Below are 72,089 nucleotides of genomic sequence, written 5' to 3'. Positions count from 1 at the left end.
GAAAATACAACATTATGCAAGACATCGTTATGCAAATCATCAGCGCAATATTATAAATGGGGTTACATTCCTGGGGAATGCTCTTGGAACGTACAATTCCAAACCAAAATTTTAAAACCCAAAATGTAGAAAACATCAATAATAAATTTATTCAAACATTTGAAAGCTGAGAAAAGCTGAAACATGAAGTTTAGATACTTCCCAAGTGCAAAGGTTTGTCTCACACTTGATTGATGCAGGAGGAGGGCTACTGGAGGCTGGGTGGGCCTCTGGAGGGCTTATTGAAGTGCCTTTTTGAGGACTTGTTTTTTTGAGATATTGTCTATGTTCACTTAGGAACTGAGCTCTCTGTCATCTCTCTACTTTGTTAAGTACATTCTTTGCAACATTCTTTGAAGGGTTCTTTACAGTGAGGGTTTAATTTTTTTCTCCAGTGACAGCTGCACTTCTGCTGTCTTTGTTTCTCCGTATTGTTATGCTCTGTTTGCTTTTGAACTATGCTCTCTATCAGGGTCCTCTATCGAAAATGGCCATTGCCTCTTCAAGCCCTATCAAGACATCAACAAGTTATTTTGAGTGGCACAGTGGCGCAGTGGTTAGCACTGCTGCCTCACAGCTCCAGGGACCCAGATTCAATTCCTTGGGGACTGTCTGTGCGGAGTCTGCACGTTTTCCCCATGTCTGTGTGGGTTTCCTCCCATAGTCCAAAGGTGTGCAAGTTAGGTGGATTGGCCATGCTAATTTGTCCCTTAGTGTTCAAAAATGTGTAGGTTAGGGGGATTAGACATGGTAACTGTGTGGGGTTATGGGGCTAGACCGGGGGGACGGGGACAGAGGGGGTCGGGGGGGGGGGTCAGGGTAAGCTACTTTGCCAGAGAGTCGGTGCAGACTCGGTAGGCCAAATGGCCTCCTGTACTGGAGTGATTCTATCATTCTAAGTCCTGCTTTGTTGTTCTCGTTCATCATCCTCCTCCTCTACTGTCCTCAGTTGTTCCATTTCCTTCAGGTCCTGTATGACAGGCGACATTGCAACATCCTCAGTGCTTTAACTCATCCAATCCCATTTGCTTGCCCAGATCCACAATCATCTCTTGGATTTTTTCAATAACTTCCTTTGATTCTAAAACAATCTGGCAATAATTCCCTCCATACTCCATATATATTGGTAAGCTCACCCCTTGCCAGAAATGTTATCAATGGCGTGATGATAATGTAATTATTCCAAAATTCCTTCAGGGTAGTAGCATCATTGCCTTCCGTTTCCTTGATGCCTTGTCCTAAAGTTCTTACATAGAACATAGAACAGTACAGCACAGAACAGGCCCTTTGGCCCACGATGTTGTGCCGAGCTTTATCTGAAACCAAGATCAAGCTATCCCACTCCCTATCATCCTGGTGTGCTCCATGTGCATATCCAATAACCGCTTAAATGTTCCTAAAGTGTCTGACTCCACTATCACTGCAGGCAGTCCATTCCACACCCCAACCACACTCTGCGTAAAGAACCTACCTCTGATATCCTTCCTATATCTCCCACCACGAACCCTATAGTTATGCCCCCTTGTAATAGCTGCATCCACCCGAGGAAATAGTCTTTGACCGTTCACTCTATCTATGCCCTTCATCATTTTATAAACCTCTATTAAGTCTCCCCTCAGCCCCCTCCGCTCCAGAGAGAACAGCCCTAGCTCCCTCAACCTTTCCTCATAAGACCTACCCTCCAAACCAGACAGCATCCTGGTAAATCTCCTTTGCACTCTTTCCAGCGCTTCCACATCCTTCCTATAGTGAGGTGACCAGAACTGCACACAATATTCCAAATGTGGTCTCACCAAGGTCCTGTACAGTTGCAGCATAACCCCACGGCTCTTAATAGGCTGTGGTAATAGGCCTTGAAATTTGCAATAAGCCGTTGATCCATATGTTGATAAAGGGAGGTGATGCTAGCTGGTAGGAAGATAACTTTAATATTATCATGAGGGCCTCCAGGGCCATACAAGATGGCCAGGAGCATTGCGCAGGTGGAGCAATGACTTCTTGGAAGATTATTTGCTGAACAGTAATCCCTGACAGCATGGACCAAAGTAGGATGGAAACAAATCTTCAAAAATTGCTTGGGTTACCCATGCCTTCATGTTTGCCTTCCACACAACAGGTAGCCTGTTTTTTAAAATAACCCTTCATTTTGGGAATGGTATATAAGCGTCAGCTTCACATTAAAATCACGTGCTGCATTTCCACTAAGCAGCAATGTCAGACGGTCCTTTTCTTCTCTTGAAATATCTTGCAAGTCCTCCTTTTCCAGGATCAACCGATCTCATCAACATTAATACTTGTTGAGACTGGCTCCACTCTCCTCACTTTGGCTGGAATTTTACAGTCCCACCCATCACGGGAATCGGAGCAGGCGAGGGGCGGAACATGGGAAGGTCCATTGACCTCGGGTGGGATGTTACGGTTTCGGGATGAGTGAGGCCACAAAATCCCGTCCTTAGTGTTTTAATGAAGGATTCAGCTCCTTTATCATCAGCGCTGGCAACTTGCTCACTTACTACGATGTTATGCAAGTTAGCGAGCTTTTTGCATCTTGCGAACCACCCACAATTAGCATTAAATGGGACTATGTTTGAACTTCCAACATGTTTCTCTTAAAATCATTGTACAAACTCCAAGCCAACTCCAGGAAAATGCCTCCGGAGCCGGGGCCTTTCCTACCCGGGCCTCCACTGATCAGACCTCCATCTCAGGGGCTGAGGCCTTCTTCCCCCGTCTCCCAGCAACCAGGACGCCATCCCTGGGGCCTTCCCTCCCTTGGCCTCTACCGACCCCTCTGACCCGGAGAGCTGCGACCTTCTGCAGACTCCAAGCACTCCCCCCCCACACCCTACTTCCACAATAGCCTCACACTCCTTAAAATCAACTCCCACTGCCTAAAAATTACAAATATTGCCCTTTTACATTTATGTGCAGGTCTAGAGATCCTCTGACCTCTGAAGGAAGACCCCGACCTGACAGTGACCCTGAGGATCCCAACAGGCTTCTGCAATCACCCCAATATCCTAAATATCAAATCCCAATGCCTAAAAATCACTAACCCAGAGGGCCCCAATACATAGACTTGGCCATCAGCTCAATCACGACCCCAGAGATGTCATCCACATACCGACCTTCAACCTGCACACGCTGGAGTGTGGTCTCAACATCCTCTGATCTCCGAAGCCCAACCGCAGCCCGACAGCGACCCGGAACGCCCGACTGCGCGGACCCATCTACCGGTGCAGGAACTTCAAGCAAGGCAACAATTCCTCCATCCACACACTGGCCCAAGCGAAGAACATCATTGGACACAACTATACCCTGAACACTGCAAACTACTCTCACCGTCTCCCAGGCCTGAAATGAAGCAGTCACTCCAGGAAGCAGAGAAAATGTACAGGCCTACAGGTGAGAGTGAAACAGCGCGGTCCCAAGGCCCCTCTCCCCAGCTTACTCCTTATTCAATCTCTGGAAAACAAGCTAGACAAACTTTTCAAAGAGAATTGAGGGACTGCTGTGTGCTCTGTTTCACGGAGAGTCTGCATGTTTTCCCCGTGTCTGCATGGATTTCCTCCGGGTGCTGCGGTTTCCTCCCACAGTCTGAAAAATGTGCTGGCTAGGTGCATTGGCCATGCTAAAATTCTCCCTCAGTGTACCCGAACAGGCACTAAGGTGTGGCAACTAGAGAATTTTCACAGTAATTTCATTGCAGTGTTAATGTAAGCCGACTTGTGACAGGAATAAATAAACTTAAACTAAAGTTTCTCCAGCCCCTGATTCTGTGGTTACTGTAGTTGTGCATGCTTCCTTAATGGAAACCCAGCTCCCACAGCTTCATTAGAGTTATGTATAGTGGGGAGAGGAAGAACCCCTCCAGAGACAAACGGGCAAAGAACATCCAGCAGAGGTGGCAGAGAGACTTCACCGAGGAGCATTCTGGGAGAAGTCACCGCAGTCACCCTGACTGTATAATGGGGAGAGGAAGAACTGGTGCCAAGGAGTGGGACAGATGTCTTTCGGGGGGGAGGGGGGGGGTGGGGTACTTGCTGGAGTGGCTGGGGAGGACTTAACCTAATATGGCAGGGGGCTGGAAACCTTTGCAAGGATTCAGCGCAGGGGTAATTAAGAATAAGAGCAAATTAAGAACATTAAGGAGAATAAGGAAAGTGATAGGCAGAGAAATCAAGGACCAGAGTCAGATAAGGATCAAGTAAAGAATAGTAGGAAAGGGAAAAGAAATGTTAAAAGTGCCCACCTTAAGATTTTGTACCTGAAAGCTTGGAGCATTTGAAACAAAATGGGTGAATTTGATGCACAGATAGATCTAAAGGGGAATGATATAGTTGGCATTACTTAGACGTGGCTCCAAGGTGAGCAAGGATGGGAACTAAACATTGAGGGCTATTCAGTGTTTAGGAAGGACAGACAGAAAGGAAAAGTTGGTGGAGTTACATTGTTGATTACAGATGACATTGATATGATATTGAGGAAAGATATTAGCTTGGATGATGTGGAATCTGTATGGGTAGAGTTAAGAAACAACAAGGGGCAAAAAACATTAGTAGGGTGGTATACAGATCACCAAACTGTCGTAGTAATTTTGGGAAAAGCATTAGACAGGAAATCAGAGATGCATATGTTAAAGGAACATCTGTGATTTTGGGTGACTTCAATCTGCATATAGATTGGGAGAGTCAAATTAGTCACAATATAATAAATGAGGAATTTCTGGAGTGCATACGGGATGGTTTTCCGGAGCAATATGTTGAGGAACCAACAAGGGAGCAGGTGATCTTGGACCGGGTGTTGTGCAATGAGAAAGTATTAGTTGGCAATCTAGTTGTGAGAGAACCCTTGGGGATGAGTGACCATAATATGATAGAATTCTTTGTCAAGGTGAATAATAATGTAGTTGATTCTGAGATCAGGGTCCTGAATCTCAATAAAGGTAGCTATGATGGTATGAGGCATGAATTGGCCACGATGGACTGGGAAATATTACTGGAAGGAAAGACAGTGGACAGGCAATGACAGGCATTTAAAGAACAAATAGGTGAACTCCAGAAGTTGTTTATTCCTGTTTGGCGCAAGAGTTGTGAGGGAATTGTGACCAAACCATGACTTACAAGGGAAATTAGAGATCTTATCAGATTCAAGAAAGAAGCAGACAAATTGGCAAGAAAAAGCAATAGGCCTGAGGATTGGGAGCAGTTTAAAATTCAGCAAAGAAGGATCAAGGGATTGATTAAGAAGAGAAAAATAGAGCATGATAGTAAGCTAGCGGGGAACATAAAAACTGACTGTAAAAGTTTCTATAGATATGTAAAGAGAAAAAGATTGACAAAAACAAAAGTAGGCTCCTTACAGTCAGAAATGGGAGAATTCATAATGGGGAATAAAGAAATAGCTGAGGAATTAAATTTGTACTTTGTTTCCGTCTTCACAAAGGAAGACATGAATAATGTACCAGAAGTGCTGAGAGAAACATGTTTTAGTGAGGAGCTAAAGGAAATCAGCATTAGTAGAGAAATGGTTTTGGGGAAATTGATGGAATTGAAGGTGGATAAATCTCCAGATCCTGATAATCTTCAGCCCAAAGTATTTAAGGAAGTGCTGTGGAAATAGTAGATCCATTTGTGGTTATTTTCCAAAATTCTTTGGACTCTGGAATGGTTCCTACAGATTGGAGGGTAGGAAATGTAAGCTCGCTATTCAAAAAAGGAGGTAGAGAGAAAACAGGGAACTATAGACCAGTGAGCCTAATGTCGGTACTGGGGGAGTTGCTGGAGTCTATTATCAAGGATTTCATAACTCAGCATTTGGAAGGCAGTGGTATAATCAGACAAAGTCAGCATGGATTTACAAAAGGGAAATCATGCTTGACCAATCTATTGGAATGTTTGAGGATGTAACTCGTAGAGTTGTTCGAGGAGCTGGATGTGGTTTATTTAGACTTAAGAACATAAGAACATAAGAAATAGGAGCAGGAGTAGACCATCTAGCCCCTCGAGCCTGCCCCGCCATTCAATGAGATCATGGCTGATCTGAAGTGGATCAGTTCCACTTACCCGCCTGATCCCCATAACCACTAATTCCCTTCCCGATCAGGAATCCATCTATCCGTGATTTAAACATATTCAACGAGGTAGCCTCCACCACTTCAGTGGGCAGAGAATTCCAGAGATTCACCACCCTCTGAGAGAAGAAGTTCCTCCTCAACTCTGTCCTAAACTGACCCCCCTTTATTTTGAGGCTGTGCCCTCTAGTTCTAGTTTCCTTTCTAAGAGGAAAGAATCTCTCCACCTCGACCCTATCCAGCCCCTTCATTATCTTATAGGTCTCTATAAGATTCCCCCTCAGCCTTCGAAATTCCAACGAGTACAAACCCAATCTGCTCAGTCTCTCCTCATAATCAACACCCCTCATCTCTGGTATCAACCTGGTGAACCTTCTCTGCACTCCCTCCAAGGCCAATATATCCTTCCGCAAATAAGGGGACCAATACTGCACACAGTATTCCAGCTGCGGCCTCACCAATGCCCTGTACAGATGCAGCAAGACATCTCTGCTTTTATATTCTATCCCCCTTGCGATATAGGCCAACATCCCATTTGCCTTCTTGATCACCTGTTGCACCTGCAGACTGGGTTTTTGCGTCTCATGCACAAGGACCCCCAGGTCCCTCTGCACAGCAGCACATTGTAATTTCTTCCCATTTAGATAATAATCCAATTTGCTATTATTTCTTCCAAAGTGAATAACCTCGCATTTGTTAACGTTATACTCCATCTGCTAGATCCTCGCCCACTCACTCAGCCTGTCCAAATCTCTCTGCAGACCTTCTACGCCCTCCACACGATTCACTTTTCCACTTATCTTTGTGTCGTCTGAAAACTTTGTTACCCTACACTCAGTCCCCTCCTCCAGATCGTCTATATAAATGGTAAATAGTTGAGGCCCCAGTACCGATCCCTGCGGCACGCCACTAGTTACCATCCGCCAACCAGAAAAGCACCCATTTATTCCGACTCTCTGCTTCCTGTCGGATAGCCAATCCCCAATCCACGCTAACACCCTACCCCCAACTCCATGTGACCCAATCTTCTTCAGCAACCTTTTGTGAGGCACCTTATCAAATGCCTTTTGGAAATCCAAAAGCACCGCATCCACCGGTTCCCCTCCGTCAAGTGCACTAGTCACATCTTCATAAAAATCCAACAAGTTCGTCAAGCACGACTTTCCCCTCATGAATCCATGCTGCGTCTGCTTAATCGAACCATTCTTATCCAGATGGCCTGCTATTTCTTCTTTAATGATGGATTCCAGCATTTTCCGAACTACGGACGTTAAGCTAACCGGCTGTAGTTACCCGTCTTTTGTCTATTTCCTTTTTTAAACAGCGGCGTAACATTAGCCGTTTTCCAATTCGCCGGCACTACCCCAGAATCCAACGAATTTTGTTAAATAACCACTAACGCATCCGCTATTACCTCTGACATTTCTTTCAGTACCCTGGGATGCATTCCATCCGGGCCCGGGGACTTGTCCACCTTCAGTTCCGTTAGTCTACCAAGCACTGCCTCCCTGGTAACATTAGTTGTATTGAGTACCTCACATAACAGATGGCAGACCTCTTCACTCTGTAAAGTTAGAGCACATGGAATTGCAGTTAATGTCTTGAGATGGATAGAAAGCTAGTTAGCAGATAGGAAGCAAAGAGGTGGCAAAAATGGGTATTTTTTTAATTGGCAGTCAGTGGCTAGTGGGGTTCTGCAGGGAGCTGTCTTTGGACCCCAACTGTTCATATGATATATTAATGATTTTAAAGAGGGAACTGAGTGTATTATCTCCAAATTTGCAGATGATACAAAGTTGGGTGTGAGGGTGAGCTGTGAGCAGGATGCAGAGGTGCTTCAGTGTGATTTGGACAGGCTGAGTGTGTGCGCATCTGCATGGCAGATGCAGTATAATGTGGATAAATGTGATTATCCACTTTGGTAGCAATAATAGGTAGACAGATTGTTACTTGGATGGGTGTAAATTGAGAGAAATGGATACTCAACGAGACCTTGGAGTCCTCATGCGTCAGTCGCTGAAAGTAAGCTTGCAGGTACAGAAGGCTCTAAAGAAGGCGCTTGACGGAGGGGAACCGGTGGATGCGGTGTTTTTGGATTTCCAAAAGGCATTTGATAAGGTGCCTCACAAAAGGTTGCCGAAGAAGATTGGGTCACATGGAACAAAGAACAAAGAACAATACAGCACAGGAACAGGCCCTTCAGCCCTCCAAGCCCGCGCCGCTCCCTGGTCCAAACTAGACCATTCTTTTGTATCCCTCCATTCCCACTCCGTTCATATGGCTGTCTAGATAAGTCTTAAACGTTCCCAGTGTGTCCGCCTCCACCACCTTGCCTGGCAGCGCATTCCAGGCCCCCACCACCCTCTGTGTAAAATATGTCCGTCTGATATCTGTGTTAAACCTCCCCCCCTTCACCTTGAACCTATGACCCCTCGTGAACGTCACCACCGACCTGGGGAAAAGCTTCCCACCGTTCACCCTATCCATGCCTTTCATAATTTTATACACCTCTATTAAGTCTCCCCTCATCCTCCGTCTTTCCAGGGAGAACAACCCCAGTTTACCCAATCTCTCCTCATAACTAAGCCCCTCCATACCAGGTACCATCCTGGTAAACCTCCTCTGTACTCTCTCCAAAGCCTCCACGTCCTTCTGGTAGTGTGGCGACCAGAACTGAACGCAGTATTCCAGATGCGGCCGAACCAACGTTCTATACATCTGCAACATCAGGCCCCAACTTTTATACTCTATGCCCCGTCCTATAAAGGCAAGCATGCCATATGCCTTCTTCACCACCTTCTCCACCTGTGACGTCACTTTCAAGGATCTGTGGACTTGCACACCCAGGTCCCTCTGCGTATCTACACCCTTTATGGTTCTGCCATTTATCATATAGCTCCTCCCTACATTATTTCTACCAAAATGCATCACTTCGCATTTATCAGGATTGAACTCCATCTGCCATTTCTTTGCCCAAATTTCCAGCCTATCTATATCCTTCTGTAGCTTCTGACAATGCTCCTCACTATCTGCAAGTCCTGCCAATTTTGTGTCGTCCGCAAACTTACTGATCACCCCAGTTACACCTTCTTCCAGATCATTTATATAAATCACAAACAGCAGAGGTCCCAATACAGAGCCCTGCGGAACACCACTAGTCACAGGCCTCCAGCCGGAAAAAGACCCTTCCACTACCACCCTCTGTCTTCTGTGACCAAGCCAGTTCTCCACCCATCTAGCCACCTCCCCCTTTATCCCATGAGATCCAACCTTTTTCACCAGCCTACCATGAGGGACTTTGTCAAACGCTTTACTAAAGTCCATATAGACGACATCCACGGCCCTTCCCTCGTCAACCATTTTGGAGTTGGGGGTAGGGTGTTAGCGTGGATTGGGGATTGGCTATCCGACAGGAAGCAGAGAGTCGGAATAAATGGGTGCTTTTCTGGTTGGCGGATGGTAACTAGTGGCGTGCCTCAGGGATCGGTACTGGGGCCTCAACTATTTACCATTTATATAGACGATCTGGAGGAGGGGACTGAGTGTAGGGTAACAAAGTTTTCAGACGACACAAAGATAAGTGGAAAAGTGAATCGTGTGGAGGGCGTAGAAGGTCTGCAGAGAGATTTGGACAGGCTGAGTGAGTGGGCGAGGATCTGGCAGATGGAGTATAACGTTAACAAATGCGAGGTTATTCACTTTGGAAGAAATAATAGCAAATTGGATTATTATCTAAATGGGAAGAAATTACAATGTGCTGCTGTGCAGAGGGACCTGGGGGTCCTTGTGCATGAGACGCAAAAACCCAGGTACGTTGGCCTTCATAGCAAAAGGATTTGAGTAAAGGGATAGGGATGTTTTGCTGCAATGCGATAGGGCATTGGTGAGGTCACACCTGGAATGATGTGTGCAATTTTGGTGTCCTTATCTGAGGAAGGATGTCCTTGGTTTGAGGGAGTACAGCGAAGGTTTACCAGGCTGATTCCGGGGATGGCAGATCTGACATATGAGGAAAGTCAGTTAGGATTATTATTCACTGGAGTTTAGAAGAGTGAGAGGGGATCTCATAGCAACTTATAAAATTCTAACAATGTTAGACAGGGTAGATTCAGAAAGAATATTCCCAATGGTGGGGGAGTCCAGAACTAGGGGTCATAGTTTGAGGATAAGGGGTAAACCTTTTGGGACTGAGGTGAGGATAAATTTCTTCACCCAGAGGGTGGTGAATGTGTGGAATTCACTACCACAAAATGTAGTTGAGGCCAAAACGTTGTCTGATTTCAAGAAGAAATTCGATATCGCTCTTAGTGCTAAAGAGATCAAGGTATAGGGGGGGAATCAGGATATTTAATTTGATGATCAGCCATGATCAAAATGAATGGCGGAGCAGGCTCGAAGGGCCGAATGGTCTACTCCTGCTTCTAGTTTCTATATGGAGACATGCCGGTGTGCTGTGACATATATCACGAATAAGCAGCAAAGCAATGCAAGTCTGGCTACTAACTTAAAAGTGAAAATAGCATGAAACAACATTGCACAGGATGATGTTAAATGAGGACACCCTATACTTAAGAACAGAAGAAGGTACTGCCAACAACTAAAAGGTACTGCTCACAAACTTCATGAGTTTGTATAATATGCTGCAGTCCTGGTGAAAGTTGGTGAACGATTTGGTTATTGACAAACTATGATTTATAGAATTACTCCAAATTTCACTCTGGGGGTTGGACGGGGGTGGGGAACGGATGTGAATGACGGCGGAAGCAGAGTAGAGGTGGCCATGGCGGGAGGCAAGTGCTCAGATGGGCTGCTTAGAAGGTCTGCCTTTGTTCCCTAGTACTTTGTCTGAATTGTTTCAGAAGCTGTTAGGCACTCTAGTCCTCATCGCCCATATCTGCCCACCCACCATCCATGGATGCCCTCATACACTCTATGCCATCTCATGCCACCATCCATATAATCACTTATACTTTCTATGCCAACTCATAATCCCCACCCACCCCCATACTCCATTATACATCCATTTCACCTCCTTGGTCACTCACTCAGTATCCACCAAGAGAAGCCCCTGGAACAATGTGGAGGTAAAAAATAAATAAACTTCAAACAATCTAATGCGGATCTCATGCATGCATACTTTATAGTTAAAAACTGCCATTCATAAAATCCATTCAAAGCTTTTAAATCTCAAATGGCTAATCTTTTAAAGAAATAAACAAGCTTCCAATTAGATCCCATATGAAAGGCAACTAATTCTTTAATGGTCTCTTTAAACTGTCAATCAAACTGTGCACTCCAAACCCTCTGGTGAGATAAAACAGCTTTTGGAACTCAGCCAAGCATTCATAATGGTATAATTTTCTTGAGAAAATGTCAACAAAGCATTCTACTGAAACTGCATGATGAGATGTTAGTGTTTTCTAACCTGCACCATATGGTCTTTTCCACTTGCCAAAATACAGTCCTGGGTGTTAAAATAATGTGCCTATCTCGACCACTGAACTTACAATGGAACATAATTTAGCTGGAGGTTACATTGTTCTTGATAGTAATGAAGAATTATGCAGATCTAGCTCTTGTTGGATCTGGTTGTATATATGGGCCTGGGTCAATCATTTTCCCCCCTGACAGATGAAATGGTGGGTCATATCTGGGAAATAATTCAATTATTGAGTGCAAGTATTGTTGAATCATCGAAACAATCAGAAAGAAAAAAGTGATGAAAGGAAGAAATAACTAAGTTACCGAATAAAGGATAGAGGTCTGGTCTGGAATTCTCTGGCCGTTCATGCCGGCAGGATTCTCCGGTCCCGTCGGCGGTGCACCCCTGTCTGTTGGTTTTCTGTCGGCGTGGGGTGATGCCATTGGGAATTCCCTTTGACAGCGGCGAGACCAGAGCATCCTGCCACGAGCAAACAACACGCCACCTTCCGCCGGCTTTAGAAAATGTGGCATTCTGTAAGGTAAACTAGAACATGTCATTAACTGCTGGGAAATAAAAAAGATGCATTAGGAAAATAGGAAGATAGGAACAGGAGTAGGCCATTCAGGGAGGCCAGAAATCTCATCCCTTATGTTTCCAGCAGCAATATTCCTCTGTTGTAATTTAAATTTAAATTTAAACAAGCTGAGCTCAGCGGTCTGTGTAGACAGAAACCGATTTGACTTCATCCTTGAGTGACTCAGTGGAATTTAGTTCGACGAAAGCTCCAAAATATCGCGCAATCCATGCCAGAATGTTTGAATTTGAAGGTCAGCGTTGGTTTGAAAATATATATGATGTGTTTGTACTTCTCCATATCCTCTCACCTATTTATTCAGATTATATTCATTGGCTCAGTCAGGACGAAAAGCACACCAGTGAATGGGCCAAAACCTACAGGCATGTTTTCAGCGACAGAGATTGCGGCGGAACATCTGCAGCATATCTGGTTTGATTCGTGGTGAGGATGTTCCCTCCCAGTGCAGCTTCGCATATTTGCCAAAGATGGAATAAACAATTTTTAAATCCAGCGACAGACAGTTCAATTCTTCTAATCATTTTGATTCTCACAGAACAGAAGTCTCTATTTTTTCCCCTCATCCGTTTACCATACCTCTTACCAGATGTTATGATTTGGAACATGAGGCAAGACCTCTTTGTAGCGCTTAAGTTAGAGATCTCCGTTGCCCGTCAGACAGTTTTGCAATGAGTCATGCTATCCTATTATCCTAACTTTTTTTTTCCATTGATAAAAAGTTATTCTCCTTGGATCATATGTTTATGTAAAAATGTTTAAGGACTCCTTTGAGTATTCAGTTAGTTAGGGATTCTTTTTGATCCTGCAGTTCTTATGTTCACAGAGAGACGGCTTATGTAGCAGTTTGTCAAATTGTACACCATTTATCAAACATTCAAGATGGAGTCACTGACGTTCCAAATCTAAGCAGTAGTTCTAGCAGAGTGCTATTAATTTAAGAAATCTCAAGGCTAGTGCTGCAGTTTACTTACTGTACAAACCTTAATGACTGACTTTTTCATATTGTTTCCGTGGGCGAGACTTTCCAGGCCCGCCTGCCCCGAGTCCAGAAATTCCTGCCTGAGGCCAACGCGCTTTTCCGTTAAATTTCCCATCCACTGACAATTCCCGCAGCAGACGGGACCAATAAATTTACCCCATGTCTGAGCGTGGGATGATATGGTCATCCAATGGTTCCTTCAGAAAATGTGGCATTCTGTAAGGTAAACTAGCACCATCGCACGGTGGTGCAGCGGTCAGCGCTGCTGCCTCACAGTGCCGGGATCTGGGTTTGATTCCCAGCTTGGGTCACTGTCTGTGTGGAGTTTGCATATTCTCCCTGTGTCTGCGTGGATTTCCTCCGGGTGCTCGGGTTTCCTCCACACTCCGAAGATGTCTGGGTTAGGTGAATTGGACATGCTAATTTGCCCCTTAGTGTCAGGGAGACTAGCTAGGATAAACGCATGTAGTTATGGAAATAGGGCCTGGGTAGGATTCTGGTCAGTGCAGAATCAATGGGCCAAATGGCCTCCTTCTGCACTGTAGGATTCTATGATTCTATGATTCCATGATCTCATTAACTTTTGGGAAATAAAAAAGACACATTAGGAACATAGGAATAGGAGTAGGCCATTCAGCCCCTCAGGCCTGTTCTGTCATTCATGGCTGATCTGTGGCGTAACTCCACATACCTGCCTTTGGCCCATATCCCTTAATACCTTTGCTTGACAAAAATCTATCTATCTCAGGTTTAAAATTAGCAACTGATCTAGATCAACCACCATTTGTGGGAGAGAGTTCCAAAACTCTACCATCCTTTGTGCAGAAGTGCTTCCTAACATCTCTCCAGAATGGTCTGGTTCTAATTGTCAGACTATGCCCCCTCGTTCTAGAATCTCCAACCAGTGGAAATAGTTTATCTATCCTCTCTTTTCCTGTTAGCATCTCAAAGACTTTGATTAGATCATCCCTTAACCTTCTAAATTCTAGAGAAAACAGATCTAATTTGTATAACTTCTCCTCATAACTTTACCAGGTATCGTTCTTACAAACAAACCTACATTTAGAACAGTACAGCACAGAACAGGCCCTTCGGCCCACGATGTTGTGCCGAGCTTTGTCTGAAACCCAAATCAAGCTATTTGTTTACAAGAATGCCAACATGTCCTTCCTAAGGAGTGGTGCCCAGATTAAAGAATTTTAAATGTTTTAACCATTCTAGTAGAATAAACACACACCACATATTGGTGCTGAAGCACTTCCCAGTCAGATGCAGCAAAAGTTAGAAGAAGATTAAACCTTTCTTATCAAACTTACTGGGCCAGATTTTCATCTCCTAATGGAGGTGCACATTGGATCATGAAGTATTGAACTTGGTTTTATTATACTGGAAATGTAATTTTCCTTTGCCTTCCTGACCACACATCTGCTGAAATTTTCCCAGAAAAGGCCAATAGCAGATAGTAAAAGCACCGCTGCTTGTGGCTTTCTCCATGTGCTATTCGGCCATGGAGGCCAGCGATAGCCAGGAGAAGGTGACTGACAGATCTCTCTGTTAATGGTGTCCTCTGCTGCGAGCTGCCGTCTTTCGGGTGAGCTTAGGCCCCGCCCCCTCCCCCTGCTGGCAGAGAACAGATCTTGCTTCATTTCTTTCCTCAAAGTGAGGTAAAATTCAATTTTTAACTCGCTACCTGCCAGCCAAAAGGTTCTCTTCCAGGTAATAGGGAGAGCAAGGAGGAGTTTCTGCAGGCCTCACTCAGCTTAGCTAGAGACTTCCACTGCCGCCTCAGAATCTTCAGCAGTCAGTTCTTCCCTTGAGGAATCTTCCGTTTGTCAAGGGGGCAGCACCAGGTCACCTTCAGTACTGAAATGCACAGGCCAAGAATGGAAGGAACTAGAAATGTCATCATTATTCGAGACAATAGCACAGTGCTTCATGCAATGGGGACCTCCCATGAGTGCAGAGGCTGACCTAGAAAGCAGAGAAGAGTGTTTGAGGCAACAAGCAAAGGACATGGAAGCATCTTTCTGAGGAAATACATATGAGCATTGACAAAGGCCAAAAGGATGCAGTGCTCAGGATTGTATCAGTCCCCACAACAATCATCTTCAACATCCATATCCTAATGCCTTCAGGGCTTCTCTCCATTTTATTCTTGTTTTGATTGTATTTACTCCTCGATCCCTGTTTTCTTTTGTGATGATGTGGAAATGCCGGCGTTGGACTGGGATAAACACAGTAAGGAGTCTAACAACACCAGGTTAAAGTCCAACAGGTTTATTTGGTAGCAAACCCCAATAGCTTTCGGAGCGCTGCTCCTTCGTCAGATGGAGTAGAAATCTGCTTTCAAACAGGGCACAGAGACACAAAATCAAGTTACAGAATGCTGATTAGAATGCAAATCTCTACAGCCAACCAGGAGCAGCGCTCCGAAAGCTAGTGGCGTTTGCTACCAAATAAACCTGTTGGACTTTAACCTGGTGTTGTTAGACTCCTTACCTTCTTTTGTGATGACAGAAGTACAATTGATATGATATCTTTTTTTAATGTTTAAGGGAAATTTTTAAAAATTCAGCCTTATGCTACAGGTAGTCAGTATGTTTGGATGGAATATAGCTCAGACCCTGGGAGAACAGGATCATTTCTAATTTTAGCCTTGCAAGTGGCTATTTAAGTAGAGTTAAGTTCCCCTGGGATTTTGGATTAGAGTGATTGCTAGAGTCATGTGATGATGTGGTTGATGTGCAGTCCTGGGTCTGTAGCTGAAATAAAAGGCTTTTGTAGAACGGAATTGGAGTTTGGCAGTTCTGGTTGAAGTTAGGAAAGTTTTGCAGGCTTTTCTATATCTCTATATCTCCCTGAAAACTTCAAGACTGTCTACACTTATTATAGCAAGTATATTTCTGATTGCCAACTATATTTAAAGTCTGTAAGAGGAATGTTGGTTATTTGGAACTGAAACGTTGATAAGTTAGAAATTAAATTGTTCCCTTTTCATTTTTAAATATTGTTCAACCATTAATAGCTAAGTTGCTTCATTTGGCTGAGTTATATATGTTATTAAATAGAGTTTGTTTCACTATAAACATCTCTATTTTGTCAGTAGAATCAATCCTGGAAGGATGTATTCTTTCCTCACATTTATGCAAAAATAGAAAAATTATTGGGGTCCAGTCTGGTTTCATGATATCTCTTGGGGGTCTGGGTCCCTAACACTTTACTCACCAATTGGACAACCATTTTTACAGCCTTTTGTAACTTCCTCCCAAAGTCCCTTTGCTCCTTAGTGCTTTCAAAAGTCAACTGAGGATTTTTGTTCTCTACCCTTTAAATGTTCCCTATTTATTCTCATTCTCACTCTTCACGTGTGGTAATCTTTCACATCCTCATTCTAATGTTACACAACACTCGTAGTTGATTGGAAAGCCAGGACGAAGCTACAGTTGGAGTGTTTAGCTTGCACATGGGATCAGCACTTCCACCTTCTTCCAGTCCCTGGTAAGAGCAGCAGTGATGGAAAAAGTACTTCAGTCTCCTGCCACCATCTGGATCTCCTTTCCACCGTTATGCAAGGAGACCCACTGATCAGGAGCAGGAGTGGGGTCCGGCTGAGCATTGAGTGCTGGAAGAGGGAGCAGGTTTTGTAGCAATGTTGGCCTCCAAGCTATGAAGCTCAAGCCGAGTGAGATGCCTGGGGTCTCGGCTCAGGTCTCAGTTATGATACTCTAGCTTGAGCTGGCCTGGTACTATGGCTTGTGAGGGCTACAGGGCGTTCATGTTGTCGCAGTCAATCATATTTGAATGAACCACGCTCTGGTTTTGTCCAATGTGTGGGAGTCTTACTCACATGATGAGTTGCAAAGTGCCAATTTCCCAGCGCAATCACTCAAGTCACACATTGACGGACTGGTTTAAGACCATTTTTGTACATCAGCAGTGAGCACAACTGCATATCTTTCCAATCTTATCCTTTATGAGTCCCTTTAAAGTAGCTCACAGGTCGAACCAAATTTTCTAAAAGACCATAGAATCCCTACAGTGCAGAAGGAGGCCTTCAGCCCATCGAGTCTGCACTGAGAACAATCCCATCCAGGCCTTATCCTGTAACCCCACGTATTTACCCTGCTAATCTCTCTGACACAAAGAAGACACTTTAGCATGGCCAATCCACCTAATCTGCACATCTTTGGACTGTGGGAGGAACCGGAGCACCTGGAGGAAACCCACGCAGACACTGGGAGAACGTGCAAACTCCACACAGACAGATAACCTGAGGCCGGAATTGAACCTGGATCTCTGGTGCTGTGAGGCAGCAGTGCTAAACACTGTGCCACCGTGCTGCCCCTGGTTGCAGCAATGTTGTAGCATAATTTAGCCTCTTGAGCTTACCTATAGCTCGTGCCTATGATCTATGGCACTGGCTAAAATAGTGTCTTTCTTATTACCCAGGAAATAATACTCATCACAACCCACCATGGGCCTCCAAAGAGCATTTCCCCTCCCAACAGCTCAACGAGGAGTAATACCTGATGAGGCTAAGTTCTACCAAGGAGATGGTCACTGAACTGTTCCCACCTTCTTAAACTAGAGTTTCAGCAAGAGAGCAGGATGAGGACAGTGCTGCCAGTGGCTGTGATGATTACTGTCACCTCTTCAATTCTACACAAGTGGATCTCTCCAGATGGAGCCGGCAACATTTTCAACATCTCACAGTTCACCTAACTGCTGCAGCAAGGAGCTAACAGAGGCCAGGAGAGGGCATTCAAATATTCTCACAGTATGGGACAGCACGGTGGCACAGTGGTTAGCACTGCTGCATCACAGCACCAGGGACCCGGGTTCAGTTCCCGGCTTGTGTCACTGTCTGTGCAGAGTCTGCACGTTCTCCCTGTGTCTGCGTGAGTTTCCTCTGAGGGGCTCTGGTTTCCTTCCCTAGTCCGAAAGACATGCTGGTTAGATGCATCGGCCATGCGAAATTCTCCCTCAGTGTACCCAAACAGGCGCTGGAGTGTGGCGACTGGGGGATTTTCACAGTAACTTCGTTGCAGTGTTAATGTAAACCTACTTGTGGCACTAACAAATAAACTTTAAGAAAACTTTATTCTCTCTGACCAAGAGAAGCAGGAAGAGGGGTCCTGGGGCTTTGTCAGGTAAAGGGATTCTGAAGGATGCAGCGAATAATCAACGGCACATACATGGTTCTGTTGGCCTCAAATATTAATGGAGAGATGTGCCTCCTCCACAAAGCCTCTCATTCCATGGACATGTAGCTGACATGTGACCATACACAAAGCGTCTCACTGGTGAATGCCCATTATTCCAGTAATAGTCACAACATTTTCATTCTGTTCGTGGTGTACTCAACCCACCATGACAAACCAGAGACTGGCGCTTGGTGACAAAGGTTACCTGCTCCATAGCTGGTTCGTGACTGCCCTCTGTCACCAAACCACAAGAGCCCCCAGGAACATTATGGTGCAAATTATCATGTTCTGAAACAACGGGTGGAACTTTGCGGTCGTGCTCATCCCAAAACTGGAAAATCCTGCCCGAGGTCAATGGAACTTTCCATGATCCGCCCATCGCCCGCTCTGCTTCTCGTAGAGGGTGGAACAGGAAAATTCGCCCCAATGGTTCTGCTGTCTGCTCCACTCGCAATTCTCACTGGAATGTGTCTCCAAGGGCATGGGGGTCTGCCGCATTCTCCACTAACCTGGCTCTCCTGAAGAAACAGCCCTTCCAACCAATACCACCAGGTCTTTGATGAGGATCTTGGGCTGGGGGTGCTGGATGGGGTGAGGAAGAGGAGGAAAGGAGGAAGCATCTGGGATCCCCTCACTCTGTCAGGATGGCTGACTAAAACTCCATTCATCCAAAATCTCAATCCCACATCACAGTTGCTCCCACAATTCCTGGATGGTGCGTGGCTTGGAGGGGAACTTGCAAGTGGTGGTGTTCCCATGTGTCTGCTGCCCTTGCTCTTTGGGATGGAAGTGGTTGTGGGTTTGGAAGGTGCTGTCTAAAGATCTTTGGTGAATTTCTGCAGTGTATTTTGTAGATAGTAGACACTGCTGCTACTGAGCATCGGTGGTGGAGGGAGTGGGTGTTTGTGGATGTGGTGCCAATCTCCCTGGCCCTGTACTCAACCTTGGAACACCTAGATAACAAGGACACCTATGTCAGACTCTTATTTATTGACTGCAGCTCAGCCTTCAACACTATTATTCCCACGAAACTCATCTCCAAACTCTGTGGTCTGGGCCTCAGCACCTCCTTCTGCAACTGGATCCTGAACTTCCTAACTCACAGACCACAATCAGTAAGGATAGGCAACAACATCTCCTCCACAATCATCCTCAACACCGGTGCCCCACAAGGCTGTGTTCTCAGCCCCCTACTATACTCCTTATACACATATGACTGTGTGGCCAAGTTCCCCTTCAATTTGATTTTCAAGTTTGCTGACGACACCACCGTAGTGGGTCGGATCTCAAACAATGATGAGACAGAGTACAGGAATGAGATAGAGAATCTGGTGAACTGGTGCGGCAACAATAATCTCTCCCTCAATGTCAACAAAATGAAGGAGATTGTCATCGACTTCAGGAAGCGTAAAGGAGAACATGCCCCTGTCTATATCAATGGGAATGAAGTAGACAGGGTCGAGAGCTTCAAGTTTTTAGGTGTCCAGATAACCAATAACCTGTCCTGGTCCCCCCATGCCAACACTATAGTTAAGAAAGCCCACCAATGCCTCTACTTTCTCAGAAGACGAAGGAAATTTGGCATGTCAGCTACGACTCTCACCAACTTTTACAGATGCACCATAGAAAGCATTCTTTCTGATTGCATCACAGCTTGGTATGGCTCTTGCTCTGCCCAAGACCACAAGGAACTACAAAAGGTCATGAATGTAGCCCAATCCATCACGCAAACCAGCCTCCCATCCATTGACTCTGTCTACACGTCCCACTGCCTCAGCAAAGCAGCCAGCATAATTAAGGACCTCACGCACCCCGGACATTCACTCTTCCACCTTCTTCCGTTGGGAAAAAGATATAAAAGTCTGAGGTCACCTACCAAACGACTCAAGAACAGCTTCTTCACTGCTGCTGTCAGACTTTTGAATGGACCCACCTTGCATTAAGTTGATCTTTCTCTACATCCTAGCTATGACTGTAACATTACATTCTGCATTCTCTCGTTTTCTTAGAACCATAGAACCATAGAAAATTACAGCTCAGAAACAGGCCTTTTGGCCCTTCTTGTCTGTGCCAAACTATTTTTTGCCTCGTCCCACTGACCTGCACTTGGACCATATCCCTCCACACCCCTCTCATCCATGAACCCATCCAAGTTTTTCTTAAATGTTGAAAGTGGCCCCATATTTACCACTTTATCCGGCAGCTCATTCCACACTCCCACCACTCTCTGCGTGAAGAAGCCCCCCTAATATTCCCTTTAAACTTTTCTCCTTTCACCCTTAACCCATGCCCTCTGGTTTTCTTCTCCCCTAGCCTCAGTGGAAAAAGCCTGCTTGCATTCACTCTATCTATACCCATCAAAATCTTATACACCTCTATCAAATCTCCCCTCATTCTTCTACACTCCAGGGAATAAAGTCCCAACCTATTCAATCTCTCTCTGTGACTCAGCTTCTCAAGTCCCGGCAACATCCTTGTGAACCTTCTCTGCACTCTTTCAACCTTATTTACATCCTTCCTGTAACTAGGTGACCAAAACTGTACACAATACTCTAAATTCGGCCTCACCAATGCCTTATATAACCTTACCATAACACTCCAACTTTTATACTCGATACTCCGATTTATAAAGGCCAATGTACCAAAGGCACTCTTCATGACCCTATCCACCTGTGACGTCACTTGTAGGGAATTCTGTACCTTTATTCCCAGATCTCTCTGTTCAACTGCACTCTTCAGAGTCCTACCATTTACCCTGTACATTCTACTTTGGTTTGTCCTTCTCTATGAACAGTATGTTTTGTCTGTACAGCGCGCAAGAAACAATACTTTTCACTGTATGTTTATACATGTGACAATAATAAATCAAATCAAATCAAATTAAATCAAATCAAGCGGGCTGCTTCGTCCTGGATGGTGTCAACCATCTTGAGTGTTGTTGGAGTTGCACCCATCCTGGCAAGTGGGGGGTATTCCATCACACTCCTAACTTGTGCCTTGCAGGTGGTAGACAGGCTTTGGGAGTCAGGAAGTGAATTACTTGCTGCAGTATTCCTAGCCTCTCTGATGGAGAAACTCAGTAGATCACTCGCTGTAGCCTTATACTGGCAATCCAGCAAATTCTTTTTTCTTTGGATAAATATTCAATTCTCTTTTGAAAGCCACAATTGAATTAGCATCCCTTACATTCTCAGACAATGCATTCCAGATCATACCTACTCGCTGTTTAAAGACATTTTCCTTCATGCTGCCTGTTTCTCATTTGATAAATGTATTCTGTGTTGCATCAGTTGACTTTTCTCCTGCATGTCTGTCAGGGAGGGGAATGACTTATACATATGCAATCTCTGTTGATTTTGTGGGAGATTTGTGTCTGATCTTGCCCGTATTCATCGATTCTGCTGGAGGTCTGCCGGCTGCATGTGTCAGATCCAGGGAAGACATTTTCCTGTTCTTGTAATGTGCCAAATTCTCAAGCTTCATGTTCAAACTATCTGAATTCGGAAAGCTGTCCGTGTTAATCCTTAACTCCTAGAAAACATCACAAGGCGATGGTGGAAGAGTGAATGTCCGGGGTGCATGGGGTCCTTAATTATGCTGGCTGCTCTGCTGAGGCAGTGGGACATGTAGACAGAGTCAATGGATGGGAGGCTGGTTTGTGTGATGGATTTGGCTACATTCATGACCTTTTGTAGTTCCTCGTGGTCTTGGGCAGAGCAGGAGCCATACCAAACATCTGTCAAAGTATGAAGCAAGACTGATCGTGAGATGGGAAAACGTTATTGGCCTTGGAGCATTCTGATGTCCCAGCCATATTTTAAATTGAGCCAGGATGCTGCTCACTCCAAACTGGTGTCCTCAGGGAACACTTTGGTTTCAGGCCAATGTAATATTGGACAGAGACTGCCTGGCTCGGAGCAAGTTGACTCTTGTGAGTGGCATTGATTGTGGACAGAGTGAGTCTTTGGTTCAGTAGCCAGGGTTATTTTTAGAACATAGAACATAGAACAGTACAGCGCAGAACAGGCCCTTCGGCCCACGATGTTGTGCCGAGCTTTATCTGAAACCAAGATCAAGCTATCCCACTCCCTATTATCCTGGTGTGCTCCATGTGCCTATTCAATAACCGCTTAAATGTTCCTAAAGTGTCTTGACTCCACTATCACTGCAGGCAGTCCATTCCACACCCCAACCACTCTCTGCGTAAAGAACTTACGTCTGATATCCTTCCTATATCTCCCACCACGAACCCTATAGTTATGCCCCCTTGTAATAGCTGCAACCACCCGAGGAAATAGTCTTTGAACGTTCACTCTATCTATGCCCTTCATCATTTTATAAACCTCTATTAAGTCTCCCCTCAGCCTCCTCCGCTCCAGAGAGAACAGCCCTAGCTCCCTCAACCTTTCCTCATAAGACCTACCCTCCAAACCAGGCAGCATCCTGGTAAATCTCCTCTGCACTCTTTCCAGCGCTTCCACATCCTTCTTATAGTGAGGTGACCAGAACTGCACACAATATTCCAAATGTGGTCTCACCAAGGTCCTGTACAGTTGCAGCATAACCCCATGGCTCTTAAACTCAAACCCCCTGTTAATAAAAGCTAACACACTATAGGCCTTCTTCACAGCTCTATCCACTTGAGTGGCAACCTTTAGAGATCTGTGGATATGGACCCCAAGATCTCTCTGTTCCTCCACAGTCTTCAGAACCCTACCTTTGACCCTGTAATCCACATTTAAATTAGTCCTACCAAAATGAATCACCTCACATTTATCAGGGTTAAACTCCATTTGCCATTTTTCAGCCCAGCTTTGCATCCTATCTATGTCTCTTTGCAGCCTACAACAGCCCTCCACCTCATCCACTACTCCACCAATCTTGGTGTCATCAGCAAATTTACTGATCCACCCTTCAGTCCCCTCCTCCAAGTCATTAATAAAAATCACAAAGAGCAGAGGACCAAGCACTGATCCCTGTGGCACTCCGCTAGCAACCTGCCTCCAATCCGAAAATTTTCCATCCACCACCACCCTCTGTCTTCGATCAGACAGCCAGTTACCTATCCAATCGGCCAACTTTCCCTCTATCCCACACCTCCTCTCTTGCATCATAAGCCGACCATGGGGGACCTTATCAAACGCCTTACTAAAATCCATGTATATGACATCAACTGCCCTACCTTCATCAAAACACTTAGTTACCTCCTCAAAAAATTCAATCAAATTTGTGAGGCACGACTTGCCCTTCACGAATCCGTGCTGACTATCCCGGATTAATCCGCATCTTTCTAAATGGTCGTAAATCCCATCCCTAAGGACCTTTCCCATCAATTTACCAACCACCGAAGTAAGACTAACCGGTCTATAATTACCAGGGTCATTTCTATTCCCTTTCTTAAACTTTTATGAAGAAAAATAATTTTTCTACCCACCTTTTTTAGGTCCTTTGTTTCTCCAACAACAGGTTTTATTGGACAGAGCTCCCATGGCCTATACTTCACCGACTGGGCTGTGTGAATGGTTTCAGGATTTTCTTCAGGCACCAGGATTCACATTTAACTACATATCGATAAGGCTCCCGTCAGGTAAAACCAGCAAGTAGTTTAACAACACCAATTAAACTTCTTACTGTGTTTACCCCAGTCCAATGCCAGCATCTCCTCATCATGACTACCATCGACAGGTAAAACCAGTGACAGAGTGGAAAATCTGGGTAAATCTACTGCTTCCAGTTAAAATTGCAGACTATCCACTTACTGCCAAATGGGAGAGTGAAAGTCTTTAAGCTTGATGTACTGAATTTAGAGTTGTATTTAATATCAAACATATTTCTCAAATCTCCATTAAACTTAAAACAAATGTTCAGGATGATTCAGAATCACCAGCATAATTTTAATGAAACACTTCAGCAGAATATACATGGAATACAACCTTACATTTCAAAAGTTTGCAGATATGTAATGAAAACCATATAATGGATCCTCGGAGATGACAAATAAAGTAGATGCCACATCCCTTTTTCATCTGCGTGTCTATGTTGTAATTATATAAATTGTGTTGAGGAAATACCCCCCAGAAATATTTGGGGGAAATCTTTTTTTCATAAAGATGTCTGAATGTGTGCATCTGTGTGAGCCCAGCATGTGATTGCAAATGAAGCAATTCACAACCATTGTCAACCAGAAGTGCCGAGTGCGTGATTTATCTCAGCCTTCCCCTGAGGTCCCCAGTATCAGAAACACCTGCCTCCAGCTGATACAATTCACTCCACGTGCTGGATACAACAAAGGCTCTGGATCCTGACACATCCCTGCTGAAGACTTGTGCTGTGGAACTGGCCAAGCTGTACCAGCTCAGCAATAGTACTGACTCCTATCTACCTCATGTTAGAATTGCTCAGATTATATATCTTGCCCACAAAGGGACTGCCCAATTTCCATCCCATCAACCTACTCTCAATCACCAACAAAGTGATGACAGGTGGTGTCAACATTGCCATCGGGTGGGACATAGTCAGCAATGATCTGCTCGCTAATGGTCGGTTTGAGTTCTGCCAGGACCACTTGCTCCAGACATTCTTACAGCCTTGGTTTAAATATGGGCAAAAGAACTGCATGCCGGAGGTGAGGCGATAACTGTTCACCTCACATTTGACCTGGTGTGGCATCAAGGAACCTTGTAAAATTGAAGCCAATGGGATTTGGGGAAAAGAGCTCCACTGCTTGGAGTCATGCCTTGCACGTAGGAAGATGTCTGTGGTTGTTGGAGGCCAATCAGCTCAGATGCAGGACATTTTGATTTGATTTGATTTATTATTGTCACATGTATGAGTAAACAGTGAAAAGTATTGTTTCTTGTGCGCTATACAGACAGCATACCGTACATAGGGAAGGTAAGGAGAGGGTGTAGAATGTAGTGTTATAGTCATAGTTAGGATGTAGAGAAAGGTCAACTTAATATATGGTAGGTCCGTTAAAAAGTCTGATGGCCGCAGGGAAAAAGCTGTTTTTGATCCTCATTGCAGGGTTTCCACAAGTCTGTGTCCTGGGCACAAATATCCTCAGCTGCTTCATCAATGACTTTCCCTCCATAATGTCAAAAAAGGAGATGTTCCCAAATGTTTACACAGTGTTCAGTTCAATTTAAGATAATGAGGCATGTAGGATACCTTGTTAACAACTGAGCTCAACAAACTGCATATATGCAAACCTGTTCCTGAGCCTGGCCAAACTTGCCACCAACAGATCCAGTCAGCCGGCAACTGAGGGAGTTGTCCAGCCCGACTGTCTGCCCCTCAACCAAGGCTATATTTGCGGCCTAGTGTCCCCGGAGAGGGAGCACGCAGTGTCTATCGACACCATTGAGGCCTTCCTGGTGGGCACCGCAGGGACAGGGGTGTTTTATCGACCCTGTTAATCACATTTCAGTTTTAAGTTTCTCTGGTAATTTGTTTTTTGTTTTAATGCAGTGTCCCTTTAAGGGGCTGTGCTCTTGATTTGTACAGTAAGAGTTTTAGCAACACCAGGTTAAAGTCCAAAAGGTTTATTTGGTAGCAAATACCATTAGCTTTCGGAGCGCTGCTCCGAAATTATGGAGGGAATTATGGAGGGAAAATCATTGACCAAGGAGCAGCGCTCCGAAAGCTAATGGCATTTGCTACCAAATAAACCTGTTGGACTTTAACCTGGTGTTGTTAAAACTCTTACTGTGTTTACCCCAGTCCAATGCCGGCATCTCCACCTCTTGATTTGTCACAGACTTTGTTTCATTTAATTTAACCGTTTCAACCTAAAATAGTATTCTCCATGTAACTTGGGTTGTTGCACTTCTGGATCCTAGGTTAAGGAGGGCAAAACTGCTCATTACTTCCATGCAGCCACAACTGTTTGATTAGAATCATAGAATCCCTACAGTGCAGAAGGAGGCCATTTGGCCCATCAAGCCTGCAGTGACCACAATCCCACTCAGGCCCTAATCCCCTTAACTTGCTCATCAGAAATGCAATTTGTCATATTTGGATTCTGAATGCTCTCCAAATGGCTCGTTTATTGGCTAATAATATTTGAGGTGTGCACGTGTGGCTAATCCACTGGGGGGGTTACTGCTGCCTATGGAATCCTACCCAGCAAAAAAAAAATTCAAAAACTGAACATCAGTCCATTAATACATTCATGCAATAAACCCGAGTCAGATGTAATTTTCCCAAATAATTCCTATGGTTCAGGTATTATTTCTCTGAATCATTCGCACAAAATGATAAAGAAAGTGCACAAAACGCATTGCTGCCATATTTTGAATCACAAGAGAGAACGGGAGATTTGGATGACCACGAAAAGGAACATGTCCTTCTGCCTTTGGCTCTGTTAACCCTGTCAGGGTTGGATATGTCATGTAGACTGCGTCACTAAAGTGGGAATTGTAACTTGATTCTACGATTTGCATTTTTGGCAATGTTTCAACGGCATTTCATTGGACTATTTGTAACTTTGGTCTCCAAAGTCCAATCTTGCACGACATCAGAATGTTTGTGGCAGAAGTCAATGGATGTTATGTCTGCATCTTGGAGATAGTGGGCCTATTTTACCATTTTGATTCTAAGTGCTGGGCGGATTTGAAATTGAGAGTGTTTCAGATCCGACTTTTAGATGCGCCCCTATACGCACTCTGTCTGCAAAAATATCAGCGAGTCTGAATCACGTTGTACAAGCTTGTGGGTGGGGCTTAATGTGTCCGAAACCCTGCAGCTCCGATCGGTGCCTCCAACTGCGCGTGCGCAAAACAATTGATAGAATGCTGCTCCCCTGCCACATTGATCACAGGCCGGATAATACCTCCCCCCGACCCCCACAGACATTGCCCCACCCCAACAACATTACTGACCCTCTTATCCCCCATCCCCTCCGCCACCTAGACCAATCACAGGATCCTCCCCCCTTCCCCCCTCCAATCTCAGGCAGAATGGCAGCAGTCCCCCCTTTCACCCCCCCCCCATCGATCTCAGACAGAGTGGCAGCAGACCCCCCTTCCCCCTCACTGATCACTGGCATACTGGCAGCAGACCCCCTGCCCCCTCACTGATCACAGGCATACTGGCAGCAGACCCCCTGCCCCCTCACTGATCACAGGCAGAGTGGCAGCGGAACCCCCCCCCCCCCCCCCCCCCCCCCCCACTGATCTCACACAGAGAGTTGTTGGACCCACCTTCCCCCCGCAACCCCCCCCACCACCGATCTCAAGCAGAGAGCTGGCAGACACTCGGCACTCACATCCTCACTAACAGGAGTGCCTGAATCAGGCTTTTGTGGAGCATGTTTGTTTTACACTGATTCTGGATGGGCGAATACGGTGGTAAAGGGGGAAGTGCTGGTAAAGTCGGGCGTGCAGCCCATTCAATCAATTTAAATGCATGCAAATGCACTTAAATGGCCGTCATGCCCGTTTTGGGCACAGTCCTGATCGTGGCCATTTCCGGGCCTTGGTAAAGGGGAAACCGGCGCAGAGGCAGGCGTGGATCGCGCTACCCGCCTCACGCCCGACTTTACCAGGTTTTTGCACCTGTAAACAGGCACAACTTGATGGTAAAATTGGGCTTAGTGAGTGTAGCGACAGAATAAAATGAAGCTAGTGTACAATTTATACCAAGTGAAGGAAGAAAGTGGTGGTTTCGAGTAACTTCAATATGTCAGGTAGCACCCACTGTGGAATGGTTGAAAATTCATGGATTGTAATCGTGATGGTTACACTGGGATTGTATCTTTGAGCATTGACCCTGCAGTTCTTGCTGATTTAGTAAAATGGCATCAAATTAACATGGGATGGGCTGGCGTGAGGCCACATATCATCTGCTTTGATTGAAGTGAACGTCTTGTCAAGCATAGAATTTTCAATAAGCTGTGAAGCCTCTTGTGGTTGACTTCCCAGAGGGTTTACACCTTCTCTAGACTCATCCTTCGCTCCTTTACTTGTCCAATTATTATTTCATTTTGCCTTGTGGAGTCACTCCTTTTGTCATGTTTTCACCCAATCACAGCCCTTCCCCACTCCTCCTTTCCTAGTCTCTATACTTGTTTAAAATCTGTTACATCTCCAACATGTCAATGACGTATGAAGCATCAACTTTACTTTTCTCCCTCTGGAGTTGCTGCTTGAACTGCTGGGTATTTCTCACATTTTCTGTCTTTATTTTGAATTTCCAGCACATGCAGCATTTTGAGCTCTCGCCAATATTTCAATTAATTCACACCATTAACAAAGATTATTTGGCTATTATCCAGGTGCTGCAGGGAAATTGTCTGCTAAGATTCTTACAGGTGGTTGTATCAAGGTATGTAGAAAATCCTGCAGGAAAACAATATTAAAAGAAACTTGTAGCCTTAGCACTATTAACGTTTGTGGCTAAGAGCTCCTTATTGACGGAAGCGAAAGAATTTTGAAATAGTTTAATTGCTGCATCACAACTGGGTGCTATGTAGTGATTAGTTGCTGTGCTAAAAATATTCGTTGACAGAGCTGCTATCACAGTGCAGTGTACCATCACTCACTTTTAGTCCTCCCCTTCAATCCCAGTTCAGTTCTGGGAGATTCATAGAATCATAGAATCCCTACAGTGCAGAAGGAGGCCATTCAGCCCATTGAGTCTGCACCGGCAACATTCCTACCCAGGCCCTATCCTTGTAACCCCACATAATCCCCCCGACATGAAGGGGCAATCCCACCCAGACCTGTTCTTCGTAACCTCAAGTATTTACCCGGTAATCCCCCTAACCTATACATCTTGGGACACGAAGGTGCAATTTAGCATAGCCAATCCACCTAACCTGCACATCTATGGAGCGTGGGAGGAATCCAGAGCACCTGGAAGAAACCCACGCAGAGCCGGGGAGAATGTGCAAACTCTACACAGACAGTGACCCGAGGTTGGAGTTGAACCCGGGTCCCTGGCGCTGTGAGGCAGAAGTGCTAACCACTGTGCCACCGTGCCGCCCTCACGATTGTTACAAGATGCACCCCATTCTTTGCATCCATTCAATATGGTGGAGGCAATGGGGAGGCAATGGCCTAGTGGTATAATCACTAGAGTATTAATCTAGAAACTCAGCTAATGTTCTGGGGACTCAGGTTCAAATCCCGCTATGGCAGATGGTGGGATTTGAATTTAATGGAAGATATCTGGAATTAAGAATCTACTGATGTCCATGAAACTGTTGTCGATTGTCGGAAAAACCCATCTGGTTCACTAACGTCCTTTAGGGAAGCACAGTGGTTAGCACTGCTGCTTCACAGCTCCAGGGTCCTGGGTTCGATTCCCGGCTCGGGTCACTGTCTGTGTGGAGTTTGCACATTCTCCTCGTGTCTGCGTGGGTTTCCTCCGGGTGCTCCGGTTTCCTCCCACAGTCCAAAGATGTGCGGGTTAGGTTGATTGGCCAGGTTAAAAATTGCCCCTTAGGGTCCTGAGAGGTGTAGGTTAGAGGGATTAGCAGTTAAATATGGGGGGGGTAGGGCCTGGGTGGGATTGTGGTCGGTGCAGACTCGATGGGCCGAATGGCCTCCTTCTGCACTGTAGGGTTTCTATGACTTCTATGATTTCTATGAAATCTGTCCTCCTTACCTGGTCTGGCCTACATGTGATCTAGAGCCACAGCAATGTGGTTGACCTCAACCGCTCTCTGGCAACTAGGGATGGGCAATAAATACTGGCCAACCAGCCATGCCCATGTCCCATGAATGAATAACGAAAAAGATCACACAAATGAGGTGAACATTGAAAATTGTGTTGGACAACTGTCAAAGAACAATCTTGAGTTTTGGGGCCATTCAATGTAAATTATGAGCTCTTGGGAAGTACACTATATTTTAACAAGTGTTCTGTTTACCAAAGTTATTTAAATCTTGCCAAATAAATCTGTGTACATCATGGAACAGAGTTCAACGTTTGAAAAATGCAAACTGAACCATAAAAATGCAGATTTACTGACAAGGCAAGTTGCCTGTTTTATTTGTTTTTAACTTTTGTACGATTTGCATAGTTTTTAAGATGCAGGATCAGAATTGTTTTCATTCAGAAGTGTTGCTCAAACTAAAAAAATGCCAAATCCCCATGGATTATTGCCAGGTGGCAAATAAACATTTTCTACAGAAAATATAAGGGGAGCTTTTTATTTTTCATGTGTTTGCTCAATATGGGAGAGATTTTTTGCTGCTCCCCCCCCCCCCCCCCCCCCCCCACCGCCCCCGTGTTGTGTTTCGCGGTGGTGGGGGCGTCCCGCCGTTGGCTGTTGGTGGGATCTTCTGGTCCCGCCACTGTCAATGGGGTTTCTCGTTGTTCACACCCTTCGTCCCTGGGGAACCCATATCGGGATGGGGGGGGGGGGTGGTGGGGGGGGGGGCGGGGGGGGGGTGGGAGGGGAGCCACTGTTGGTGGGATCGGAAGATCCTGCCAGCGGGAATGTCAGAAAAATCATCATATTTAAAACATCTCTTCCAGCTCACCTCATCCACCTCTGGGCATGATTCACCTGAATTGGCTCCAAGTGCCCGTGCCAGTGGGAAGCTGCTGTGAGCTGGGATTCACCCACCTGATTGATGCAAATTTTTGCATCGCGAGTAATACAAGGGCCAGCCCAGCTTTTCAAAAATTGAAGTGCCTTCTAAAAACGGCTGGGTTGATCTCAGCATTCAAAGAGAGGCCCCCTTTTTTCCCAAAAAAACAGAAAAGGCTGCCCGGTCCCTCCCCCCGCTGACCAGGGGAGAACTCCAACCCCTCAGCACAGCGGAGGACCATACGCCCCTCCACCACAAGGAGAATGGGTCATGCCCCCCACCCTCCCCCACCCCCATGCCACGTAGTCATGGGGATGACCCCAGTTCCGCCACCTGCAAAGACTCTGATATAGGCTCCCCACAGGCCCCGAGCCCCCTGGGGACCCCCTCCGGACCCCCTCCAGACCCCCTCCAGATCCTGCCCCTTGGCAATGCAAACTTTGCACTGCCCCCTGGCACCCTAGCATTTACACCTTGTCAGTGGCACCCTGATCTAGCTCGTTGGACTCCGATGGAGGTCAAGGAGGCACATGGTAAGTTCTCTGTGCAAGTGCCCTGCTGCTGCTGCCTGGCTGCAGAGTGAGGGGTCCCCCAAAGGACTTGGGTTTGGGGAAGCTCAGGCTGGGGGCAAAGGGTTGACCTTTTCAGTGATTTCAAAAGGAACATTGAATGAAAGAATTCAATATTATCTACATTAATCACAACAGAAACATTCATGCTCCAGCTTCATTACATATGTGTGAAACGACGTAATCTTTGTATTATTTATAAAGAGATTTCAATGTTACCTCTCGTAATGTTTGAATTTTTGAGTCAAAGGGCAGGATTTTCCAACTGCGTTGGTCCCAAAACCGGAAAATCCCGCCTGAGGTCAACAGACCTTTGCATGGTCTGCCCTCCGGCTGCTACGACTCCTGTGGCGGGTGAGATGGGAAAATTCCCCCCAAAGAATGGCATTTTGATTTGGTGTATCAATGAATAATATTTTATAAATCAGTTTAATAATGGCGTACAATCAACATGGTGCCATTTTAAAGATTACCACACTGGATAAGAGTTCGTGTTGTTAGGGATGATATGTTAGAATGAATAGGGGATTTGCCACTGAACACGTTCTTCAGGTGCTGGGGTTGCTCACCCTGCCACACAAAGTGTCAGCGGGGGACACATCTCCACTGATACCGGCTGCCCCGCATCTATTTAACATTTGATTGGGTGTTTAATTGGTTGGGCGTAAGACTTCCATCCCCATTGGGTGAGAAAGTCCAATCTCAGAGAGCTGCTGACAGCTCTGTGGACCCAGCAGTGTCAACTTACAGCAATGGCCACTACAACCCTGCCAATTACCCCTTTAAAATGTAGTCATTCTGCACAGCCTGTTTTTTTTCCTTCTCACGGCACCTTTAATTATTTTAGCATGGACGCACACATGCATGTTCACACAGCTTCCCAGGAACATTACTTCCCATGTCCATTGGAATGGAGGTGGACAAGACAGTTTGACTCACCATCTAACTTCCGTGATTTTAATGTAGCCATGACCTGGAAGCATGATCTGAAGCTGCCCTGTCCGTCTGTTCAGTGCAGGCATCCTCTGCACACTCCACGAGACTGAGTAGTGTTCTTTGGGAATCATGTGCTCATGCAACCCCGCCCCTCTCTCATAAAGACACCAGTCTTATAAAAGGGAGAGTGGCAATAATGCACTGCATGTGTTTTTCACCATTGAAGGCGATCTTATTGCACAGGAGAGGGTTCCAGGCTTTATAACACAATCTTGGATGCATTCTGCCAAGAGATGGAGGCCATGAAGATTGCTGTATTTCTTCAGGGGTTCGGAAACTCTTTAGCCTGGCACTGTAAAGGGTGGCGAGCAGGTGGCAAGGATACTGAATGCCACAACATGGCACCATAAACATGACAGCAGTGCTGAAACATAGTTTAATGACCTCAATGGTTGGTTAAGGTGAGCAGATGCATCTGAACAGCACATCTAAGACCCACCACCTCACCCATATCTCGCACAACAGCATACCCCGAAACTCAGGAGTCATTCCTACAACCTTATACTTACATTCCCCCCACACTGAACCTTTCCATCATATCAGTCACACATACACCACTATTGCCTTGGCAACCCTTCACCTAATCAGGTAGCCATTTCACCCAACCACACTGCCACATTCTGCCCTCTCTTTGCAAGAGAAGGTCACCCACAATAGGCAGGAATGTGACAGGACCAAAGGTGGACCATTCTCTGAGAATCATGGTACAGGCTGCTGGTGTGACTGATACCATCCTGGGTTAGAGTGAGTTGCTGCTTTGCGCACCTTCAACTTCCACTAACTCTTCAGCCTCAACCTGAAAGGTGCCATGAAGTGGAAAATGCAGAGGGAGACACTGTGGTCTTCCTAATATCCTCACTACCTGCCTTCCCTCACCGCCACCCTCCCATCTGCTTTTGTGCTGTCAGATTGTCCAGAACTGCCGATTCTTCAATCACCACGGCCTCTCGTCAAAAGGTGAGAGCAAGAAGAGAACTCAGAAGAAGACACATTATCATTTGACTTAACACTCACAGCTGCAAGCTCAGATACTGGCGCCATGCACATGTTCGAAGCTTGCATAGATCCAGACCTGCGCATGGTATGTTACTGGGTATGGGTGGGCTGCAGCCAGGATAGGGGGATAGGTCACCTTTCATATGAACACTGTGGAGGGTATGACCAGGGCTAAGTTCTGCTGCAGAGACTTGGATGAAGATCTTATTGGGATGGATTACATGAAAACTTTAATGATGATAGCGAGTTGAGGAACAGGGAGAGAGTGCAGTTAAACATGTGGTTGCAGGGATGGTGTAGGAGGGAGGGTTTCAGATACGTGGATAATTGGAACACATTCTGGGGAAGGCGGGACCTGTACAAACAGGACGGGATGCACCTGAACCAGAGGTGCACCAATATCCTGGGAGGGAAATTTGTTACGGCTCTTCAGGGGGATTTAAACTAATTTGTCAGGGGAGTGGGAAAAGGAGTTGTAGTCCAGAAGTCAGTGAGGGTGGTGAGGTATTGGGGAAGGTATCAGGGTCAAGGGTGGATACCGGTAGACAGGAAGGTGGGTTGAAGTGTGTCTACTTCAATGCAAGGAGCATCCGGAACAAGGTAGATGAACTTGGGGCGTGGATTGGTACTTGGGACTACGATGTTGTGGCCATTACGGAGACGTGAGTAGAACAAGGACAGGAATGGTTGTTGGACGTTCCGGGGTATAGATGTTTCACTAAGTGTAGGGAAGCTAGTAAAAGAGGTGGAGGAGTGGCATTGTTAATCAAGGATAGTTTAACGGCTGCGGAAAGGCACTTCGAGGGGGATCTGCACACTGAGGTAATATGGGCTGAGGTTAGAAATAGGAAAGGAGCGGTCATGTTGTTAGGAGTTTACGATAGGCTCCCAAATAGTAATAGAGATGTGGAGGAAGAAATTGCTAAGCAGATTATGGATATGTGTAGGGGTCACAGGGTAGTTGTCATGGGGGACTTTAACTTTCCAAATATTGATTGGAACCTTTGTAGGTCAAATAGTTCGGATGGGGCAGTTTTTGTGCAGTGTGTGCAGGAGGGTTTCCTGACACAATATGTGGATAGGCCGACAAGAGGTGAGGCCACATTGGATTTGGTACTGGGCAATGAACCGGGCCAAGTGTTAGATTTGGTTGTGGGAGAGCACTTTGGAGATAGTGACCACAATTCGGTGTCTTTTGTTATCGCAATGGAGAGGGATAGGGCCGTGCGGCAGGGCAAGGTTTACAATTGGGGGAGAGGTAATTATGATGCGATTAGGCAAGAATTAGGGGGCATAAGTTGGGAACAGAAACTGTCAGGGAAAGGAACTAATGAAAAGTGGAACTTTTTCAAGGAACAAATACTGGATGTCCTTGATAGGTATGTCCCTGTCAGGCAGGGAGGAAATGGCCGAGTGAGGGAACCATGGTTCACGAAAGAGGTGGAATGTCTTGTGAAAAGGAAGAGGGAAGCTTATGTAGGGATGAGGAAACAAGGTTCAGATGGCTCGATTGAGGGTTACAAGTTAGCAAGGAATGAGCTGAAAAAGGGGCTTAGGAGAGCTAGGAGGGGACACGAGAAGTCCTTGGCGGGTCGGATCAAGGAAAACCCCAAGGCTTTTTACTCTTATGTGAGGAATAAAAGAATGACCAGGGTGAGGTTAGGGCCGGTCAAGGACAGTAGTGGGAACTTGTGTATGGAGTCAGTAGAGATAGGCGAGGTGATGAATGAATACTTTTCTTCAGTGTTCACCAAGGAGAGGGGCCATGTTTTTGAGGAAGAGAAGGTGATACAGGCTAATAGGCTGGAGGAAATAGATGTTCGGAGGGAGGATGTCCTGGCAGTTTTGAATAAACTGAAGGTCGATAAGTCCCCTGGGCCTGATGAAATGTATCCTAGGATTCTTTGGGAGGCAAGGGATGAGATTGCAGAGCCTTTGGCTTTGATCTTTGGGTCCTCGCTGTCTACAGGGCTGGTGCCAGAGGACTGAAGAATGGCGAATGTTGTTCCTCTGTTTAAGAAAGGGAATAGAAATGACCCTGGTAATTATAGACCGGTTAGTCTTACTTCGATGGTTGGTAAATTGATGGAAAAGGTCCTTAGAGATGGGATTTACGACCATTTAGAAAGATGCGGATTAATCCGGGATAGTCAGCACGAATTCGTGAAGGGCAAGTCGTGCCTCACAAATTTGATAGAATTTTTTGAGGAGGTAACTAAGTATGTTGATGAAGGTAGGGCAGTTGATATCATATACATGGATTTTAGTAAGGCGTTTGATAAGGTCCCCCATGGTCGGCTTATGATGAAAGTGAGGAGGTGTGGGATAGAGGGAAAGTTGGCCGATTGGATAGGTAACTGGCTGTCTGATCGAAGACAGAGGGTGGTGGTGGATGGAAAATTTTCGGATTGGAGGCAGGTTGCTAGCGGAGTGCCGCAGGGATCAGTGCTTGGTCCTCTGATCTTTGTGATTTTTATTAATGACTTAGAGGAGGGGGCTGAAGGGTGGATCAGTAAATTTGCTGATGACACCAAGATTGGTGGAGTAGTGGATGAGGTGGAGGGCTGTTGTAGGCTGCAAAGAGACATAGATAGGATGCAAAGCTGGGCTGAAAAATGGCAAATGGAGTTTAACCCTGATAAATGTGAGGTGATTCATTTTGGTAGGACTAATTTAAATGTGGATTACAGGGTCAAAGGTAGGGTTCTGAAGACTGTGGAGGAACAGAGAGATCTTGGGGTTCATATCCACAGATCTCTAAAGGTTGCCACTCAAGTGGATAGAGCTGTGAAGAAGGCCTATAGTGTGTTAGCTTTTATTAACAGGGGGTTGGAGTTTAAGAGCCGTGGGGTTATGCTGCAACTGTACAGGACCTTGGTGAGACCACATTTGGAATACTGTGTGCAGTTCTGGTCACCTCACTATAAGAAGGATGTGGAAGCTCTGGAAAGAGTGCAGAGGAGATTTACCAGGATGCTGCCTGGTTTGGAGGGTGGGTCTTATGAGGAAAGGTTGAGGGAGCTAGGGCTGTTCTCTCTGGAGCGGAGGAGGCTGAGGGGAGACTTAATAGAGGTTTATAAAATGATGAAGGGGATAGATAGAGTGAACGTTCAAAGACTATTTCCTCGGGTGGATGGAGCTATTACAAGGGAGCATAACTATAGGGTTCGTGGTGGGAGATACAGGAAGGATATCAGAGGTAGGTTCTTTACGCAGACAGTGGTTGGGGTGTGGAATGGACTGCCTGCAGTGATAGTGGAGTCAGACACTTTAGGAACATTTAAGCGGTTATTGGATAGGCACATGGAGCACAGCAGGATGATAGGGAGTGGGATAGCTTGATCTTGGTTTCAGATAAAGCTCGGCACAACATCGTGGGCCGAAGGGCCTGTTCTGTGCTGTACTGTTCTATGCTCTATGTTCTATGATGTACTCTGAGCTGCATGGTACATTGTCAGGCTTAACGGACAACCTCCTGTTACTGAAATGAAAGCAAAATGCTGCGCATGCTGGAAATCTGAAATAAAAACAGAAAGTGCTGCTTGTGGCCAAGTACCTGAATACGTCACCAGCAGGGGGCAGTGAAAATCAGAAATTTACTTCCTTCATTGGTACTAATGGTGTAGTGCTGGATAAAGATGTTGAATTAGTGTTTTTGCTGTTGATTTATATTGTGTGGTATTTGATATGTTTTATTGCTTGGGGTTAAAATGCCGATATACAGAGTTGATACACTCGAGATTATGAGGGCAATTCTCCCAGCCCGCTGTGCTGCTCGAGTAGGCGGGAGACATCAGCGGTGGCCATTTTATAGGATTTTGCAGGATTCCTGCTGGGCGCTATAGCCTCTGTGCATCTCCCAGGGTAAGTCATCCGCTCTATGCTGATTTCCATCTGAATTTCCATATGATTAGCAGGCCAGGGATGGTATTCTCCGGGCCCGCTGGCATCTCCCCCACGCCGGGAGTGGTTCCCTCCAGCTGCGTTTACGACTGCTTCCCATGAACAGGGAATAGGCATCTGACTCCGCCAGAGGGAGTAAAGGCCATTGAGGCCCCCCAGGAGGTTTGATGTAAGGAGGGGGTGCCCCTTTGGCAGTGCCAGGGTGCCAGGCAGGCACTGCCTGCTGGGCACATTGGCACTGCCCACTGGGCACCAGGAAGTGCCAAGGCGGTGTGATTAGAGGGGGTGGGGCCAATTGGGGGTTGGTCCTATTGGGGCGGGTGATCATGGGGGGAGGGACCTGCTGCCACTCTGCAAAATGATCGGTGGGGGAGTGAGTGAATGAGTGAGTGAGGGCTATCAGGCCTGGCCAATGGGTGGGGAGGGTTGGGGAGTCGGGGCTGCCGATAGGGGGGTGGGGTCAGGACTGTGGCAGGGCGGGGGGCAGCGCTTGCCCGGGGGGGTAGGGAGGCCAGTAACTGAGGGATGGGGGTGGTCGGAAGGCCAGCGATCGGGGGCTTGCAGAGTTGGCCAGCGATCGAAGGCCAGTGACCAGGAATGCCGGCGATCGTGAGACCAGCAATGGGGGGGGCCACTGCGCATGCACTGATCTCTGTGCTGACAGATCAATGCATGCGCAATGGCCCACTCAGCATTATGCTGCTGGCCTCTCGGGCAAGGATAAGCCCCGGCCTCTACTTTCCTGTGCAAACCTTGCTGAGGCACCCTGCAAATGCTCAGAGTGTCAGAGATTCACTCTGGTAAGTACACTAAAAAAACTGACGGGAATTACTCCCGCTTTCTCGTACGTTGGGTATTTAGGAATTTTTTGGGTGAATCCCGGCCTATATGTATACATTTTATTTAATGCTCTCTCAGGCTGACAGCTACTTGCCGACAGTTTAGTTTCTTTTTCTAAGTGAACACCCCCAGGCTTAACTGGTTAGCACTGCTGCCTCACAGCTCCAGGGATCCGGGTTTGATTCCCGGCTCGGGTCATTGTCTGTGTGATGTTTGTGCATTCTCCCAATATGTGCATGGGTTTCCTCCGGGTGCTCCGGTTTCCTCCCACAGTCCAAAAGACGTGCTGGTTAGGTGCATTGTCCATGTTAAATTGCTCCTTAGTGTCTCTGAACAGGAGTCGGAGTGTGGCGACTCGGGGATTTTTACAGTAACTTCATTGCAGTGTGAATGTAAGCCCACTTGTGACACTAATAAATAAACTTTAAACAGTAAGCATTCAACAGACATACATAATCAAGCACCGAACAACTGAACATGACAATGTTGACCAAGTGGGTGTTGTCTTGGAGCTTGGAGAGTTGGAAATGGATGCACTATTAGGGAATATTGATCCATGTAAGGGGGGGGCGGTGGGGATGGGGAAATTCATTTCACCTTAAGTGAAGTCTTGCGATGCACACGCTCTTACTCTGCTCAGTTACATATGATGCATGTGGTCGCCTCCCTTCCTCCTCCTCCTCCTCTTTCTCCTTCTCTTTGAGTGGTCTTTGGATCCCAAGAGGTAATGGCTGAAGCCTCATCTTTGTGAGGTTGTAGGGGATACGGTACACTACCACAAACATGGGAGCCTCTTGGGTGTGTACTGCAGAGAATTCTGTTTCAAGAACCCTATGGCATTGTGTTTGATCCATTGTTCTTGAAGGCCTCCTAACCTTGGTGATGGAAAGGCTGAAGGATGTTAGGGACCATGTGTGGAGTGAGCAGCCCTTGTCACTGAACAGGCATCTTATTGTCATAATTTGAAGTGATCTGTATAGTGGGAAATGTGGGAGAGGGATTCGAAATTAGTGAAAATGATAACAACAGAGTTTAACTTTATTCTCCCAGGCTATGATTTTAATTTGTCCTGATGTAAACATTTCATAGAAACCCTACAGTGCAGAAGGAGGCCATTCGGCCCATTAAGCATGCATCGGCCACAATCCCACCCAGTCCCTATCTCCGTAGCCCCACCTATTTACCCTGCTAGGCCCCCTGGCGCTAAGGGGCAATTTATCATGGCCAATCAACCTACCTGCACATCTTTGGAGTGTGGGAGGAAACCGGAGCACCTGAAGGAAACCCACGCAGGCACGAGGAGAATGTGTAAACTCCACACAGACAGTCACCCAAGCAGGGAATTGAACCCGGGTCCCTGGCGCTGTGATGCAGCAGTGCTAACCACAGTGCTGTAGTGCTGCCCGCTAATGTCTACAATAAGTAGCATTTTAATATACCAGGGAGTGAATACCATATAAAATGCCAGAAAATAAATTGTACAATAACAAGCAAACCTACTAGAAAAGCTGAGTGGAAAACTAACCACTTTTCTAGTAGGTTTGCTTGTTAGAAATGAATGATGTGGAGTTGGAGGGAGGGGAGGGTGTGGTGAAGGGAGATGCGAACTTTGTGCATTTATCTTGACAATGTCCTGTTGTGTATAACCTACTTTGTGCTCTTAAAACTTGCACACCAATTTTTTTCTAATACTCGGGGAAAAATGGATAAAATTAGAATCCTAATTGTACCCAAGCAATTGCACCCAGTCTCACAATACCAACTCCTCATTTTATCCATGCCAGGAGTTTCATACAGCTCTCAGCCCTCAACGAAGCTGTTTTTCCAGAGGTTGGAAATGGCAAAGGTTATCCGGTGCTAATCCTAGCATTGCTTGAAACCCCACCCCCCTCTTCCTCCCTTTGCCATTCATTATTCCTTTTGAAAATCTCTCCTCGAATTGTAAGACGCCAGATATTCCAGATTAATATTTTCCAGGAAAACTGCTTTCCATCTCGATTTAGAACAGGGGGTGGAGGGGAGCGGGGAGGGGGGAGGGGGGGTGCCTCCTGTTACTTGAGTATATGTGCTAAAATCATTCTAGATATCAAAGCCAGAGGAAATATATTTTACTGAAAGTCTAATGTAAACATCTTGGGATCCAGCTCCAGTTTAGTCACTGCCTTTAACACATCATTTCAAAAGGGTGCACGACATGATCCTGTCAGGATAAATGTACAAAGTCCACATCTCCCTTCACAGCCCCCCCCCCCCCCCGCCCTCCCCACTCCACATCATTCATTTTTAACAATGTGTGGGGGAAGGGTTGATTGATCCTGTGGAGAATTATGTACTAGTTGAATGAGGCCTCATTAGATTAATAAACAGTTAAAAGGTCATAGTCTGACTGAACTGCTAATTTTTTTATTCTTGTGACCCAGCTAAGCCTTTGACATTAAAGTTTAAAGTTTACAAGTAGGTTTACATTAACACTGCAGTGAAGTTAAATATTGTCTTTCATTCGATGATTTAGTAAGTTTGAATGAATTTTTCAGATTTTGTACACCTAGACTGGGTAATGTGGGCCTTTATAATGAAAGGCTAATAATCACAACAATCTGTACCTGACTTATTGAAAACAACCTTTCAGGTATATTCTTCTCACAGAAGCTTCAATGTAACACACTCAGTCGCAATGAGATTCCACAAGACTTGAACTCATGAGCTTACTTATACCATGAGAATTTTATCTTAAAAAGAGAATAATCAGATTTAAAAAGCATTGATCTAATCTATTCATTTCACTTGTGGCCATTACGTTCAGGAGATTGGGAAGAGGTAAATTGAGAATTCTTTGGTAGAAGGAGCAGTGCCATAGAGTCATCGAGGTTTACAGCATGGAACAGGCCCTTCAGCCCAACTTGTCCATGCCACCCTTTTTTTTTTAACCACTAAGCTTTTCCCAATTGCCCGCATTTGGTCCATATCCCTCTATACCCATCTTACCCATGTAACTGTCTAAATGCTTTTTAAAAGACAAAATTGTACCCCCTCTACTACTACCTCTGGCAGCTTGTTCCAGACACTCACCCCCTCTGTGTGAAAAAATTGGACCCTTTTGTATCTCTCCCCTCTCACCTTAAACCTTTGCCCTCTAGTTTTAGACTCCCCTACCTTTGGGAAAAGATGTTAACTATCTAGCTGATCTATGCCCCTCATTATTTTATACACCTCTATAAGATCACCCCTAAGTCTCCTACGCTCCAGGGAAAAAAGTCCCATCCTATCATGATCTTCTCGTGTTCCATATTTTGTGATGTTCTATTATGCTCAAAGGAAGCTCCAATGAATCCAAGTTAATGTCCCCGATTCAACTTCTACTAAACTCGATTCAATTTCTGAATAGAACTTAAAATTAGCAGGGTATGGCTACGTTTTAGGAAAGCAACATAAACTGAATACCTTGGCCAAGTGTTCAAGTTTGGAATATTCACCATAATCCAGTTACGATTCTTTAAATAGATTGATTGGTCTTTGGGAGGCTTGAAGAATCTGAGGTAAACAGTGGGCAATTCCAACTGTGGTTATACTACAAGGCTGAGAGGTTTTCAGCCAGTGCTTCCTTGTAAAGTTACTCAAAATATTAATTTAAAGCACTGTGGATTATTATATTCATCAGACATTTTTATATTCGTCAAACAAGCTTTGGGGAGACTTTGGAAAAACAAGCTTGTTTCTAATCTGCATCTAAATCTATGAAACCTGTAATTTTGGATATAGTTTGCCAAGAGTCATACTTTTTACTGACTATTGTCCATCTTCCAGTATGTGGAAGCTGGACAATATGGGCAGGATTTTACAGCTTCACTCTTCCCGAAACTGTAAAATCCTGCCCAAGGTCAACAGACCTTCCCATTGTCCGCCCCTCACCCGCTCCGATTCCATGGCGGGCGGGACGGTAAAATTCCGGCCCATATTTCAACAAGTGTGCTTTGCTCAATACGGTAACAAGCAGGGAGGCAGTCCGGTGAGAAACCAGGTTGTGATTTTTGGTTGAATATACTAAAGGTTGTAACGTAATGTTACAAAGTGCACTCAGAATCAAAGGTTGTTGGCTTCAACAGAACAGGCAGCACACTGATATGAGGAAGGGGGAGATAGCACCACTCCAATCTATCTTGTTTGGTGGCTCAAATAACCATGGATATCTAAACTGCAAAAATAAATTGTGATTTTATAGAGCTTTTTACAACCTCAGGATATCCTAAGGAGCTTCATTGAAGTACATTTTGAAGTCTATTTGCTCTTGTTGCTTTGGAAAAGCAGCAGCCAATTTGTGCACGGCAAGCTTCCACAGTAGCATTGTGAGAATGACCAGATAACCTGCTTTAGTTCCTACAGAAAAGCAGAAAAAAAAAATTATTTGGTGTGACTACCAGGAAAACTATTTGAAGATTATACCCAGTAACATTTATGAATATGTGCGCATGTTTGCTGAACAAATGGCTTGGCTGCGATGATGTAAACTGTTGTCACAGCAAATTTAATCAGATCACAGCACGGTTGTAGAGATTTGTTTAAAAGCCTACTTTTGTTTTCAAACAGAAAGAGAAAGCACAACAGAATCACAGAATAAGAGAACGTTTGAGAGAGTGAGAAGGAGTGGACCAGAAGAATGGAACAAAAGAATAAATGGAGAGGGAGAGAGACAGAATTGGAGAGTGAAACAAGCAGCAGAGAGGCTTCAGGATTACATTTCTATTTTTCCTTTCCGTCTGTGATAAACTTCAGGAAGCCAACTTATCGGATATAAAACATCTGAAAAATAACATTACAGCAGGAGCTTGCAGCAGAACGTTTTCCCAACATCATGAGAAAATGTGTCAATACGTCAGGGAAAAAGAGTAGGAATATCACATATTCCAGTTTGTTACTGACAGAGTGAATTTTGGTTTCTAATGTTTCATCAAGGAGGAAGCAGTAATTCCACATGGGGTCATTGCTTTGGTAGCTAAATTACTCAGCGAGCACGGAAAATAAGGTTTAAACTTGAAACCATCTGAAGTGGTCTGTTCCTGAAGCATTTGGAAATATGCAAGTTTAGCCCAGCTTAGACTATGTTAGATATGAACTGTCTAGATATAAATAGATATATAGTACATTGAGCTTGATGGTTTCCTGCTTGAATCTTTCTATATGGCATGCAATGCAATTTCTTAAAAGTGCACTGAAGACTCGCCTCTGGTCTGGATCAGTGTCTGTATTCTTAGCAAAAGTAGTTGCTGTTTAAAAATAAATATTCATCTGTCAACAGCTTTCACTTAAAAACAATATTGTTGTCTGTTGGCAGTGAATCTGATCTTTGATCTCGTGGTATGTATGCATGCACTCCACGGAGGCCTTGAATGCTTCTGGGCCATTAGCAATTGAGGGGAGACTGTTTAGTTCACTGGCCAACATCAATATTTAATCTTTAGGTAGTCCTATAGTGAGGTTGCTGGGTGGTCTGAGTGGTGTAGCAAAATGGTAATGTCTTTGATAGTGATGTAGACTTTCAACTCTCTGACTGAGTTCAAATCTGACCCAGTGGTGGGATAGCTGCTCTTGTCTGGCTGGAAGGTTCCTATTCTGAAGTGTTTTGGACAATGTTAAATCTCCTCTTGGTGGTCATGGTTTGACTGCATGAGACTGATCCTAATTAAACACTTAAAAACGTATGATATCGCTCAAAGGATAAATGATGTAGGAAATGAGAAGGTACACTGCTGCAAGGGAGCATGTGATTCAGAGGGTGCGACGCTTATATCAGAGGAGAGGGAGATTTACTCTGCGTCTAACCTATCTTGCTGATTAGTCGCAGTCAGGCCTCAGGCCTAATATCTAGATACTCCATCTCACACACTATTCAATATGTCCAGTCTCACACTCACCTCTCCCTCCTTCCACATATCTCCAACTATTCGTCCATGCTAGGCGCATCACCCAAATACAATCAATGACGTTTTCCATCTCTCTTACAAGAGGAAGTGGCCCACAACAGGAAGAAGCAGGCAAGAAACAGAGGCAGACAGATGCACTTGGACCTTCTGAGCCCTATGGACAAGAGGGTACTCCACATTGTGTGTCGCTCATTGTCACGGAGAACGTTCAAGTTGTATGCCCCTGCTCTCTGCCCCTTCTCATAACCTACTCCATGTACATCCTGCTATTTGGCATGAAGAGATAGTTGCACGTGTTGTGAACATGAACCTCTTGCTTTCCACCTCACCCCCTCCCTCACCCAAATATTCCCCTTCTGCATTCCTGCTTTCAGACACCAAAGGCCTGCTCTCTGGCTAGCCACTTGCAGCTTCTCGTGTAAGAGCAAGAGCTGCCTCTGAGGAAGGAGCATCTCCGCTTGGTATGACAAACACAGCTACTGACACTGTGCGTACCTCAGAGGCTCATATCGAATCAGAATCTGTACATGGTTAGTCACTGGGCACAAGCAGGCTGCAAGCAGACCCAGGGATTCGGCTGTATGTGTGCCAGCTCATGGCAGGGTGAGATGACAGATGAGTTCTGCAGCAGGGGACTAAGTTGAGGCCTTTGACGGGATGGCTGTACAAGGGAATGCTGCTCAGGATGTACACTGAGATGTTTGGTGCATCGGCAGGCCTGCCAAACAGCCTCCAGTCACTGCCCAAGAACATGGAGGAGTCCAACTCCAACATGGCAGACGGAATTGAGCAGATCTTGGAATCCATCTTTTCCATCATTGACGTGGTGGCCAATTCCAGAACAGCAGTTGCAGTATTTGTTAGCTGATGTCTCAGTGCCTACTACAGCACAGGCAGAAACCGTCTGCTGTCTCAGTAACTGAGGTCATGCTTGCTGTGGTGCAGGCACAGGCTGCTGCCATCATGGTTGCTAATCTTGTGGTTCTAAGGATCTTGCCAGCCTCCACAGCAGTGGATTATTCGGATCTCTGAGGTGCCGTCCTGGACAGGTTATGGAACACAAACCTGCTGTTCTCTCTCAGGGTGACAACATTCGAGGTTCACCATTCCCAATTTGCTAGTCAGCCAGCGTAGGCCGTTGCCTCCCATGCTGGGTTGGTGGGGTTCATAGCCAGGTCCTCAAGGGCCAGAACAACTTGAGGGCAGCCTGCAAGACCATTTTCTGTCTTCGAGTGAAAGCTAACAGTCATCCACTGGCCATGCTCCAGCCACTGGGGTAGCGCTGCACAGGAGCAGGAGAATGGACAAAGACATGCATTAAGGGGAGAGTTTCTGAAACTGTGGATCAAAACTTCCAGCAGGGTTGTGAGATGAGATTTTGGAGTTGTGAGCTCCAAGGCAGCAATAACTCCTTTAAATGCCAGCATTTTTTTTGTTGGTGGACATGGCATATTTTTCTGCTATGAGGCCCACTTGTGGTACAACAAAAGCCTGTAAGTGTTTGCTTTTTTTGGAGAAACCCTGCTTTTTCATCAACTCCCACACTAAAATCCTACTTCCCCACCCTCCCTAGTAAAGATCTAACACCCTCTTGCCTAACAGTTGAAGGACTGAAGCTTCCCTCCCCCACTCAATATGGTAACATTTCCCTCCAACCTGTTCAATCAACAATGCACAGGGTGAAAGTTCAGTACTGGATGTGTTGAATAAAATTGTTATGGAAACGTGTGTGTCAGTGGCTTTTATTTCATTGTTTAGGCCAAGAGAACATTGTTGATGGGACGTGGCAAATGGTTTGAAAGGTAGTGAATTGTGAGTGATGGTGAGGATGGAATGTGCCTTTGAGAAGACGGAAATTTAGTAGCCACTCATGGACAACCCATCTGGAGAAAGGGAGCCCTGGGCGTCTCTTCTCTTCCACCTCCTCTTCTCAAGGTGGCTTCAGGAAGTCTGATGGTATGGCTCCATCCAATAGTGAGATTATGGTGGAGATAGAAGGACACCATCAGCTGCTGTGATGAGTACTGGCGGGTTCCTCCTGAACAAGCCAGGCAGCATAACCATTGCTTGAGGACACTGATGGTTTGCTCCATGATGTAACTGGTGACAGCACCTTCTCATTCTAGGGGACATTGTCCTCTTGTGACTGGGTGGTCCCCTGCCATGTTTCTTAGCAGTACCCCATATCTTCAAGCAACCAGCCTCTGGTTCATCATGGTGGCACAAAGATGGCAGGAATGGCTGACTGCCTCAGGTGAAGGCTTCACTGCAGCTACCAAGATAGGCAGTCACCAACCTGGTGTTTGGTGAGTGGTATCTTTTGACAATCCTGTACCTATTACACATGGGGACAACAGGGCCATGTGCACATAGTCAATGGTTCCCTTCGTCATTGGGAATCCTGTCACCCTGGCAACACCATATGCCTGCTCAACGTGCCTCTTTCTAGTTGGAGAGGGTGATAAATTCCTCTTTCCTGGTAGACAGGGCCTCTGCTACCTCCCCACTGAAAGTTTGAAGGGTAAACTGCATTGCTGGGAAACCTACCACAGTGGAGGGGTGTCACATTTGTCAGGACTGGAAGACCCTGCTGGTGGGAAGGGCTAGAAAGTCCTGGCCACAGCTTTAGAATTTGTAATATCTTCATGCCTGTACTTGGCAGGATATTAGATTGTGACATCAAACATTATGAAGAATCGTAGCCACTCATGATCTCTGATCGATCATCTTACCGCGGCCCTATCCCTGTAACCCTACATATTTAACCCTGCTAATCCTCCAAACACATAATAAGGGTCAATTTAGCATGGCCAGTCTACCTAACCTGCACATCTTTGGACTGTGGGAGGAAACCGGAGCTCCCGGAGGAAACCCATGCAGACACAGGGAGAATGTGCAAACTCCACACAGACAGTGATCCGAGGCCGAAATTGAACCCCGGTCCCTGGCGCTGTGAGGAAGCAGTGCTAACCACTGTGTCACCGTCCTGCCCATTGGCCCAGACATTTCCAGTCAGACACTGGAAGTACCTGAAACATGCACATGGGACCCATTGGAAATTTTGGTGTAAGCACAGGCCCGGTTCTTACATGGGACGTTTCCAGTTGAAGGTTTTGCACAGTCCCAATTGTTCTGTGATTGGCCAGGGCCATGGAGAGGTGGGCTGTTTGTGCTGTACTTACATGATTTTTAAACGGGATTTACATAACAGATTTTCATAGCAGGTAAAAAGCCAGCAAAACTTTAAGTAAATCTGCTGGAGTGTCAAAGCATGCGAGAATCCATTGCAGGTTCAGCCCCGCTCTCCACATCCTCCCATTGACTCTGCCCTTGACCACCTAACCTCCCACCTTGTAACTACCTGACACCCACCACTCTCCAAATACTTCAACTGATCATCTGATCCCCCTGTTACCACCTGATACCATTCCCAACCACCCAAATAGCTCCACTCCCGGCCCATCCGAACCACTTACCTTCCACTCTTACTTTCTGTTAAAGTGGCTGCGACTTTTAAACTGACCGATTTATAGCAGCGAAAGCCATATTACTTACCCCAGAACTACTGCCTTGCACTGGAAAGACTCCAGGAGCTGCTGTGCTGCATATTTCTCACCAGCCTAGATTGGAAGTCTGCGGAAGCTTAAGTGAGAAGTGTGCCAATCCAACTATAATTGCCACTCCACAGACAATTCGGTCCAATTACCTTTCTGAAAGGCATTCAAAAGGTAATTTATATTGAATGGGGTCATTCAATTACTAATAATTTGTTAAAATAGTGAACGTAACACCTTTAATCGAAAAGGAAGGGAGATAGAAGCAGAAAATTGCAGGCTGGTTAGCCAATGGCGGGCCGCCTCTGCTGTGGCGAAAAACATATCATTGGGTGCAGAAACCCCGCCCATAAACTCTGTCCGTGACACCACCCAGTGTCCAAGCTTCCGGGCATGCACAGTATACCCACTTGAGTTCCTTTACCGCATGGTGTGGCATGTTTAAAGTTTATTTATTAGTGTGACAAGTAGGCTTACATTAACACTGCAATGAAGTTATTGTGAAAATCCCCGAGTCGCCACACTCCAGTGCCTGTTCGGGTACACTGAGGGAAAATTTAGCATGGCCAATGCATCTAACCAGCACATCTTTCGCACTGATGGAGGAAACCGGAGCACCCGGAGGAAACCCACGCAGACACGGGCAGAACATGCAGACTCCACACAGACAGTAACCCAAGCTGGGAATCGAACGTGGGTCCCTGACACTGTGAGACAGCAGTGTTAACCACTGTGCCACCGAATGTTAGCTATGCTAGCAGTAGCCAGCATCAGTGCATCCAGCATTTTTGGAAACTATGATGCTCTATTCGATTGTGTTATGGAGCTGAATGTTTCGGTTGTAGCTTATCTGCATATTTTAGATACAAAGGTCCTTCCACAATCCATCCAAACTTGACACAAAAGTCAGCATTCGATCACACTTATCACACCAGAGCACCCTGATTTTACTGAACAATATTTCAATTTTGTCAACCAATTTTATATTATTATGTGATAAGGAAATATCTGTGCAATATTTTAAAATAACATAATTGCATCAAACTCATTAGAGCTTGTTTTTCCTTGTGATTTGAACATTCTGTTCAATTAACTGTTTAAACATTCCAATCCCATATGAGTCAAATTACCGAATTTGGTATTTTCAGTCTCCAGTTGTGTGAAGCTACACCAGAAATGAAATTTGGTGGAATATTAAAGATGGAATTTAATACTTTATCAACTCAATTTTCAACATCTGACAAGAGTGGACTATCTCATACACTCACATGTCATTACGTCATCTGACAATATGGTATGAACCCTATCCCGCAGATGTTCGTAATGCATTTTTTACACCTCCTAATATATTAGAATGAGTAAATTTCATGTGTGCATATGTCACCGTTTGTTAATAGAGGCAAAACTATTTTATAATCTAGGGTTATTCTGAGTTGCTATCTGAAACTGCCCAGCACATTCCAATCTGCAAATTATTGTGAAAAACAATTTCATTCTGACCTGAGCTTATATTTGTTGAACAATAATTCGACTTTCCGGCCATAAAGGGTCACATCTTCATCTCAGTAAAATAATACATTGCATGTTCTGTGGTGAAACAATGTATCATCTCGCACCATGGCTAATTCCCCAGTGACTCTGCCTAAATTTTCTGAAATGTTATTGGAATGCAACTCTGATTGAAGTCAGTTTGGTTTTACCTAATGAACTGGAACAAACTTAGAACTGCAACTTTTTTTGAGGACCTTTTTTTAGAACATCAAACAGTTATAATAACACACAGGCTGTGGAATTTCTACAAGGGTTACTGGAGAATGAATACGAATTCATTTGTCTGGAATTTCATGAAACGTTAGTTTGGCATTAACCCCAAGTTCATACCTCCCACGGAAATAGCAAGAGATGAATTTCAAAGTGTTTGGCGAGTAATACCCCATGCTGTAAGTTCAGCGACATAAAGGATTAGTATTGATATATTGATATTCTCCAAAATGGAATTTGAATCATGATACTTAAAGTATCACATGATTTTCTCTCTAATGCTATCTTGCTTAAACAATTTCTGGAAATTTAAATCTGGAGCATTATTGATTAACTCAGTGGTTCCCAATCTTTTTTCACTGGGCCGCACTTTCGGAATAAAAATTTGCTCGCGCCACACCAAATTTTTTATTGATAAGAAATACATTCAAAAACAAAAAAAAAACAACTGCTAGAAGTGCTTGATTCATAACATAGAACACAACTACTTTATAATATGATCATGGGACATCCAGAAAGTATAAAACAATGCAGCTACATAAAAACATGATTCATTCCCAAAATATACTTATAGACGAGCCTCTTACATATGTAACCTTAAGTAAGTATACAAACTCAATGAGAGGTGTGAGCTTGTTTTTGTCGGGTAATCTCATTTATATTAGGTCTAATTTGAGACAAACAAACTCTCATCTCCTCATCAACACAAAGAAGCCTTTCTCTTTTCTGGTCTTTGATATTTGTCAGAGCTGAAAATCCCTGTTCACAACAATATGTCGTGGAGAACTGTAGAAGAATAGCTAATGCTCTTGAAGAGATGCGTGGATACTGTTTCTGGTTGTATATCCAAAGAGTCCAGTGGCATGCTCCTGTGTTTCATTTTCAAGGTGCAGTCACTCGAAATGCAGACCATTTCCTCCTCCTCATCCAATGTCAGACCTGAACAGCTGGAATTTGCAAAGGGGTCTCTAACCCAGTCGAATTTTTCTGTAGACAACGATGGGAAGTAATGATCAATCTTTTCTACCAGTGTTGCAAGATGTTCCTGTATGAGGCCGTACCATTCATTTCTCATTTTAAAACTTTTTACCAGTGGGAACATTTCGAGGTTATGTTGCATCGCTCTTCCGAGCTGAAGCTTTTTTTTGAATGCAGTTAGTTTGTCTGTAGTTGTGAGGATATTGTCATCGTGGCCTTGCATACTGGCATTGAGCACATTCAACTGGGAAAAGATATCGGCCAAATATGCCAGCTTTGCATACCAGTCATTGTCATCCAGTTGGTGGTACAATGGGTTCCCTTCTTGTTCCAAAAATTCTCTTAATTCGTTCTTCAGTTCCAACACCCGATTTAAAACTTTTCCGCGGGACATCCAGCGAACTTCCAAGTGCAGAATTAGGCATTGATGTTTTGATTCCATGTCTTTGCAGAGTTGAGCAAATAACTGCGCCTTTAGTGGTTTTGCTTTGATGAAGTTCACAATGTGCACAGTCTGATCTAGAACCAACTTCAAATCAGCTACAAGGGTCTTGGTGATTAATGCCTCTCTGTGTAAAAAACAGTGAGTTGATAATACATCTGGATTTTTCTGTTTGATGAGTGCCGCCAAGCCTCTCACATTTCCTATCATACATGGCACTCCATTCGTACAAATTCCAATACAAGAATCCCATGAAATCTCAACTTTTTCCAAATACTCAGACAAGGTTTGGAAAATATCTTGTCCTCTGGTATGTTTTTCAAGTTCCTTGCAAAATAGAAACTGTGTGATTATTTCATCATTGTGAATGAATCTGAGCTAGGCAAGCAACTATACTTTTCCACTAATGTCAGTCGATCCATCAACTTGAATGGCAAATTTAGAATTCTTCATACTTTCGGAAACACGCTTCTCAATATTAGCTGACATATCAACTATGCTTCTGCAAATTGTATTATCAGACAAGGGAATTTCCATAACTTCTCGCTCAGCATCATCACCAAACAAAGTTTTCACAATCAAGCTGCAGGCAGGCTGAATCAATGTTTCAGCTGTTGTATGTGGTTTTGTCTGTTGAGCAATCAATTCAGCCACTTGGTAAGATACAATCTGCATCTTATCTGAGACTGTCATTCATTTTTCAAAATATGGTCGTTGGCATTGCTGCTGTTCCAAAAGCCTTTCAAAATATTGAACATCCTTGTTTACCAGATTTCCATGTTTTGACAACAGATGTCTTTTCATCTTGCTTGGGACCATATTGGAATTGGAAAGCTTCTCACCACAGATCAAACACATAGGCCAAGGTATGTTTTCATCTCCAGTCCATGTGAAACCGAAACTCAGATAGCTATCCATATATTGTTGACAAACTTTCTTTTTTGGAGGTTTGCTTGGGCCTGCTAGTGGTGTAGAATTAAACGACTCTTCTTCAGCATTCTATTCGAACGGCGATTCTGGATCACAACGTGGACTTGGATCGTCCTCAGCATCACTTGATGCTCTTGCTCTCACTTTGGAAAAATATCTATCCATGTTTAAATGTTTCTTTGATTGCCCTTGAATCTTCCCGCCACACTTGCCATCCTCTCTCGCCGCACCAGTGTGGCGCGCCGCACCCTTTGGGAACCACTGGATTAACTCAACAATGGGCACATCAATATTGAATTTCAATCCCTTGTCCCTATTTTGAAAGATAGAATCATAGAATCCCTACAGTACAGAAGGAGGCCATTCGGCCCATTGAGTCTGCACCGACCACAATCCCACCAAGTCCCCATCACCCCATGCATTTACCCTAGCTAGTCCTCCCGACACTAAGGGGCAATTTACCATGGCCAATCCACCTAACCCACACATCTTTGGACTGTGGGAGGAAACTGGAGCACCTGGAGGAACCCCACACAGACTCGGGGAGAACGTGCGGACTCTGTGAAGCAGCAGTGCCAACCACTGTGCCACTGGGCCGCCCCTAAACAGGGGAGGAATTTCCGCTTGTGTTTGTGTCAGGCGGGTTTGATGACAAGAGCGGAAAATCGGCAGAAGGTCCAAATTGCCATTCATGCCGACATAAAGGCATGGTGTGATTGTCCCTGCACCCCACACCCCTCGCCCTCCAGTGACATAACGGGAATCCTGATGTTCAACATCAGGAAGCCCATTGCAATAAATTTCCATGTAATTATCAGGCCTCTATGTCTGATAACCCCCCTTTGCCACATTACATAATCCATTCATGTCAGTGTGAGGGTATGTTGAAGTGATTACCATCTGTCTCTCACAGCGTGCACCCGGTGAGCAGACCTCACCAGAGGAGTTCAGGTTCATGCATTTCTCAGGGGGAGAGGGTCATGCCCGGGCACTGCCCCCTGCCACTGTAGAAGCATAAATTTGTCCAATCTCTCCTCATAGTTAATACCCTCCAAACCAGGCAACATCCTGGTAAACATTTTCTGTACTCTCTTCAAAGTCCTTCTGGTAGTGTGGCAACCAGAACTGTATGCAATATTTAAAATGTGCTCTAACTAAAGTTCGATATAGCTGCAACATGACTTGCCAATTTTTATACTCTATGCCCCGACTGATGAAGGTAAGCGTGCCATGTGCCTTTTTGACCAAATAATCCACTTGTGTTGTCACTTTCAGGGAACTGTAGACCTGCGTGCCTAGATTTCTCTGAATGTTAACATTTCTAAGGGTTCTGCTATTTACTGTATACTTCCCTCCTGCTTTATACTTTCCAAGGTGAATCACCTCACATTTGTCCGGATTAAATTCCATCTGTCATTTCTTCAGGCTATGTCTATTCTGCTGTATCCTTTGGCAATCCTCCTCACTATCCGAAGCTCCCCAAATCTTTGTGTCATCTGCAAACTTACTAATCAGACTATCTACATCCTCCTCCAAATCATTTATATATATTACAGATAATCGGGTTCCAGCATTGATCCCTGTGGAACACCATTGGTCACAGATCTCGTCAGAAAAGCACCTTGATTTACTTATTGAAAAGACTTATTTGTGTCACCACTTTTAGTGTTTTGTGTATTTACATTCTCAGAGCCCTTTGTTCTCCACATTAGGGAGGGGCAGTGGTGTAATGGTGTTGTCACTAGACTAGTAATCCAGAGACCAGGGTAATACTCTGGGGACCCGGGTTCATAATCCCACCATGACAGGATGGTGAAATTTGAATTCAATAAAAATCTGGAATTAAAAGTCTAATGAACACTATTAAATCATTGTTGATTGTTGTAAAACAAAACCCATCTGGTTCACTAATGTCCTTTAGTGAAGGAAATCAGTCATTCTTACCTGGTCTGGCCTATACACAACTCCAGACCCACAGCAATGTGGTTGACTCATAAATGCCCTCATGGATGGGCAATAAATGCTGGCCCAGCCAGCAACGGCCACATCCAATGAATTAAAAAAAAAGTTAGATTCTTATTTTCCAAGAAGTAGGTGACGTTATTTTTCTAACCAAAGTACGATGCTTAACTGATGTTAGAACTCATTACCCAAATAAATGCCCATTCTGCAAATTCATTCATGTTCCAATACAGCTTTAACACTGGGATCTGCTCAACAATGCACAACATTGGCCAGGTATGCCCTGTCCACATAATAAGAAGTTTAACAACACCACGTTAAAGTCCAACAGGTTTATTTGGTAGCAAAAGCCACACAAGCTTTCGAGGCTCTGAGCCCCTTCTTCAGGTGAGTGGGAATTCTGTTCACAAACAGAACTTATAAGACACAGACTCAATTTACATGAATAATGGTTGGAATGCGAATACTTACAACTAATCCAGTCTTTAAGAAACAAAACAATGGGAGTGGAGAGAGCATCAAGACAGGCGATCCTAGAATCAGAATTTATGTCACACTATTTGTAACTCCCACAGTTGCGTGGACCTGCAGAGTTTCACTGGCTGTCTTGTCTGGAGACAATACACATCTTTTTAGCCTGTCTTGATGCTCTCTCCACTCCCATTGTTTTGTTTCTTAAAGACTGGATTAGTTGTAAGTATTCGCATTCCAACCATTATTCATGTAAATTGAGTCTGTGTCTTATAAGTTCTGTTTGTGAACAGAATTCCCACTCACCTGAAGAAGGGGCTCAGAGCCTCGAAAGCTTGTGTGGCTTTTGCTACCAAATAAACCTGTTGGACTTTAACCTGGTGTTGTTAAACTTCTTACTGTGTTTACCCCAGTCCAACGCCGGCATCTCCACATCATGACTGTCCACATAAAGCAGGGCAAATCAAATCTGGCCAAATATGACCCTATCAGACTACTCTCGACCATCAGCAAAGTGATGGGAGGATTTGTTGACAGTGTTATTGAGTGGCAATGATGTGCAGTTTGGTTTCCAATGGGCTATTTAGCTTCAGGCCTCATGACAGCCTTGGTCCAGACATGAATGGAAGATCTGAATTCCAGAGGTGAGGTGAGAGTGACAACCCTTGCCATCAAGGCCGCATTTGACTGAGTGTGACATCAGGGAGATCTAGCTAAATTACAGTCAATGTGAATCAGGGGGAAATCTCCCCACTGAGTGGAATCATGCCTAGTATAATGGAAAATGGTTGTTATTGTTGGAGGTCAATCAATTCAGGCCCAGGACATCGCGACAGGGATGGCCCTAGACCCAACCATCTTCAGCTGTTGCATCAATGACTTTCCTTCCATTATAAGATCAGAGTGGAGATGTTTGCTGGAGATTGCAGAGTGCGTAATACTATTTATATCTCCTCAGATACAGAACCAGTTGGTGCCCATGTGATGCAAACCCTGGACAATCATTAGGCCTGGGATGACAAGTGGCAAGAAACCCCTGTGCCACGCAAGTGCCAGTCAATGACCATCTCCAACAAGAGAGGATCTAACCATCTCCCTTGACACTAAATGGCATTATCGTTGCTGAATCCCCCACTATCAACATCCAGGGGGGTTAATATTGACCAGAAACTTAACTGGAACAGCCATATTTTAGTTACAAGAGCAGCTCAGAGACTGGGAATTTTGCAGTGTATAACTCACCTCCTGACTCTCCAAAGCATGCCCACCATCTTCAAGACACAAGTCAGGAGTGTGATGGAATACTCTCCATTTATCTGGATGAATGCAGCACCAACAACACTCAAGAAATTTGACCTCTTTTGGTCTCAACTACTTTCAGTGGTAGCAAATTCCACAGGCTGACCACTATCTGGGTGAAGAAATTCCTCCTCATCGCGATTCCCAACTTTCAGGGATCTATGCACACATACACCTAGATCCCTCTGCTCCTCCACACTATTCAAAGTCCTCCCGTTTAGCCCTATACTCAACACATCTGTTATTCCTACCAAAGTGAATTACCTCACACTTCTCCGCATTAAACTCCAATCCTAACCAACTCAACCTCTCCTCATACGTCAGACCTGCCATCCCAAGAATCAGTCAGGTAAACTTTCTCTGCACCCCCTCCAGAGTGGTCCTCAGATAAGGAAACCAAAGCTGTACACAATGCTCCAGCTGTAGCCTCACTGAGGCCTGTATATTTGCAGCAAAGACATCCCTGCTTCTGTGGGGTTACATTAGCCACCCTCCAATCTGTAGGAACCGTTCCAGAGTCTATAGAATTTTGGAAGATGTCCACCAATGCATCCACTATTTCTCAGTACCTTAAGTACTCTGGGATGTAGATTATCGGGTCCGGCCATTTCTCTACTAATACTAATCTTCTTAGTTCCTCCCTCTCACTAAATCCTGCGTTCCACAGCATTTCTGGTAATTTATTTGTGTCCTCTTTTGCGAAGACAGAACCAAATTATGTATTCAGCTGGTCAGCCTATTCCTTGTTCTCCATTATAACCTCTCCTGTTTCTGACTGTAAGGGACTTATATTTGTTTTCACCAATCTTTTTCTCCTCACCTACCTATAGAAACTTTTGCAATCAGTTTTTATGTTCCCCGTAAACTTACTCTCGTACTCTATTTTCCCCTTCTTAATCCATCCCCTAGTCCTCCTTGGTCCTCCTACAAGATGAAGGCATGTAAATTCGCCGGCACCAGCACACTCCTCCCTGATGAGCTCAATGCATTCTACCCCCGTTTCAAACAAGACGTCAGCGAGAGCATGCCCTCCACCTCGGAAGCCTTGGATGTACCAGTATCCGAGGTCACCATTGCAGATGTCAGAGCAGCTTTCTCGCAGGTCAATCCACTGAAAGTGACTGGCTTTGTCTGTAGTGTGTGCAAGAAACTGTACTTTTCACTGTATACTGATACATGTGACAATAATAAATCAATTCAAATCAAGTCAAATCAAATCCTTTGCTGAATTCTAAACTGCTCCCAATCCTCAGGTCTGTTGTTTCTCTTGGTCAATTTGTAAGCCTCTCCCTTGAATCTCATATTGGGCCCTATTTTGCCATTTTGATTCTAAGTGCTGGGCAAACTTGAAACTGGGAGTCTTTCAGATCTGACTTTTAGACCCGTTTTCAGGCGCCCCCATACGCACTCTGCCTGCAAAAACATCAGCAATTCCAAATCGCGTTGCACAAGCCTGTGGGCGGGGCTTAACGCACCCAAAATCCTGCAGCTCTGATTGGCGCCTCCAACTTCGCACGTGTCGGAAAGAAAAGATAGAATGTGGCTCTCGTGCCGCATCACTCCTGGGCCAGATAATGCCTCCCTCTGGCCCCCACAGACATTGCCCCACCCCCACAACATTACTGACCCACTTATCCCCCCACCCCCTCTGCCACCCAGACCGATCGCGGGCCCATCCCTCCTTCCCCCCTCACTGATCTCAGGCAGAGTGGCAGCAGACCCCCCCTTGCTCCTCACTGATCTCAGACAGATTTCAGCGGACCCTACCTCTCCCACCCCCCCCCCTCCAATCTCAAGCAGAGAGCATCAGACACTCGGCACTTACCTCCACACTAATAGGAGTGCCCAAATCAGACTTTTGTAGAGCATGTCTGTTTCGCGCAGATTCTGGATGGGCGAATGCGATGGCAAAGAGGGAACTGCCGATAAGGTTGGGCGTGCAGTCCATTAAGTCAATTTAAATGCATGCAAATGCATGCAAATGTGCCCAAAAATGGGCGCAACTTGATGGTAAAATCGGGCCCATTATCTTTAATTTCCCTTGTAATTCATGATTTGGCTACTTTTCCAATTTTACTTTTGCGCCAGATAGGATAAACAATTGTAGTTGTACTTCTTACTGTGTTTACCCCAGTCCAACGCCGGCATCTCCACTCCTTGAATGTTTGCCATTGCCTATCCACTGTCTTCCCTTTAACTAAGGTTCCCCAATCTATCATAGCCAACTCGGACCTCATATCATCATAGTTTCCTTTATTAAGATTCAGGACCCTAGTCTCAGAATCAATTACATCACTCTCCATCTTGATGAATATATTCTAGCATGTTATGGTCATTCATCCCCAAGGGGTCTTGCACAATTAGATTGCCAATTATTCATTTCTCACTATACAATACTCAGTCCAGAATGCCTGCTCTCCAGTTGGTTCCTCAACGTATTTGTCTAGAAAACTAGCCTGTACTCACTCCAGGAATTCCTCCTCGACGGTATTGTGACTAATTTGATTTTCCCAATCTATATGCAGATTAAAGTCACCCATAATTACAGATGTTCCTTTATTGCATGCATCTCTAATTTTCTATTTAATGCCTGTAGCAGGGCAGAATCCAGTATTGGGGCAAATGCAGGATGTGTATGTAACAGCAGGAAAAGGAATGTTTAAGAAAGGGTTTAAATACAGGGTCCACTGTAACTGCGGATAGACATATCCAATTAACATCTCAGATTGCCAACACAGTTACTTTACAGGTGAGATCATTTCAAGACCTTAGCGAACAATGCAGGGTTGATACTGATCAGCAAAGCTCCACTGGGTCTAGGGAAGCCAATTTTCCTAGAAACTGGGGAGATGGGACGGTTATCACACCATCAAAACCTATTTATCACACACATCGTTTTTGTATCACAAAACAGATAGACAAGGATAGCCGGACACAACCGATTAACGTAAAGTACCCAGGGCAATAGACCCGACGAATGTAATCAACTATAATTAATTCAAGCTATTCGTATCAATGATATCTTGTATTACAATACTCTGGATCCCAGAGAACGGTATAAGTAATGTGTACAGCCTTTGCATCTTCAGAATCAACCTAGATACAGACTGGACTTCACTGGGTCTGGGCTGATTCTCCCTGATGCATGTGGAAATAAAACCGTTTTACTGAAGCCTGACATGGACTCAAAGACTTCTCGTTTTTCCCTCCTACAATGCCATTCCCAACGTCACCACTACAGTTTGGGCGTCCATATACAATTCCTACTAGCATTTTTTGCACCTTCGTATTTCTTTGCTCTATCCATATAAATTCCACATTGCCAGAGCTAATATCCTTTCTCAGTATGGTGTTAATTTCCTCTTTAACCAGCAACGTGACTCCACCACCTTTACCTGTCCTTATCTGTCCTTCCTAAATACTGAACACCCCTGGATGTTCAGTTCTCATCCCTGGTCACCCTGCAGCTATGTCTCTGTAATCCTGACTAGATAATACCAGATTACATCTATTTGCATGATTAATTTATCCACTTTATTGTGAACGCTCTACGCATTAAGGCACAAATTCTTTAGGCTCATCTTTTTAACATTACTGGTCCCATAACCACTATTTTTCACCGAGGCCGTGTTTGAATCTGGCCAGTGGTTCCTCTGCCTATCACTTTTCTTATTCCCATTTCTGTCTTTGGTTTTTGTCCTTGATTCCCCGTCCTCTGACTCCTTGCACAGGTTTCCATCCATCTGCCATATTAGTTTAAACCCGCCCAAACCACTCTAGCAAATACTCCTCCAAAGACATCAGTTCTGGTCCTACCCAGGTATAACCCAGCCAATTTGTACTGGTCCCACTTCCCCCAGAGCCAGTCCCAGTGTCCCAGGAATCTGAAACCCTCCCACTCACACCATCTCTTCAGCCACATATTCATCCTATATATCCAACTATTTATACTCTGACTACCACATGGCACTGGTAGTAATCCTGAGATCATTACCTTTCAGGTCCAAGTTCTCAACTTTCTTCCTAACACCCTATGTTCTGCTTTTAGGACCTCATCGCTTTTTTACCCTTGTCATTAGTACCAATGTGTACCACGACCGCTCTCTCCAGAATGTCCTGTAACTGCTCGAGACATCTTTGGCCCCAGCACCAGGGAGGTGACATACCATCCTGGAGTCTCATTTGCAGCCACAGAAACACCTATTTGTTCCACTTACAATTGAATCCCCTATAACTATTGCATTCCATATTTTTTACTCCTCCCCTCTGCAGCAGGACCAACCTTGGTGCAATGAATTTGGCTGTTGCTGCTTTCTCCTGAGAGGTCATTACCCTCAACAGTATCCAAAGTGGTATATCTGTTTTTCAGAGGAATGAGATTCCTGCACTGCCTACCTCAGCCTCTCACTCTATCTGGTGGTCACCCATTCCTTTCCTGTATAGGGAATCTTAGCCTGCGGTGTGACCACATCTTTGTACGTGCTTTCCACGATACACTCTGCCTTGCAGATGCTCCACAGTGTCTCCAGCCATCATTCCAGCTCTGAAACCTGGGCTTTCAGGGGCTGCAGCTGGAGACGCTTCCTGCACACATACTGGCCCTGGGCACTGGAAATGTTCCTGGCTTCCCACATGGAGCATGAGGAGCACACCATGGCTTGGAGCTCTCCTGCTATGACTTACCCCTTTAAAATAAACTTTTGAAAGATGCATGATATCAGATTTAGCCAATTCTCTAGGGTCCTTCTTTCTTGGTCTTCGTTACTACCGAATATAGCCTTAAAAATTATAAACTACAAAAATCACCTCTGAAACTATAGGTGATAAAAGTTTTAAATACCGACCAAACCTTTCCCATTACTTAGCAATCAGCCCTCTTCCATGTGTCCACCACTACTGCAGCAGGGTAAAACTACTCTCTCAAGATTTAAAAGTTAGGAAGTGAGGAGAAAAAGCAAAAAGCACTTCTTTCCCCTCTGTACCTAATTCCCACTCAGCTCCAAATTCCTGACACCCACACTCATTCTGGCTGTGTCTCACTCCAGATAGGTGTTCTCTCCCACTGTTTGTATGCAAAGCTCACTCAGTTCTTTCAAGCTCCTTTCCTAAATAGAGCTGCGATGAGCTGAGATGACTCACACACCATTTAAACTTTGAAAGTATTCACATCGACTGAGGCCCTAATCAGGCTTCAGGTGATTGACAGTTAACTGCCACTCAGCTCGCTGGATCAGCTCTTTATTGACCTTTCAACTAGACTACTGAACTTACAAAGAAAGAGATAGACCTACCAATTCAATTCAATTCCCACTCAGCTCCAAATTCCTGATACCCACATTCACTCTGTCTGTGTCTCACTTCCGATGGGTGTTCTCTCCCACTATTCGTGCACAAAGCTCACGGCAGCCCACTTGATCGGCACTTCTTCCACAACTTTAAACATTCATTGCCTCCAACACTGGAAGGAAGTGGCAGTAGTCTATACCATTGACATAGATGGACCTCACTGGGGCAGTTTTCAGGGGAAGGCTAATGAGCACGCACACAGAAATGTTGGGTGCATTTGCTGGCTTGTCAGGCAGCTTCCTATCACTGTCAATGAGTATGGAGGAGTCTGTTCAAATTTCCCCTTTCTGTAGCCTCTGTTCTACATCCCTTTACTATAGTCCCATGCCTATTGTGTGGGGATGCGATGGTCTAGTGGTATTATCACTCGGCTATTAACTCAGCTAATGATCTGGGGTTTGAATCCCACTATGGCAGATGGTGGAATCTAAATTCAATAAAAAAATATCTGGAATTAAAAATCATGATGTCTATGAAACCATTGTTGATTGTCAGAAAAACCCATCTGGTTCAAAATGTCTTTTTGGGAAAGAAATCTGCTGTTTTTACCCAGTCTGACCTACATGCGATTCCAGAGCCATGGCAATGTGGTTGACTCTCAACTGCCTTCGGGCAACTAGGGATGGGCAATAAATGCTGGCCAGCCAGTGATGCCCATGTCCCATGAATGAATATTTTAAAAAGTAGGTCACAAGTGCTTTGCTTTTGCTCATGGGGATATAATTGCTCACTGCCAAATCAAGGAACTCATCAGAACATCTTCCAAAAACACTTTACAGTAATTTACCAGTAAGTTGGTTGCCTGACCTTTTAAATAATGCTCGTGCCGGCCTTACTTCCAGCTGGGCATATGTTCTAAACTGAGTGATGTGTGAATATGTTGAATGGACATGAGTGCTCCACACTTGTGAATAAAGACCAAATTAGCTGGAGGTTGAGTGACTTCATGATAACACTGGTTGCTAAGCTTCTAGCCCACACAGTATTTGATTTGATTTGATTTATTATTGTCACATGTATTAGCATACAGTGAAAAGTATTGTTTCTTGCATGCTCTGCAGACAAAGCATACCGTACATAGAGAAGGAAACTAGAGAGTGCAGAATGTAGTGTTACAGTCATAGCTAGGGTGGAGAGAAACATCAACTTAGTGCGAAGTAGGTCCATTCAAAAGTCTGATGGCAGCAGGGAAGAAGCTGTTCTTGAGTCGGTTGGTACGTGACCTCAGACTTCTATATCTTTTTCCCAACAGAAGCAGGTGGAAGAGATTATGTCCGGGGTACATGGGGTCCTTGATTATGCTGGCTGCTTTTCAGAGGCAGTGGGAAGTATAGACAGAGTCAATGGATGGGAGGCTGGTTTGATGGACTAGGCTACATTCATGACCTTTTGTAGTTTCTTGCAGTGTTGGGCAGAGCAGGAGCCATACCAAGTTGTGGTACAATCAGAAAGAATGCTTTTTATGGTGCACCTGTAAAAGTTGGTGAGAGTCGTAGTTGACATACAAAATTTCCTTAGTCTTCTGAGAAAGTAGAAGGTTGGTGGGCTTTCTTAACTATAGTGTCAGCATGGAGGGACCAGGACAGGTTGTTGGTGATCTGGACACCTAAAAACTTGAGACTTGAAGAATGGGGTGCCACGTGTGCCACGACAGAAGGTGCAGCGTGCCCCACTAGGAATGCCTTTGGCTCCTATAGCACTGGCTCCAGATGTGCTATGGATCCAAATTTTGCGGCATTTATCTTTGCAGCCAGAGGCAGAAATGGTTAAAAAATATGAAACAAAGTCACGTGAATGTTCAGTCTGTTTGCAAGTTTGACTTCTAAAGCCAGCTTTCTGGCAAACAGATGGTATGGTGCTTCTTGTCTGACCTCCACAACCATCAAAGGCCATTCTTCCTTTGTTGTAATCATATTGAAAAACCACTGCTTTATTTAGGAATTTGAAGTAGTTTAAAAAGCCCCCAAGTCGAAATACTTTCATATATCGTACCAATTAGCATATATTTTACCCAGCTTCCTATCCAAGCCAAATTCTTAAGGCAAACTGTAGTTTAAATCAATGCCAAATATATATCCCTGTATCTATCACAGATTCAAACTACAGATTGCTTTAAGAATTTGCCTTGGATAGGAAGTATGATCGCTTAGCACTTCTGGAACTTTTAGACGATGGGGAAACATCGTCTGAAACATCGCTGAGGTAAAAAATTTAATTTCAGTCTAAATTGGAAGAAATAAAATATATCGTAATAATTACAGAGTAAAACACAGCATTGAAATAATTGTGGATTGCTGATTTGATGATAACAAAAATCACATTTTGCTATCCATCATTTCAAATGATAGGATCAGTTGAGATTAAATTTGAAACAAAATTTGATGTTATATGCAGCATATTAATTAATCTGATACCTTTTTGTATGTAGTCTAGTGTTCTGTGGTTTGGAAACAATCCAGATACTTATTTTCAAGGCCGCACCAAAAGTACTCCCACAGCAAACTCTCATGTTCTATGAACTTTATGCATGAAGTATCTGGAAGTGCAGCGCAATTGCGATGAATAATAAACACTTTCTGCTGCTTAGAAGTTCAGCGAAAACAGTAACTCAGACCCCTCCAACTGCTACACTGCATTTCTGGGTTCACCAATCATGAATCAACTTCCTAAAGGAATAAGATTAGTAGAAATATGATTTGGAAAGTTGTAGAAATAAGGAACAATTGCGCTTTGCTTATCTACAAAATATGGTTTGAAATAAAAATTATTTGGAATCATCAGCCATGTTTGAAACTTGGAACAAAGGCAGGCAATATCCCGTTTCCTGGAAGGCCAGATGTAACTCCAATTTATTGGCAGACACAGTATTATCTATCTGAAGAAAATCTTGCAAGGTCCTGTGATGGGACAGATGATGGTGCTGGCTCTCTCACAGTCATGCGATCAACATTAAACATATAGCACAACTATGTGGACAAGGTAATTAACGCTTGCTCAGCTGTTCACTTGGAGACAGTTGGTCTGGTGGTCTGATTCTCGCTTTGTGCACTGCAATTAAATAGTTCGCAAGAGGTCCTGGGTTCAAATTCTGAACGAGTCCTTTGCTGTTTTTCCGATTCATAGAATCATAGAATCTAAGAATCATAGAATCATATAATCCCTACAGTGCAGAAAGAGGCCATTCAGCCCATTGCGCCCGCACCAACAACAATCCCACCCAGACCCTATACCTGTAAACCCACATATTTACCCTGCTAATCTCCCTGACACTCAGGGTCAATTTATCATGGCCAATCGACCTAACCTGTACATCTTTGGACTGTGGGAGGAAACCGGAGCACCCAGAGGAAACCCGCGCAGACACGAGGAGAATGTGCACACTCCACACACACAGACAGTGACCCTATTGCATGGTCCACCATTTGAATAGTTGGTAGATTAAATCAATTACTAAAGGAAACACAACTGCAAAAGTATCTCGCAATAACCCAATTAAAGCAGCCAAAGCTTGCTAACATTTGGAAAAGAAATACTCAGAAAATAATTGTCCACAATTTGGAAAATAACGGGTGGGATTCTTCCAAAAAAATTCTAAGCATTGAATTCGAGTGAAAACTGGAGTAAATCCTGCTGGTTTTCTCAGTGGGATTTTCAAAATGAATCTCCCACGCTCTGTGCATCAGACTGCCGTAGCATGTATCCCATTAGAAATCAGGGAACGATGCCTATTCCCGCTGGAGAGGCCGGCAGCATACCCTCCCTTTGTCACTGTTCCCAAAGTGCAGGATGGCGGCAGGACTCCCCCACCCCCACCTATTTCCCCCAGAGGCTCCTCCCCTATAGTCCCCATCCCCTCTGGCCCTACCCCCTTGGCATTGTCTAATGGCTAGTGGGCAGTGCCAAGGTGCCCCCTGGGCATTGCCAGGGGGCCAGGCTGACACTGCCAGGCTGGCAATGCCCAGGGGGCACCCCCTTACCCCCGACCGTCTGGGGGTGCGCCATGGCCCCCCACTTCACTCCAGTGGGGTCGGCGCTCCAGCTCCCTGCTAGTGGGGAGCTATTGTAAACCTGCTGGAGCAAAACACTCCTGGCCGGGGGGGCGGTGGGGAGGGGGGGGGGGGGGGAACGGGGGGACGGTGGGGTGGGGGGGGGAGAGATGCTAGTGGGCCTGGAGTCTTCAGTCTGGGCCCACTAATGAAATGTTAATTTCCATTAGCATAATTTATTCAGCTCCACGTTGATCTCTGGCACAGAACTGATGACGCTGGAAATCCGGCGACTGGAGGTGAGTGGAGGCCGTGGCGCCCAGTGGGAAGCCCACCACATGATCCCTGTTTGACTCCCCTGGCCTGCTGAGCTGCTAGAGCAGCACTATGGGCTGGGAGAGTTCGCCCCCAACATTCCCGATCCATCAGAGAGGGTTAAATCAGTAGTACCGTCTCTTTGATAGAGAAGACGTCCCTCGGAGGTTCAACAGGAGCTGCTGAGGAATCTGTGAAAAAAGTAATCATACAGGCCATCTGGATTGAATGGGTTTCATGATGCCAAATGAATTATATTAAATTATATTGTTAGTGTGTGAGTAATGATGAAATTCATTTCCACACTTCCAAGCACCCATCAGAGAAATCATTCTCAAACTGAATGTAGGTCAGACACAGGGAATGACATTAATGCCCCGATTCTACTGCCCACATTAACCAGAGACAAACATCCCCACTGGGAGCACAGGGGTGCTGAATTCACTTTTAGTTTTGTAAGCTCTGTTTTCTTTCATTGCAGCCAGGTGTTGTTGGGAAAACAATGTGAAAATACTTTTAAACAGATTTCATTTTTCCTGAGTTCAGCTCCCAGTGACAAGGACTTTTCTGGAATGGCAAACTTTGTAAGTGACAATATTTATCACTGACATTCTGGAAACTATTGAAGGGAAGAATGTTTTTGCTGATCCACAGCTGTTTTTGAATAGCAGTCTTCACTATTGGTGTCGTCATCAGTGGTAACAAATAATAAAATCAACTTTATTTGTGAAATGAGAGATATTCATTCAATCTAATGTACCTGTTGTGGTCACGTACATTCCTATTTTATTCCCAACTCCAAATGCAGGAATACAGGAGTTTGCCAACCTTCTGAAGGCAAAGATCCTTTATGCTGAATGGAAGGTTTCACTGGGAGCGGGTGAGGCAGTCTTTAGCATGGTTACCTGTGGCTCAGTTTGGTAGCATTCCGGCTTCTGTGTCAGAAGGTAATGGCTTTCAGTCCCACAGCAGAGACTTGAACATAACAATCGAATTTGACACTTCAATGTATGAGGATGATATGTTAAACTGAGACTCTGGGCCCGAGTTTACCATCAAGTTGCGCCCATTTGCGGGCGCAAAAACTTAGTAAAGTCGGGTGTGAGGTGAGTAGTATGATCCGCGCCTGTCTCCGTGCCAGTTCCCCCTTTACCAAGGCCGAAAAATGGCCCCGATCGGGTCCATGCCCGAATGGGTGCAATGGCCATTTAAGTGCATTTGAATGCATTTAAATTGACTTCATGGGCTGCACGCCCAACTTCACCGGCACTTCCCCCTTTACTACCGCGTTCGCCCATCCAGAATCGGCACGAATCAGACATGCTCCATAGAAGTCCGATTCGGGCGCTCCAGTTAGTGAGGAGGTAGGTGCCTAGCGTCCGATGGCTCCCTGCTTGAGATCAGTGGGGGGAGTGGGGAAGGTGGGTCCGCTGCTACTCTGCCTGAGATCAGTGGGGGGAAGCGGGGGGAGGGGTCCGCTGCCATTCTGCTTGAGATCAATGGGGGGGAAGGAAGGTTGGTTGCCACTCTGCCTGAGATTAGTGGAGGGCAAGGAGGGTCCACTGTCACTCTGCCTGAGATCGGTTGAGGGGGGAAAGAGGGGAAGGGCCCGTGATCGGTCTGGGTGGTGGGGGGGGGGGGGGGGGGGGGAGGGGGCGGGGGTGTGGTAAGGGGGTCAGTAATGTCCTGGCGGTGGGGCAATGTCTGTGGGGGCCAGGGGGAGGTATTCTCCGGCCCGGAAGGGATGTGGCAGGGGAGCAGCATTCTATCCTTTTTTTCTGCACGTGTGCAGTTGGAGACTCCGATCAGAGCTGCAGGATTTTGGGCGCGTTAAGCAGCATTAAGGCTTGTGCAGCGTGATTTGGACTCGCTGATATTTTTGCAGGCAAAGTGTGTCACCTGAGAACGGGTCTAAAAGTCGAATTTTAAACATTCACAGTTGCAAGTCAGCCCAGCACTTAGAATCAAAATGGTAAAATTGGGCCCTCTGTGTGGGATCCTCCGGCTGTGCGCGTGTTGAGGGTTAACCCAAATAATGCACGGTGAGTACTCAAACCTTTCAAGTTTCTAATTACTTGTGCCTAAGTGAGAACACAATCCACCAATCATAGCATAGCTTTTTGCTCTTTGTTATCCAGTAGAAAACTGTCTGCTGCTAATCCTTCATTAGCATAATATGTTCCCATAACTTGCTATTTGGTATGTTGTTATGGAATTGCCTTATTTCCCATCCTGTGGCCAAGGCTGGAAGGAGTGTTTATGGAACAAACACAAGGTTTTAGATTTAGTCGTTTATCCTGAGAACATAAGTGTGGCTTCACTGAAGGCCTCGTATGCTGATAAGCATTTTCCATTACTTGACAGAGTTTTTTTGGCAATTACGGAACTTTAATTTTCACAATTGTTGTAACCTAACATTCACACGCGCCCCAAGACCGGAAATTTCCACCCGAGCTCAACTGAGCTTTAAATGGTCTGCCAAATTTCCTGTCTCGGCCACTATGATTCCTGCAGTGGGTGAGACAAGAAAATTTTGGCTCGATCGGTTTTTTCAGGCAGATGTTAATATCCCCTCATGCTATTGTGCAGAGGGGAAGGGAACTTCACCTTGTTGTACAGCCCAATATTTATCCCTCAATCGATGTCAATAAACATATTGGGCGAAATCTTACCAAAAAATGGCAGTGTTGGTTCCGATGAGAAAAATCGTGTGTTTCTCTCCAGATCTTATCACACTCTGCCACAAAAAATCAGCTGGGTGAGTTTCATGCCGTCAAGTAGAGGAGTGGGGCCTCAACACACTGGCAAAGCTGGCTGCACTGAGATCAAGGTGCCATGTTTAAAGGGTGTCCTGATCAGAGCAAACAATGACCTCCATGTGCCAGGTTAGCAAGGAAAGTTTTGGGACTCCCGGCACCCCACCCCCCACCCCCTGATTGGAGACCCTTCCCCCCTTCACCGACCTGATTGGAGCCGGCAACACCCCCAACCCCAATCTGAGCCGGCACCGCCCCCACCCTTCCGCCTGAACATCAGACACCTTGCTCCTCAAGCCCCCACCCATACAGTCAATGCTGGCACTCACCATTCCCCCCCAACCACCCCCCCAACCTTCTAAATGGCCATCACCGGCATCCCCAGCTACAACGTCTGCGCTCCCCCACCCCCCGCCCCCACCATCACAAATAAATGGGCCCTCCCTTTCCATGAGGCTCCTATTGAGGTCTGCCCCTAGCACTGCCCCTTGGCATAGGTTGGTACTGCCAAATTGGCATGGGCATGGTGCCAACATGGCAGTGACAAGGAACAGTGCCAGTGGGCATGGCCAGGCCACTGCTTGGCTATGTTCCTCTTCCCTGGGGATTTTACTCACCTTTACACCCATGGGGGATCCATTGGCAGGTTCATGTCTGGGTGAACCTGTTATGAACCGCACCAACGTGATGTCGGGTCAATATTTGGCAGGGGTTGGTGGAGGCGGGGGGGGGGGGGGGGGGGGGGTGCGGCTGGCGTGTTTAATAACATGTCTTGTTCCCTTTTCCATACTCTGCCTCCTTTCTTCAGCCTTGGTGGATTCCTGGTATGTCACCTCTTGTTGTTGGAAATGTGTTGTTTCTGAAAGGACGACTCTTGTTCCTGAACTCTAGTTGTCCTGGACATCCAGCCCTGGAATTATTATTTTTTTAGTTAGGGTGTGAAGCCGCATTCACAGCTTTCTGCCCATTAACAGTTCAGGTGGTGCTAATCCACGTTGCCCTGGAGTGGACCTTTATGTTCGGAGTGCCATTGGAAAATCTTCATTCCTCTCTAAGAGGGTTTGAATAGTATGGGCGCCACTTTCTGACCTGCTGTTGGATCGGGGCTACCTGGGGGAATTAGTGAGATGTACAAATCCATCGTTCTGGGCAAAATGGGTGAATCCGTCATTGGCGAATTGCGGGCCATTATCAGAAACCACCTGGTCCTTAATGCCGTGTGTTGCAAAGACTTTTTTCAAAGCCAGAATAACCGATTCAGTGGTCACAGTTTATAAATGTTTCACCTCAATCCACTTGGAGAATTCATCAGCCATTATAAGGAAGGATTTCCCATTGTAGATAAACAGATCCATTCCCAGACATTCCCATGTCAATGAGGGAATTGAATGGTTGTAAGGTCTCTGATCTGGTCTGTCCACTACCCACACTATTGAGAAATAATTTCTTCTATAGATTTCAATATTCCCAGTCCCACACAGCAGACTGGGCTCATGCTCTATATTTTATAATGCTCATGTGGCCCTGCTGTATTCTTTCTAAAACCTCTGGCTGCTGTAAGACCGGAAACACTGGCCTCTCATCATCCACCAACACATCATCAATTATATTAAAGTGCTTCCTTTGATTGAAATAGGTTTACATTATCATTCCACTGGAACACTGCTGTGGCCAACCTTGCAATGCAGCACTGACGAATGGCAATGCAGTCCTCATCCTGCATCTGCTCCAGGTATATTTGTTGTAGCAATTGTGCTGCCACTAACTGAGTATAGGACTTGATCTTGTCAAATAGGCTGATATCCTGTGGTACAGGATGGTACACAATGACCCTGGACAATGTCTCCACTGTCAGCAACAGCTTGTCATCAACTTTGCTTTGTAAGCCAAACACATTAATCTCAAGAGGAATCTCTGGATTCTCGGAGGCATTCTGGTGAGTTCCTTTTCAACCATTAATGAGACTAATGGTTTGTGGTTCTTCTCATTTATGACTTTTAGTCTGATGATATGTCGGCGGATTTCTCATAAGCCATCATGACTGCAAGTGCCTCTCTCTCTCTTAACATACCTCATTTCAGCTTCAGACAACACCCAAGATGTGTAACACACCTGTCCATGGCACCCATTTGATTGTTCTTGAAACAGGACTGTTCCCAGTCCTGTGGGTGATGTAACTGTGGTGGGCAGTGATGGTTGTAATGAGATAAGAAGTGTGGTGAGAGCAGCATGTCCTTAACCTGACAGAATTCCTTCTCCTGATTTCCCAACACTATGCTTAATCCTTCTTCAGTCACTGTCTGAAGGGCTCAGTAACTTGCTTTACATTTGACGGGAATTTTGCCAGCTGATTGACCACATCAAAGAATCATTGAAGATTCGGGATGGATGCTGGGGTTGGAAATTCACTGATGACCCTTGTTTTCTGGGGGTATGCCATGATTCCCATACTACCCACAATATGGCCTAAAAATTGAATGGATGTTTTGGAGAATTCACACTTACCAGAAAGTGTCAGACCTTCTTCCTGCAAACAGTTCAAAACCGCTTTAACCCTCAGATTGAGTTCTTTAGTGGTTGCTTCATGGACAAGGATGTCATCCATGTGACATATTACACTGTTAAGACCCTGCAAGATGGTAGACATTGTTCATTGAATAATTTTGGGTGCCAAGGTTATGCCAAACAGTAACTGATTAAAATAAAATCTGCCGAATGGATTAATAAAGACTGTTGTCAAATTAGATTTTCCATCGAAGCACCCGCCTAAAGCTGCTATTGGCATCGAGCTTTGTGAAGATTGCGGTCCTGGACAGCTTAGTCAAATTGTGGCCCACTGAGGACATTTGATGAATTTTCCTCATCAGAACATTATTAAGTTGTGTCAAGTCCACACAGATGCAAAGGGAGCCACATGATTTAGGAATCGGAACCGTTCTGGAGCACCACTCTGTAGGCTTAGTGGCAGGAAAAATAACTCCTACCTGGGTCATCTCCTTTAGTTGCGGTTGGACCTGTTTCATCAGTGGATGAAGTATCTTCCTATGTGTGAAAAGACACAGCGGTCCAGCATCTTTCCTCAATGTTATGCTAATTCTGTCTAAGGCCTTTGCAGACCAGTAAATAGCTTCGGAGAGAATGTTTAAAAGTCAGAATAGATCCATGATAATAGTTTCCCTCAACTTTTGTGGTGACGTCAAAACAGGCTTTTTGACTGAGGAGCAACAATTGATTGCAAAGAACACATAGGCCCATAATTTCCATCTCGCATCAGAACCATTGCTGACCATTGAGAATGAAATAATTAATTGCCTACTTGCCTGCAAGCCAAATTTACCCACAGCTTCTGATTCATGGCTGTCCCTGGTGCCCCAATCAAAGCAAATTAGGCAGGCCTCACTGTAGGGCAGGATAGTCGAGGTCATGCCTCCCCCATGAATAAGAGGACCTGGGAATGCCCCTTAAAGGCAGCTACAAGCAATTTGATTTGATTTGATTTATTATTGTCACATGTATTAGTCGCACACAATACAGACAAAGCATACCACACATAGGGAAGGAAAGGAGAGAGTGCAGAATGTAGTGTTATAGTCATAGCTAGGGAGTAGAGAAAGATCAACTTAATATGAGGTAGGTTCAATCAAAAGTCTGATGGCAGCAGGGAGGAAGCTGTTCCAGAATCAAACTTTTATATCTTTTTTCCGATGGAAGAAGGTGGAAGAGAGCATGTCTGGGGTGCATGGGATACTTGATTATGCTGGCTGCTTTTCTGAGGCAGCGGGAAGTGCAGACAGAGTCAATGGATGGGAGGCTGGTTTGAGTTATGAACTGGGTTCATTCACGACCCTGTGTAGTTTATTGCAGTCTTGGACACAGCAGGAGTCATATCAAGCTGTGATACATCCAGAAAGAATGCTTTCTATGGTGCATCAGTAGAAGTTGTGAGAGTTGTAGTGGACATGCCAAATTTCCTTAGTCTCCTTAGAAAGTACAGGCATTGGTGGACTTTCTTAACTATAGCGTCTGCATGGAGGGTTCAGGGCAGGTTGTTGGTGATCTGGACATCTAGAAACATGAACCTCTTGACCATTTTTATTTTGTCCCCATTGATGTAGACAGGGGCATGCCCTTCACTACGCTTCCTGAAGTCGATGACTATCTCCCTTATTTTATTGACATTGAGGGAGAGATTATCGTCTTCGCACCAGTT

The sequence above is a fragment of the Mustelus asterias genome, chromosome 14, assembly GCF_964213995.1.
Source record: "Mustelus asterias chromosome 14, sMusAst1.hap1.1, whole genome shotgun sequence".
Taxonomy (NCBI): domain Eukaryota; kingdom Metazoa; phylum Chordata; class Chondrichthyes; order Carcharhiniformes; family Triakidae; genus Mustelus; species Mustelus asterias.
This window is presented reverse-complemented; position numbering follows the sequence as displayed.